This window comes from Podarcis cretensis (genome assembly GCF_951804945.1).
Source record: "Podarcis cretensis genome assembly, chromosome: 4".
Classification (NCBI taxonomy): Eukaryota; Metazoa; Chordata; class Lepidosauria; order Squamata; family Lacertidae; genus Podarcis; species Podarcis cretensis.
Genome location: NC_137173.1, coordinates 1,561,101 through 1,612,963, shown reverse-complemented (window position 1 = coordinate 1,612,963; position 51,863 = coordinate 1,561,101). Strand labels below are relative to the sequence as shown.

The 51,863-nt window shown below is 46.5% G+C and overlaps 4 protein-coding genes across 4 annotated transcripts; all 4 read right to left on the bottom strand.

Annotated features, from left to right (window-relative positions):
- Window positions 1–10,520: 10,520 nt before the first annotated feature.
- Window positions 10,521–11,465, bottom strand: LOC307214979 (olfactory receptor 51G2-like; the record flags this gene model as incomplete). Its single annotated transcript, XM_079974096.1, has 1 exon — window positions 10,521–11,465. The coding sequence occupies one exon, from the start codon at window positions 11,463–11,465 to the stop codon at window positions 10,521–10,523; it is 945 nt and encodes a 314-aa protein (XP_079830222.1).
- Window positions 11,466–21,618: 10,153 nt separating this feature from the next.
- Window positions 21,619–22,566, bottom strand: LOC307214976 (olfactory receptor 51F2-like; the record flags this gene model as incomplete). Its single annotated transcript, XM_079974093.1, has 1 exon — window positions 21,619–22,566. One exon carries the CDS (start codon window positions 22,564–22,566, stop codon window positions 21,619–21,621), a length of 948 nt encoding a protein of 315 aa, XP_079830219.1.
- An 8,932-nt stretch (window positions 22,567–31,498) lies between these two features.
- On the bottom strand, window positions 31,499–32,537 carry LOC307214983 (olfactory receptor 51I1-like). The gene has a single exon (XM_079974100.1). The coding sequence runs from the start codon at window positions 32,512–32,514 to the stop codon at window positions 31,582–31,584; it is 933 nt and encodes a 310-aa protein (XP_079830226.1). The 5' UTR covers window positions 32,515–32,537; the 3' UTR covers window positions 31,499–31,581.
- Window positions 32,538–38,807: 6,270 nt separating this feature from the next.
- On the bottom strand, window positions 38,808–41,116 carry LOC307215075 (hemoglobin subunit beta-1-like). The gene is made up of 3 exons (XM_079974238.1): window positions 40,944–41,116; window positions 40,605–40,827; window positions 38,808–39,080 (listed from the first exon to the last, which is right to left on the bottom strand). Exons 1-3 carry the CDS (start codon window positions 41,033–41,035, stop codon window positions 38,952–38,954), a joined length of 444 nt encoding a protein of 147 aa, XP_079830364.1. The 5' UTR covers window positions 41,036–41,116; the 3' UTR covers window positions 38,808–38,951.
- Between the last annotated feature and the right edge of the window lie 10,747 nt (window positions 41,117–51,863).

The following is a 51,863-nucleotide window of genomic DNA, read 5'->3' as shown; positions in this document are numbered from 1 at the left end:
GATAATTCCTGGGTACCAGATTGGTCTTCTTAATCTGCTTTTTCGCTTTGGACTGTAGGCAACCATGTGGTGTCAATCCTCAAGTTGCACAACAGGTCAGAGCACACGTGAGTGTGCCACAGGCAGTAAAGTGGTGCTTATTTTCCACAGGTGGGTGAGAAAAGGATGCTGGACCAGATGAGCTATTGGCCTGATCCAACACAACTCTGCTTATGGGGAAGGTCTGTAGTTCAGTGGTGGAACACCTGCCCCTGCAGAAGGTCCCAGGTTCAGTGCCCGGCACCTTCAGGTTAGGCTTGGGAGACACTCCTGTATGAAATCAGAGAGAGTCGCTGCCAGTCGGTGTAGACAATAATGAGCTAGACTGACCCTCTGGTCTGGCTAAGTATAAAGTAACTTCCTATATCCCTATGGATCAGGTCAATGGCCCATCTGGTCCAGCATCCTGTTCTCACAGTGGCCAGCCAGATACCTGCAAGAAACCCACAAGCAGGAGTCGACCACAAGAGCCCCCTCCTTGCCTGGGGTTTCCAGCAACTGGCATTCAGAAGCATTGGTGCCTCCAACTCATAGTCATTGACAGCCCTCTGCTCCATGAATTTGACTAATCCTCTTTTAAAGCAACTAGGTTGGTGCCCATCTCTGCCTCCTGTGGCAGGCAAGTTCTATAGTTCAGCATGAGGAAGACCTTTATTTTGTCCTGAATCTCCCAGCACCCCATTTTATTGGATGCCCATGTTTGCTAGGTTAAACAGCTGTCCCTGATGCCTGCCAACTGCAGCCACTCCAGCGTCACGACCATTGCTCTGCAGTTCATCCTGGGCAGTGGTGGGTCTCACACACATGCCTTGTGCGGTGGTCCTATCCCTGCTTGCCTGCATGCAGCCCCTCCACCCCGAAACAGCCGCTTCCCAGAAACAGCAGCCCACATAACAAAGGTACGAACATGAGGGGACACACCCAGCAACAAGCCCGGTGCCAACGTTGTCTCCATATCCACTTAATAAACACAAAAGATGTAACCAGCTGTACTTTTGAATAAATAAGGTATACTATTCATTGTATCAAATTGTAGATTTCAGCAGAAGTTTCATAAAGTTCAACGAAAAAAGCAGAAGACCCAGTGGATCAGTTCATTCTCTAGTCAGTTCATGCATAAGGTCCATACATCTATAAGTGTCCATTCCACCTGTCTGTTCATAGAGTCCAATAATCCACATGAAGAGTTGTTACAGCTCCACAGAATCCTCTCACAGAGTCTAAGACAAGGATTTCTGGAATATTAGGCTTGTTTCACCATCCTAGGCTTCATCAGTAGAACAGGCTGATATGTAATATTATAGGATAGTGGATCTTATGCTATAACTATGCTATAATTACTATGCTATAAGATCCACTATCCTGTAATATTGCATATGAGACTCTGTGAAAGGATTCTGTGGAACTGTAACAACTCTTCATGTGCCCATTCCATAATGATAATTTTAATATTTATACCCAACACATCTTATTGGTTTGCCCCAGCACTCTGGGCAGCTTCCAACATATCTAAAAACATAATAAAACAGTAAGCATTGGGGGGGGGGGGGAAACCTTCCCTATTACAGGAGTGCCTTCAGACAGCTTGGAGGTCGCATAACTCCATACCCTCCAACATTTCTCCAATGAAAATAGGGGCCTCCTAAGGAAAAGCAGGTGGCGCTGTGGGTAAAAGCCTCAGCGCCTAGGGCTTACTGATCAAAAGGTCGGCGGTTAGAATCCCTGCGGCGGGGTGCGCTCCTGTCGTTCGGTCCCAGCGCCTGCCAACCTAGCAGTTTGAAAGCACCCTCGGGTGCAAGTAGATAAATAGGGACCGCTTACCAGCGGGAAGGTAAACGGCGTTTCCGTGTGGCTCTGGCTCTGGCTCTGGCCAGAGCAGCGATGTCACGCTGGCCACGTGACCCGGAAGTGTCTCCGGACAGCGCTGGCCCCTGGCCTCTTAAGTGAGATGGGCGCACAACCCCAGAGTCTGAGTAGATTAGCCAAAATGCTGAGTTGCTGAGGTCTGTTACACAAGTTGTGAAGACTCTGCAAAGCCCTAAGTGTGCCGGTGTCTGTTGGCACCGGTCGCTGTGATGTTTGGGCTGAAGAAAGCTTTTGAAGCTCCCGAACAATCGACCAGGCGGGAGAGAACATGCCTTGGGCATGTGTCTCTGCCAGGGTCCTACTCGAGTGTAGGACGAGCTCCTGACAGGAGGTTGTCTGCTCTGGATGGGGTTACACTGCCCCTGAAGGAGCAGCTTTGTAGCTTTGTGGTCCTCCTGGATCCTTTGCTGTTGCTTGAGGCTCAGGTGGCCTCAGTGGCCTGGAGTGCCTTCCATCAGCTTCGGTTGGTGGCCCAGCTTTACCCCTATCTGAACAGGGATAGCCTAATTACTGTAGTCTATATAAATAAAAAAATGTCCAGTAGCACCTTAAAGACCAACTAAGTTTGTTCTATGCTCTGGTACCCTCAAGGTTAGATTACTGCGATGTGTTCTGTGTAGGACTGCCTCTGAAGACGGTTCAGAAACTTCAGCTGGTGCAGAATTCAGCAGCCAGTTTGCTCACTAAGCAGGACGGTTTGAGAATATTAAACTGTCCATTAAACTTTAATTAGTTTAATGTTAAGTAAACGTCCAGTGCGCTTCCAACGCCATAAATCTTATCTCAGCAGAGAATTTCGTGCAGCGGTTGAAGAAGGCAGGAGAGTCAGTACCTTTCAATGAAGAATCCTGGAGCAAGCACTTTGGAACTCAGGAAAAAACTTTATTTACAAAAGAAAAAACCCTGGCGATAAAGCACACATGCTTTTATTTCTGGCATAAAGAAAACTTTACTCTAAACTTAACTCATATCAGCAAACACGCCCATGACCACAAACTGAGTCTGTGAGTCAGGTCAAGGGGGGGGGGGAGAGGAAAACACAAGGGTGAACTGACTATTTATACAAACTAACTCACATTCCTGGATGCTTAATGACTTCCAGCTGCTCAGTGATTAGAGCGACTTGTTACCTCTTAACCCTTTAGTACCAACATAAACCAATCCTGGTCCGACTGCACTGGCTTCCAAATAATTACTGGGCCCAATTCAGAGTGCTGGTTTTGACCTATAGATCCTTAAATGGCTCAGGACCGCAATACTTCAAGGAACGTCTCTTTCCATATGAACCTACCTGGACCCTGAAATCATCTTCCGAGGCCCTCCTTCGTGGGGCTCCTTCTCAAGAGGTCCAGAGGGTGGCAACACGAGAACGGGGCCTTCTCTTCAGTGGCTCCCTGTCTATGGAATGGTCTCCCCAGGGAGGTTTGCCTGGCACCTTCATTATACACCTTTAGGCACCAGGCAAAAACATTCCTCTTCAACCAGGCCTTTGGCTGATTGACATCTGATGCTCTTTTAAATGTGTTGTGGGAGGGGGGTTATTGACTTGTTTTCCTTTTGTTCCAACTATTTATTTGTGTTTTTATCCTGTATTTTCGTCTGGTGAACTGGACTGAAATCTTCAGATGAAGGGCCGTCTATAAATTTAATAACTAAATAAATAATATGTTTGCTCTCTGCCTTGTATGGTTTGTTTACATACAGCTCATGGGATGGTTTTGAAGGATGTTGTGTGGAGCTGAGTGCACAGCTGTGCTGACTGGGGCTAACGGGAATTGTCTTCTCAAACATCTAGGGTTTCCCAAACTTGAGTCTCCAGCTTTTTTTGGACTACAGTTCCCATTATCTGCAACCACTGGTCCTGCTAGCTAGGGATGATGGGAGTTGTAGTCCAAAAACAGCTGGAGACCCAAGTTTGGTATACACTCATCTAGGGGACTCCACCTTGCAGGAGGTTGTTCCACTCTACTATGCAAGATCTGGCCTTCTAGATCCAGGCAGTCTCCAGGGGAAGAAGAAAACATTAGGATTATTGACCGAGATTGGTTGTCAGTTAAGATTAAAAACCTTCGAAGAAATAAAAGACCTATTGATGGATTGGTTGCAACATCACCAGATAAATGATGTGTTTAGGGAGGATAAAAAGAAAAAGGGTTTTGATACAGTAAGATCTAGGTTCAAGATAGAATTATTGGATGATAAGAGGAAAATATTATCAAAAATGTATAAATTACTATTGGAATGGCACGCTAAGGATGAGGAGCTCAAAGGGGTGATGAGACAATAGGCTAAAGATTTTGGATATAATATTCAGTTAGAATCTTGGGAAAGGTTGTGGAAGGAAGGCATGCAGTGCACTTAAAGAAAATGTTATGAAAATGATGTATAGATGGTATTTAACACCAGCCAAACTTGCTAAAATGTACAAGACAAGAACTAATGAGTGTTGGAAATGTAAAGAAAGGGAAGGTATCTTTTACCAGACGCGGTGGACTTAGAATCATAGAATCATAGAATCATAGAATCATAGAGTTGGAAGAGACCACAAGGGCCATCGAGTCCAACCCCCTGCCAAGCAGGAAACACCATCAGAGCACTCCTGACATATGGTTGTTAAGCCTCTGCTTAAAGACCTCCAAAGAAGGAGACTCCACCACACTCCTTGGCAGCAAATTCCACTGTCAAACAGCTCTTACTGTCAGGAAGTTCTTCCTAATGTTTAGGTGGAATCTTTTTTTGTAGCACCCTGCTTGTGGTTAACGCTTAGCTGGAATGAAATATTCAACGCAGCAATAGAGAAATTAAAATAATAATTTATTTGTCAGACAAATAAATATGAGGCACAGTGGTATATGGTTACCAAACTCTGGCCTGGCCTCCTGCCATTCTGGCCAGCACTTATATTTCCTTAATCCAGCCCCCTTGCTCCTCCTGTAGCTGCCTCTGTCCAATCAGCCTGGTTGAAATTCCTATTGGTTGTTTGCTAGAACCAATCACAAAAGATACACCCATTTCCTCTTGCCCTTTTATGGGAATCAAAAAGCTATATATTCTTCTATCTATAAATGACAAATAAGTAGTAATATATTTTACATGTGTCTCAACAAGGAATCTTAATTACCAGCTCACCTCTTGCCCTCCTTGCCCTATTGCCTTCCAAAACAGATGGTTAATCTTGAATTTTTATCTTAAACATATGTCAAGGATTTTGAGTTCACATCAACATTGAGAGATCTCCTTCATTTGAAGGTTTCTAAACAAAAGGCCTGACAACCATATATCAGGAGTGCTCGATGGCGTCTCCTGTCTGGCAGGAGGCTGGTGGCTGATGGCTGACTTAATTTCAGGATAGTTACAACTCTTACAACTATATGAAGTAAGAATCTAGCATTTCTTAAATCCTTTGCATAATTATATTTAAGCTAATATATTTAATACATAAATAACTTTTTAAAAGGAAAAGAAATCTTAAAAGGATCTTAGTTTAAGAAAGAAACAGCTTTAGAAAAGACTTCCCAAAAATGCTCATTTTCTGCCAGCCAGACCAGTTGCTTTTTCACTGCTCTTGACCTTTTTAACCTTAGGAAGAAGATATGGCTCATTTTACTATTTATCCACCCTTAATTTGTAGGGTCAGTGTAACCTTGGCTCTCAGCCTGTAATTCCCTTTTTATGACTTTGAGAATTGTTTTCTGCTATAAATCAGGGGGGCCCCTTGTCTAGGAGAAAAACATTGCCAAGGTTCTTAGGCAGCTGGTCTTCTGCCTGGCATAAAACATTTGAAGATCTTTAAGCTCATTTTTAAAATACAAGCCCTGATTAAACATATAAGCTTTAATAAAAATTCAGGCTTATGATTAGATGCCTCATTTTCTTGTAGTTTGGAGCCATTGCTCCGTGTCCGCTTCTCTGGAGCAGAAGAAAAGAACCTTTCTCCCTCCTCTATGTGACATCCTTTTATCTATTTGAACATGGCTATCATATCACCCCTTAACCTCCTCTTCTCCAGGCTAAACATGCCCAGCTCCCTTAGCCGTTCCTCATAAGGCATCGTTTCCAGGTCTTTGACCATTTTGGTTGCCCTCCTCTGGACACGTTCCAGTTTGTCAGTGTCCTTCTTGAACTGTGGTGCCCAGAACTGGACACAGTACTCCAGGTGAGGTCTGACCAGAGCAGAATACAGTGGCACTGTTACTTCCCTTGATCTAGATGCTATACTCCTATTGATGCAGCCCAGAATTGCATTGGCTTTTTAAGCTGCCGTGTCACACTGTTGGCTCATGTCAAATTTGCGGTCAACCAAGACTCCTAGATCCTTTTCACATGTACTGCTCTCAAGCCAGGTGTCACCCATCTTGTATTTGTGCCTCTCATTTTTTTTGCCCAAGTGCAATACTTTACATTTCTCCCTGTTAAAATTCATCTTGTTTGTTTTGGCCCAGTTCTCTAATCTGTCAAGGTCGTTTTGAAGTGTGATCCTGTCCTCTGGGGTGTTAGCCACCCCTCCCAGTTTGGTGTCATCTGCAAATTTGATCAGGATGGCCTTGAGGCCATCATCCAAGTCGTTGATAAAGATGTTGAATAAGACCGGGCCCAAGACAGAACCCTGTGGCACCCCACTAGTCACTCTTCTCCAGGATGAAGAGGAACCATTGATGAGCACCCTTTGGGTTCGGTCAGTCAGCCAGTTACAAATCCACTGAGTGGTAGCATAGTCAAGACCGCATTTTACCAGCTTCTTTACAAGAATATCATGGGGCACCTTGTCAAATGCCTTGCTGAAATCAAGGTAGGCTACATCTACTGCGTTCCCTTCATCTACCAGGCTTGTAATTCTGTCAAAAAACGAGATCAGGTTAGTCTGACATGACTTATTTTTCAGAAATCCATGCTGACTATTGGTGATCACAGTATTGCTTTCTAGGTGCTCACAGACTGTTTGCTTAATGATCTGCTCCAGAATTTTCCCTGGTATTGATGTCAGACTGACTGGGTGGTAATTATTTGGGTCCTCTCTTTCCCCCTTTTTGAAAATAGGGACAACATTTGCCCTCCTCCAGTCTGCCAGGACTTCGCCTGTTCTCCAGGAATTCTCAAAGATGACTGCCAGTGGTTCTGAGATCACATCTGCCAGTTCTTTTAATACTCTTGGATGCAGTTCATCTGGCCCTGGAGACTTGAATACATCTAAACTAGCCAAGTATTCTTGTACTATCTCCTTAGTTATTCTGGGCTGTGTTTCCTCTGCTGAATCATTTGCTCCAAATTCTTGCAAAGAGGTAAAGGCTTTCTTGGAAATGGTATATAATGAGTTAAAGAAAATGTTTAAAAATACTTTTGTTCAAAAACCAGAAGCTTTCTATTGGGTCTAGTGGGCGAAGAGATACTAAGGGAAGATAAAAGACTGTTTCTGTATGCAACAACTGTGGCAAGAATTATTTCAGCCCGTAAATGGAAACAACAAGAAGTACCAACGAAAGAAGAGTGGCAGAGGAAGATGATGGACTTTGCAGAACTGGCGAAGCTGACGGGAAAAATCTGAAACCAGCACGATCAAGTATTCCAAAAAGATGGACTAAATTTATACAATATTTGAAAGATCATTGTAAGCAATTAAGATCACTAGCAGGGTTGTCTGAAGACATCTAATGAGAAATTTCTATCTTTCTCTATTCATTTAAATTTTAGAGATATTCTGTAATGAGTGTAATTAGAATTGGAAAATGTTTAAATTGCAATGATATGAAGGTTAATTTTGAAAGCCATGAGGTGGGTGTGAAGGAAGTCGATAGGGTCTTAGAGCCAAGGTGGTATAGTGGATAAAGATGATGTGAATGTATAATATTAAATGGAAAATAAATAAAAATTACATTAAAAAAGAAAAGAAAACATCACTTCAAAGGTCACCATTGTGGTGTAGTGGTTAAGAGAGGTAGTCTCGTAATCTGGGGAACCGGGTTCGTGTCTCCGCTCCTCCACCTGCAGCTGCTGGGTGACCTTGGGCCAGTCACACTTCTCTGAAGTCTCTCAGCCCCACTCACCTCACAGAGGGCATGTTGTGGGGGAGGAAGGGAAAGGAGAATGTGAGCCGCTTTGGGACTCCTTAAAGGGAGTGAAAGGCGGGATATCAAATCCAAACTCTTCTTCACCATCCACACCTGCCTCAGGTGGAGAGAGTCTAGTCACCCACACAAAGAAAGGACCATTACCTGGGACTTGTACCACCTGTTGGATGCAACAAGAGCTGACTGACTTCAAAGTAGCATTTGCCTGAAAAGGAAGTCCTCATATGACCTCATTGTTGCTGTTAGTCATTATACGGCCACCCGCCAGTAAAATTCGTCGACCAGCAGTTCCCAAACTTTTTCAGGCCACCATCCCCTTGGTTCCATGAACTCACCCCCAGTGCCCCCTGCCATGTAAAAAGCGTCGTTCACAACAGTGGCTTGCAAGACCCACCAAGGAAGACAAAAGCACAATGAAATTCAGGACAGTGACAATTAACTGCACATTTATTCAAAATCCAGTTGAAACCATTTCATTGAATTAATCAACAAAACTGATGAACTTCCCAATTAGCTAAGCACCGCAGACCCCCTGTCTTTCGAAAGCCAAGCCATGGACTCCCTGCTTTTGAAAACGTAGACATCTCGGTGGTAGTTCTTGTTATGTGAATGGCGCCATAGACCCCCCCCCCCGGTGGGTTACGTGGACCACCAGTTGGCAACCACTGGTCTAGGCAGTTTAGAAAAGAATAGAACACCTGGATGGGTGAAAGGTTATTGACTGCACTGGACCCCAAACCCTTGGCTCCGAGAGATGGCAAGAGGCTTCTGGAGAGAGTGGGGAGGGGAGCTGAAAGGAGATCTAAGCAGAATGACAGCGAAGGAAGACAGGCAGGCTTCACCTAACTGGAACCAACTGGAACTAGAAATGCAAGAAGGCAATCATGCATATAAGCGGCATATAAATAAAATGATTGTAATTATAATTAATGATGATGCAAAGCGATGTGGGTTTTCTTTACTTTTCTTTTGACAAGCAGCCTTGATTATTTGCTCCCATGTGGAAAAATACAGGACTCAGAGTATCATGCAGACTGGACCACCCCCCCCCCCCAAAAAAAAACACCCCTGCAACAATAAATGAAAATACATGTGTGCATTGATTTGCAAAACAAAATGACTTATGTCAGTGAGTGCACAGTCCTATGGAGTGAATGGTCATTTCTTAATAAGCATAAAGGTAAAGGTAAAGGGACCCCTGATCATAAGGTCCAGTCATGACCGATTCTGGGGTTGCAGAGCTCATCTCGCTATATTGGCCGAGGGAGCTTCTGGGTCATGTGGCCAGCATGACTAAGCCGCTTCTGGCGAACCAGAGCAGCACATGAAAACGCCGTTTACCTTCCCGCCGGAGCGGTGCCTATTTATCTACTTGCACTTTGACATGCTTTTGAACTGCTAGTTTGGCAGGAGCAGGGACCGAGCAACGGGAGCTCACCCCGTCGCGGGGATTCGAACCCCCGACCTTTTGATCGGCAAGTCCTAGGCTCAGTGGTTTAACCCAAAGCGCCACCCGCGTCCCATCTTAATAAGCATAGCCAGTGCTTTATTCTGGGGGGACTCGGGGGGACACATGCCCCTAAACATTTTGTGAATCTAAGTCTGGCCTCATTGAGGGGCAGTATTTCAACAAGAGTAGGAAAATGAGAGTACCCCTAAACATGTTTTTAGAAATAAAAGCACTGATCATAGCCAAAAGCCGTCTCTCGGGTACATTTAAGAGTCACTAACACCCACAGAATTTTCTCTACGAACTGGGGCTGGCATTTCTGGTCTCAAACTACTGCACCCCCATATGAATGAATTTGCCACATGGATCAGTCCCACCATGCTAAGGTGAGTGCATTCTGTAGCCAATGAAAAGATGGATGAGCAAGGAAGGGAAGGGGGAACCCTGTTTACCACCCTGAGCTCCTTGGAGAAAAAGCTGGGATGTGACTGCATCATACAATATGATACAATATGATAATCTTTATTGTCATTGTCCCATACAGAACAAGGGAATTGAAAGAAAGAAAAAAATATACATAAGACATTCAAAACCAACAAGCCTGCTATCCCAGCTATCCCAACCTGGTTAGCCCCCTAAAAACTCTGATACCCCATTTTTAAATACAATATACTCCCATAGAGACTCCTTACAATGCATTTAAAACCAAAATCGCCTTTGGATAGAAACTGTTTCTCAGGCAGCTAGTCCTAGTCTTTATAACCCTGTACCTTCTTCCAGAAGGCAGAAGCTGAAAGAGATCATTTCCGGGGTGTGCACTATCCTGCACTATCTCTGCAGCTTTCTTATAGCACCTGGAAGCATAGATTTGATCCAAGGTGGGAAGAGTGCACCCAATTATTCTCTCCGCAGTCTTTACAACCCTGGACAGCATTGTTTTTCCCCTGACCGTGCAGCTCCCAAACCACACACACAGACCATAAGTTAATACACTCTCAACAGTACAATGGTCAAATGCCATCAACAGGTCCTTTGAGAGATTGTTTTTCCGGAGGATTCTCAGAAAATAAAATCATGATTCAGGTTGTTGCCATTCCATGTCAGAACTTCTTCCGATGGAGAGCCCTTCCAAATGCCTTGAGGATCTCCTTGGTCTTGATGCTGTAGATGATGGGGTTCAGCAGAGGAGGGACCAGGAGATAGATGTTGGCCATTAGGGAGTGAACCAGAGGTGGAGCATGCTTGCCAAACCGGTACACCATAGACAGGCCGATCATTGGGGTGTAATAGATCACAACGGCACAGATGTGGGAGACGCAGGTGTTCAGGGCCTTGAGGCGCCCTTCCTTGGAGGCCATGCTCAGCACGGTCTTGAGGATCATTGTGTAGGACAGGACAATGAACAGGGAATCGAGGCCGAATGTACAGAGCAAGACAAAGAGCCCATAGAGGCTGTTGACGGTGGTGTCTGCACAAGGGAGCCGGATTAAATTGGGGTGCAGACAGTAGGGGTGAGCAAGCACATTGGACCTACAGAATGGCAGCCTCCTCAGGAGAAGAGGCAGTGGGGCCAGCAGGATAATGCTCTTTGCTGCAATCCCTGAGCCTATCATGGCAATCCTGAAGTTGGTCAGGATGGTGGTGTATTGCAGAGGGTTGTAAATGGCTATGAAGCGGTCCAGGGCCATCGCCCAGAGGACCCCTGAATCCATGATGGAGAAGCAGTGGATGAAGAACATCTGGCTGAGGCACGCATCCAGCCCAATCTCCCTGGCATCAAACAGGAAGACGCCCAGCACTGTGGGGAGGGTAGAGAGGGAGACCCCCAGCTCACTCACAGCCAGCATGCAGAGGAAGAGATACATGGGTTTGTGGAGGCTCCGATCCTTCACAATCACTAGGAATATAGCACTATTCCCCAAGACAGCAACCACATAGGCAAAGCAGAAAGGGATGGAGACCCCGATATTTCTGGCCTGCAGTTCTGAGATGCCTGTGAGGAGGAATGTAGAATGGAGGGAGCTTTGGTTTCTGAGCAGCTCCATGGTGAGTGATCAAGTTCTCCCATTCAGCAGCACCTGGGTGGACATAAGGGAGGAAAAGGCCTCATCAGCAACATGGGAGTTTCATAGAATCATAGATATTTAGAGTTGTAAGGGACCCCAAGGGGCATCTAGTCCACCCCCCTGCAAGCAGGCATCAGAGCTAGGGCATCTCTGACAGATGGCCATCCAAATTCTCTTTCCAATGAAGAACAGTCCATCACCTTCCAAGGGAGTCCATTCCATGGTTGAACAGCTCTCACTGTTTACTCAGCATCGCCTTCCATGCAATTTGAATCCATTTGTTTTGGTCGTGCTCTCTGGAGCAGCAGAAATCAAGCTTACTCCTGTCAGGAGTTCAGCCTACACTTGAGTAGGACCCTGGTAGAGACACATGCCCGACTGGCATGTTCTCTCCTTCCTGGTCTTTTGTTTGGGAGCTTCAAAAGTTTCCTTCAGCCCAAACATCACAGCGACCAATGCCAACCGACACCGGAACATACGGATCTGCAGAGTTTGCGCATCATGCGCATGACAGACCTCAGCAACTCCATGTCTAAGTGGTGGCGGCTGTTTTTTGTCCTGACACTTTCAATGGGAAAACCCACGTTTTACCAGTGAATTGGAGCAAACAGCAATCCACTTGCTCTGATTCAGCAGTGAAACACAAGTTTTTCTTGGGGTGGAAGCCAGGACACACAAGAAAAAACCTCGCTCAGACATGGAGCTTTAAAACCTTGGCCTGGATAAAATCTGAGTAAGCCCTAATACTGAAGCATCTCAATACTCAGTACGTTTCTGAGCACAGTTCAAAGTGTTGGTGCTGACCTTTAAAGCCCTAAACAGCCTCATAGAATCATAGAATCATAGAGTTGGAAGAGACCACAAGGGCCATCGAGTCCAACCCCCTGCCAAGCAGGAAACACCATCAGAGCACTCCTGACATATGGTTGTCAAGCCTCTGCTTAAAGACCTCCAAAGAAGGAGACTCCACCACACTCCTTGGCAGCAAATTCCACTGTCGAACAGCTCTTACTGTCAGGAAGTTCTTCCTAATGTTTAGGTGGAATCTTTTTTCTGTCCAGTAGACCTGAAGGAGCGTCTCCACCCCCATCATTCTGCCCGGACACTGAGGTCCAGCACCCTCAGTGGTTCCCTCGCTGCAAGAAGCCAAGTTACAGGGAACCAGGCAGAGGGTCTTCTTGGTAGTGGCCCCCGCCCTGTGGAACGCCCTCCCATCAGATGTCAAAGAGAAGAACAACTACCAAACTTTTAGAAGACACCTGAAGGCAGCCCTTTAATGTTTTAACAGACTCTGTATTTTAATATTTTGTTAGAAGCTGCCCAGAGTGGCTGGGGAAACCCAGACAGATGAGCGGGGTATAGATAATAAATTATTATTATTATTATTATTATTATTATTATTATTATTACACCCTCTTTTAAAAATCCCAATAAATCCCAATAAATAATGGGTACCAACAGACATTCCAGAAGGTTTTTTAAAAGAAAGTGGGCGCATCTGGCCCATTTGACCCCCTACCTGCCACTTGCAGCACTCCAGAGCCACAGCCCTTGAATATTCAGGCCCATTCCATACCTCGGCAAGGTTCTCTATTATGGCGATTCTGGGCTCATCTAGACTTCTGCTTGTCCCGTGTCTAGAAAGCACTGGTCAGATGAGCCCTGAGCCCTGAATCCTGGATCATTATCCCCGACACTGGAAGGCAGTTTGTGGCAACCTTCTCTGATGAAGAACCAAGTTCCACCTGGAGCATAAAAAGACCCATCTGGATGGAAGCATTTTAGTCTCTGCTGGCGGCCAGGAGAAAGATCCAGTCATTTCAGAGGCTCAGCTGTGTAAAGATTTATGCTGCTTTCTTGGGAATCCCTGGAGAGGAAGGAGATGAGACGTCCCTCTTGCAGCTTGCGGGGACACCAAGGGGCACGAAGCCAAGGGAGACATTTCTACAGTGCACAGAACTAGTGCTGAGCACCATCCTCCCACAGCAAACTAGGTCACAGCAGCTGCAACCGTGCAATTACTGAGTTTCACTGTCTTATCTGTACATTTTAAGCATTGGCTATGTGAAGTTGCTAATTAGCTGCAATACTATATTGGTGGTTGCACCAAGAGAAATATGAATATTGATTTTGTTTGTTTGTTTATAAGAAAACCCCTACTGGATCAGGCCAGTGGCCCATCTAGACCAACGTCCTGCTCTCACACGGGCCAAACCATATGCCCCAATGAGCAGGACCTGAGCACAAGAGCTGCTCTCCCCACCTGTGATGTCCAAACTTTGGTGTTCAGATGCACACTGCCTCTGACAATGGACATAGGAGGTAAAAGGTAAAGGTAAAGGACCCCATGACAGTTAAGTCCAGTCAAAGGTGACTATGGGGTTGCGGCACTCATCTTGCTTTCAGGCTGAGGGAGCCGATGTTTGTCCACAGACAGCTTTCCAGGTCATGTGGCCAGCAAGACTAAACCGCTTCTGATACAACGGGACACTGTGATGGAAGCCAGAGCACATGGAAATGCCATTTACCTTCCCGCCACAGTGGTACCTATTTATATACTTGTGCTGGTGTGCTTTCGAACTGCTAGGTTGGCAGGAGCTGGGACAGAGCAACAGGACCTCACCACCATTGAGTGGATTCGAACTGCTGACCTTCCAATCGACAAGCCCAAGAGGCTCAGTGGTTTAGACCACAGCACTACCCGCTTCCCATACAGCATAACCATCATGATTCAGCATAACCAATTCTGATGACCCTCAGGGTCCCTTCCAATTCCACAGTTCTATGATTCTATGAATGCACAAACTGTTTGGTTTCCGATGAAGATGAACCTGAAGACTACTTGGACATAGATTTCATTCTGCTTGCTAGACTGAAAACCAGAAGAGGAGCATGAGCGATGCCACCATCTTCTCTCTGGTAACATAGATTGGAATGAATGTGTGGTGCTCTTGAGCTACCTATGACTAATAACCATGATAGCAATGTTTCATGGTCAGAAGCAGCGTGAGCTGCAGAGTGAGAGCTCCTCTCCAGTATTATTCTGTCATTACATGGTGCATCATAATTTAAGACAAAGTGGGCTACCCAGGAATCATAGAATCATAGAATCATAGATTTGGAAGAGACCACAAGGGCCATGGAGTCCAACCCCCTGCCAAGCAGGAAACACCATCAGAGCACTCCTGACATATGGTTGTCAAGCCTCTGCTTAAAGACCTCCAAAGAAGGAGACTCCACCACACTCCTTGGCAGCAAATTCCACTGTCAAACAGCTCTTACTGTCAGGAAGTTCTTCCTAATGTTTAGGTGGAATCTTCTTTCTTGTAGTTTGGAGCCATTGCTCCGTGTCCGCTTCTCTGGAGCAGCAGAAAACAACCTTTCTCCCTCCTCTATGTGACATCCTTTTATATATTTGAACATGGCTATCATATCACCCCTTAACCTCCTCTTCTCCAGGCTAAACATGCCCAGCTCCCTTAGCCGTTCCTCATAAGGCATCGTTTCCAGGCCTTTGACCATTTTGGTTGCCCTCCTCTGGACACGTTCCAGTTTGTCAGTGTCCTTCTTGAACTGTGGTGCCCAGAACTGGACACAGTACTCCAGGTGAGGTCTGACCAGAGTAGAATACAGTGGCAGGAAGAAGCTGCTCTTGTCTCTGTGTGTGCATCTGTTTGTGAGCACCTTCCCCCATGGGCAAACTAGGTCACAGCAGCTGCAACAGTGAGATTACAAAGTTGCACTCTCAGATCTATATATTTTAAGCATTGTTTACATGAGGTGTCTAGTTAGATGCAGCACTCTGGGATGTTTTCATGGTAGCGCTAAGAGAAATAGGAATGTGGATTTTATTTATTTGTCTGTTTTGTTTATGAATTGCTTCCTATGAAGAATCTTGAAATGATTTCACCCAGATATATTTCACGTACATATAGAAACTGTAAAAACACCCATGAATTTAAATAAAATTAAAATAATTCCACATACCAAAAGATTTTCAAAACTTATGCAGATACCGATTGGGAGAAAAATCTCCATCTTGAAGGCTTGTTGGAAGAAGAAAGTCTTCAACAGGTGCAAACACACACACACACACACACACACACAAAGTATGTTATGTGTGTCTCAAGAGGCACTCCAATGAGCAGAGGCCACCAAAATGAAGGCCTGATTCAGACTTTAAATGGAACAGAAAAGGTATCTCCAGCTACAGAGTGCTGTGATGGGATGAAATAATCTTTTAGGTATACTGGTCCCAAGCTGTGCAGGGTTTGTACAGCACTACCAATGCCTGGCAAGTTTGCCTGTTAAGAAAAGAACAGAAGAACATCTCCATTGCATCAGGCCAGTGGTCCTCCTGTTCTCATGGTGGCCAAGCAGATGCCCCCAACACCTGCACTCTCCACACCTGCAATTCCTAGCCTCAGGTATTCAGGAGGATATGGCTTCTGACAGAGCATGAAGGACATACAGTGGCCCTCATGATTCAGGTGTGAGAACACAGGTAGTAGGGTGTTCAGTGGAAATGGGCCTGAAAACTAGTTGGGCTTTGACTTCACTGTGCTCACTGGACTGAGAATTAGAAGAAGAAGAAGAAATTCATAAAACTGCATCATTTTGATGATTTCATTTTCTTTTGAGCCTAGCTAAACTGAGTAAGGGATGCGGGTGGCGCTGTGATCTAAACCACAGAGCCTAGGACTTGCCGATCAGAAGGTCGGCGGTTCGAATCCCCGCAATGATGGGGTGAGCTCCCGTTGCTCGGTCCCTGATCCTGCCCACCTAGCAGTTCAAAAGCACGTCAAAGTGCAAGTAGATAAATAGGTACCATTCCGGCGGGAAGGTAAACGGCGTTTCCGTGTGCTGCTCTGGTTCGCCAGAAGCGGCTTAGTCATGCTAGCCACATGACCCAGAAGCGAGATGAGCGCCGCAACCCCAGAGTCGGTCACGACTGGACCTAATGGTCAGGGGTCCCTTTACTTTTTTTTTAAACTGAGTAAGTCTGTGCCTGAGTACCTTTTACAACATAGAACGAGTTGCTTTCAGGTACTGTATGTGATGAAAGCTCTTCCCAGAAGACTGAAAAGAATGAACTTTTAGAATCTATGGTGCCCTTTGTATGCATGAAGAGATTCAAAGTAACCAAATCTGCAAACTGACAGCTCAGTTACTCAGGCAGCACAGATCCCAACAAAATGATCCTAAGGTACCTAGGGGTAAACATAACAGCAAAAAATCTGAGTCTTTTTAAGGATAATTATGAAAAATGTTGGTCAGAAATTAAGAGAGACTTAGATAGTTGGACAAAATTGAAACTTTCTTTGCTAGGCCGAATTGCTGCTATCAAGATGAATGTATTGCCAAAAATGTTGTTTTTGTTCCAAACATTACAGATTTTGGACAAGACGGAGTGCTTCCGGAAGTGGCAGAGAGATATTTCTAAGTTTGTCTGGCAGGGCAAAAAGCCCAGAATTAAGTTTAAGATATTAACTGATGCGAAAGAAAGAGGGGGCTTTGCCCTGCCAGACCTAAAGTTGTACTATGAGGCCGCAGCTTTCTGCTGGCTAAAAGATTGGCTACTTCTCAAAGACACTGATGTATTGGATCTGGAAGGTTTTAACAATGCTTTTGGTTGGCATGCATATTTATGGTATGACAAGGTTAAGATCAATAAGGCCTTTAAGAACCATATTGTCAGAAAAGCAGTGTTTAATGTCTGGACAAAATATAAAGACTTACTGGAAAATAAAACTCCAAGGTGGCTTTCACCACTGGAAGCTAAGGCCCGAAAAAGACCCAATATGGAGGCCAAATGGCCAAAATATTGGGAAATATTAGAAAAAGATGGAGACAATTGGAAATTGCAGAGTTTGGAGAAAATTAAGGACAAAGTGCGAGACTGGTTACATTACGCTCAGATTAATGAAGTTTTTAAAAATGACAAAAAGTTAGGGTTCCAGGTGGAGAAATCGAAATTGGAAACAGAACTGTTAGAACCTAAGACTAAGATACTTTCAAGAATGTACAACTTGCTGTTAAAATGGAATACACAAGATGAAATGGTTAAATCGGCCATGATAAAGTGGGCACAGGATATAGGGCATAATATCATGTTTGAGGACTGGGAAAGGTTGTGGACCAACGGGCTGAACTTCACTGCATGTAATGCTTTGAAGGAAAATGTAATGAAAATGATATATAGATGGTACATGACCCCAGTTAAACTTGCCAAAATATACCATTTGTCTGATAACAAATGTTGGAAATGTAAAGAAAATGATGGAACATTCTTTCACCTCTGGTGGACTTGCCCGAGAGTGAAGGCCTTTTGGGAAATGATATATAATGAGTTGAAAAAGGTATTTAAGTATACCTTTACTAAGAAACCAGAGGCCTTCCTTTTGGGTATTGTCGACCAGAAGGTGTTAAAGAAGGACTGAACATTTTTTATGTATGCAACAACTGTAGCACCCTGCTTGTGGTTAACGCTTAGCTGGAATGAAATATTCAACGCAGCAATAGAGAAATTAAAATAGTAATTTATTTGTCAGACAAATAAATATGAGGCACAGTGGTATATGGTTACCAAGCTCTGGCCTGCCCTCTTGCCATTCTGGCCAGCACTTATATTTCCTTAATCCAGCCCCCTTGCTCCTCCTGTGGCTGCCTCTGTCCAATCAGCCTGGTTGAAATTCCTATTGGCTGTTTGCTAGAACCAATCACAAAAGATACACCCATTTCCTCTTGCCCTTTTATGGAAATCAAAAAGCTATATATTCTTCTATCTATAAATGACAAATAAGTAGTAATATATCTTACATGTGTCTCAACAAGGAATCTTAATTACCAGCTCACCTCTTGCCCTCCTTGCCCTATTGCCTTCCAAAACAGATGGTTAATCTTGAATTTTTATCTTAAGCATATGTCAAGGATTGAGTTCACATCAACATTGAGAGATCTCCTTCATTTGAAGGTTTCTAAACAAAAGGCCTGACAACCATATATCAGGAGTGCTCGATTGGCGTCTTCTGTCTGGCAAGGGGGGCTGGTGGCTGACTTAATTTCAGGATAGTTACAACTCTTACAACTATATGAAATAAGAATCTAGCATTTCTTAAATCCTTTGCATAATTATATTTAAACTAATATATTTAATACATAAATAACCTTTTAAAAGGAAAAGAAATCTTAAAAGGATCTTAGTTTAAGAAAGAAACAGCTTTAGAAAAGACTTCCCAAAAATGTTCTCTTTCTGCCAGCTAGATGCTTTTTCACTGCTCTTGACCTTTTTAACCTTAGGAAGAAGATATGGCTCATTTTACTATTTATCAACCCTTAATTTGTAGGGTCAGTGTAACCTTGGCTGTCAGCCTGTAATTCCCTTTTTACGACTTTGAGAGTTGTTTTCTGCTATAAATCAGGGGGGCCCCTTGTCTAGGAGTAAAAACATCTTGCCAAGGTTTTTAGGCAACTGGTCTTCTGCCTGGCATGAAACAGAACATTTTTAAGCTCATTCTTAAAATACAAGCCCTGATTAAACATATAAGCTTTAATAAAAATGCAAGCTTATGATTAGATGCCTCACAACGGCAGCAAGGATACTCATCGTTAAGCACTGGAAAACTCAAGATCTACCCACACTGGAAGAGTGGCAGATGCAACTGATAGACTATATGGAACTAGCCGAGATGACCGGCAGAATCCGAGACCTGGGAGAAGAGAAGGTTGAAGAAGATTGGAAGAAATTTAAGATTTACTTAAAAAAGCATTGTAATTTGGTTGAATGTTAAGATGGAGGCTAGATCATAAATAATTGACCACCACTAAATTAGATGCAATTAGGATGATAAGTGAGATTGAGGGAAAACCTTAAACCTTTGGGAGAACTATTAGATTATATTCTAAATGAATGGGACATAAGAATGTAAACAAGATAAATTGCGGGCAAGAATTGACAAAGATGCAAGTGGGAGCGGAAGACGTGAGGGAGTCCAAACAAGTTAAGAAATTATGTTATGATATATGTTACATTGTTTATTATATTTGCATTTATGTTTAAAAATCTTAATAAAAATTGATTTAAAAAATAAAAATAAAAGAAGTGAACGGCAGTGGGATTCCAGCCTTTCATTGCCTAGTTTACAGACATTTCAAGGAGTGGTTATGTGAAGTGCTTAACTGACAGCAATGCTTTACATTTAGTTACATGCAAACACTTCATGCCGTCCTCAGGTCCATGGGCCTAAATGGGTCTGCCAAGGCTCCCTATTGGGCCATGAGGCTGAATAAGCCACCTGTCCATGTTTGACATCAGGTGCAGGGCAGCTAAAGGTGCAGCTATGCCAAAAGGAGGCTTGACAGACCCTGCTGATAGACCTCCTGTGCAAAGCCCCACAGAGCCTCTTGTCGGCGCTCGCAAAATTATTACGACTATTAGTTTACTCTCCCTTCTTCCTAAGGTCCCAGGATAGGTTACAACCTAAGAATCCTAAGGAAAAACCATCTTCCGCAGAAACTGCTGCTTGCCTTCTATCACTGTGCCATTGAGAGCGTGCTCACTTATGGCTTATGTGTGTGGTACAGAAGCTGTACTACCCAGGACAGGATGGGGTTGTGCAGAGTTGTGAAGGCAGCAGAGAGCATTGTTGGCTGCCCACTCTCCACCTTAGAGCAGATTTATGCCACAAGGTGCCATAGGAAGGCACTGGACATAGTAAAAGATCCATCGCATCCTGCTCACTGTCTCTTCGAGCTCCTGCCATCGGGACGGAGATACAGGACGATGAAGACAAGAACGAGCCGTCTTAAGAACAGCTTCTTCTCCAGAGCGATCTCGGCCCAGAATGGGAAGCCTGGACTTTGAAAGTCATCTAGTCTTCCTTGCTGTATTATACTGTATTGCTTTAATTAGTGTTTTTATAGTTGTTCTGATTTTGTGTGGAGTGCCCTACCTGGGTGGATGGAGCAGTCAAGTAAATTTCGTTGTCCCTGAGAGGGGGCAATGACAATAAAGATATTATTATTATTATTATTATTATTATTATTATTATTATTATTATTATAACATTGAAACACAATATTTCAAAAACAAATTAAAACAACCTCCAGTTTCACATTTATTATGTTATTTTTGTGATATACAAACGACACGAGAAAACTTGGTATACTTATTAATATAACATCATTCTTGTTCGTAAAACCAAATAAAGACAACAACAGCCACCTCCAGTTCTTTTGCCTTTGCCTGCACAGTATGAGATTGGTGTGTGTGGCTCACAAAAGGGAAAAAGAGAAGCCAGAGAGTGTGAACTAAGGCAGGAAGAAGCCCAAAATGGAACTGAGCATCAGAAACTTAAGCCGGAGGAGTTGAGATGGGTGGCAGATTTGGGACAGACAAGAGCCATGCAAGAAGACCTTGTTGTTGATACAAAGACATCGCCCAGGTTCCAGAAGGAAGATAATATTGAAGCCCTTCCCCCCAGTTTTGAATTTTGATCTTAAAATCCCTAATGCTGAGTGTATAATTACTCCAGATCTCAGTTTAATTTAATGCAGAGACAATGCAAGGCCTGTGAAGAAAGTGACAAGCATCGCATCTCGCCCAGAGATTTTTTTGGGGGGAATTAAAAACAAATTCTGAAGATGTACCTAGCAACACATCTCAATGATTGGGACCAGAACTTGCAACACCTCCTATCTGCCCACAGAAAGGAAGGCCAAGAGCCCTGGTTTAACTCCTTTTGAATGTCTTTATGGATGCAACATAAGAGGTCTTTTGGACATTGTCAAAGATATGTGGGAAGTCTTATTATTAAATTTATATACCACCCTACACCCGCAGGTCTCAGTAGATGCTCAGAAGCTGATGCTTCCACAGAGTCAGGCCATGTGATCCAATGCACAGACCCTCTGCAGAACATACCTTTCTAGTACCATTTCACAATGACATGATGCACAACAAGGAAAGAATAGAAATACGAGCTTGTAAAGAATCTACTCTGTGTGTGCATGTGCTTTAAAAAATGCCAGTAACTTCTGAAAAGGGGAAAAACCAAATGGTCACTCAACTTCCCTCTGCTGAGCTTGAGAACCCATAAACGCTCTTGAGGATATCACAACACACTTTAACACTTCAGATCAGTCTCTGTTGAGACAAAAACCTGCCAAAGGCCTTGCGGATCTCTTTGGTTTTGATGCTGTAGATGATGGGGTTCAGAATGGGAGGAACCAGGAGATAGATGTTGGCCATCATTGAGTGCAGCATTGGAGAATTATGCCTGCCAAACCTGTGCGCCATGGAAACACCGATCATTGGTGTGTAATAGAGCACGACAGCACAGATGTGGGAGACGCAGGTGTTCAGGGCCTTGAAACGGCCTTCCTTGGAGGCCATGCTCAGCACGGTTTTGAGGATCATCACGTAGGACAAGACGATGCACAAGGAATCGAGGCCAAATGTGGATAGCACAACAAACAGACCAGTTTGGTTATTGATGGTTGTGTCTGCACAGGGGAGCTGGATTAAATTGGGGTGCAGACAGTAAGGATGAGCAAGCACATTGGACCTGCAAAACGGCAACCTCCTCAGGAGTAGAGGCAGTGGGGTCATCAGGAGAACACTCCTCAAGGCAATCCCAGATCCCAACAAAATGATCCTAAGGTTTGTCAGGATGGTGGTGTATTGCAGAGGGTTGTAAATGGCTATGAAGCGGTCCAGGGCCATCGCCCAGAGGACCCCTGAGTCCATGATGGAGAAGGAGTGGATGAAGAACATCTGGCTGAGGCACGCATCCAGCCCAATCTCCCTGGCATCAAACAGGAAGACGCCCAGCACTGTGGGGAGGGTAGAGAGGGAGACCCCCAGCTCACTCACAGCCAGCATGCAGAGGAAGAGGTACATGGGCTTATGCAAGGTCTGATCCTTCACAATCACTAGGAGAACAACACCATTCCCCAAAACAGCAATCGCATAGGCAAAGCAGAAAGGGATGGAAACCCCAATATTTCTGGCCTGCAGCCCTGGGATGCCATTGAGAAGGACGGTGGGGTGGAGGAAGCTTTGGTTACTGAACAGCTCCATGGTGAGTGATCAAGTTCTCCCATCCAGCCGCACCTGGATGGACATAAGGAAAGAAAAATACACCATTATCCACATGGGAGCCTTTGGTGCTTTGGTTCTGCATTTTTGGGATGTCCATACCGTTCATGAGCTATATTTATTTTGATCTTATTTATTTGGTAGCTCACCTAGAATCATAGAATCATAGAATCATAGAGTTGGAAGAGACCACAAGGGCCATCGAGTCCAACCCCCTGCCAAGCACCAATCAATCAATAAATAAATAAATAAAAATTAAAAAAAGAACCCACACATTGACAGAATTAATATTGAAGCATCACAAAAACTGTCTTTTAAAAAACTCAGTAAATCTAGCACTTTTGGGGGGAAAGTTGCTTGTTTGTTTGTTTGCTCTGCATTTGGACACCTTTTAACATATTTTAACCAAACCTTGCAGGATGGTTCCTGAGATTAAGGAGTGGGTTTTCATCTATGGTTGAATACCATGGACCAAAGAGCTATCACATAGAAGGTGGAGCAAGCTTGTTTTCTGCTGCTCCAGAAGGGAGGACCTGAATCAATGGATTCAAATGACAAGGAAGGCGATTCAAACTAATACTTCAGAAGAACTTTCTGGCGGTAAGAGCTGTTCAGCTGTGGAATGGATGACCTCAAAGGTGGTGGACTCTCCTTCATGGGAGGTTTATAAGGCAGTGTTTCCCAACCTTGTGCCTCCAGCTGTTTTTGAACTACAACTCCCATCATCCCTGACTAGCAAGACCAGTGGCAAGGGATGATGGGAATTGTAGTCCAAAAACAGCTGGAGGCACAAGGTTGGGAAACACTGTTATAAGGACACCTTCTCCCCAACATACTAATTTTCTACATTTCAGAATGTCTTTTAAGAGGTGGAGGACTTTGGGCACATTTGATCTTCCACCTGCCATCACAAATGCTTCAGAGCGGCCACCTTTGACAATTATGGCACACTCTATACCCCAACAAGGCTGTCCATTATAGGAATTGAATCGTGGAGCAATATCGCCGAAGCCAGAAGGAAGTTTGTGGGAACCTCCTCTGATGAAGAGCAAGTTTCAAACTGGAAAATAAAAAGACCCACCTGAATGGAATCTCCTTGGTCTCTGCTGGTGGTTAGGAGCGAGATCCAGTTCTGCCAGAGACTCCGCGGCAGAAAGATTTATGCTGCTTTCTTGGGAATCCCTAGAGGAGGAGGAGATGAGACTCTTGGCCAGCAGTTTGCAGAGACCCCCAAGGGGCACCAACCCAAAGGAGACTCTTCTGACGCTGAGCACCTTCCTCCCTCAGCAGAGCAGGTTGCAGCAGCTGCAGCAGCAAAAACAGCAGCCAAGGATGTGGACCAGTTTTGTGTTTGTGTGTGGCAAGGGAAAAAATGATAGAGGAGAATGACAAGAAGAGAAGAGAATAACAGTGGGATTCTAGGTATTTATAATCTGTTCATAATTAAAAATGTGAGGTAATGTGAGATGATTAATTAACAGAAATACACTAGCTGGCATCCATCTGTCTTGAGAGACAATGGAGTGCGCCTCTGGGGTGAAGCCAAGCCACTGTGTTAGCGGCACCAAAGTGACCTCCTCAGAGTGCAAGCCTGGACAGTGTGTACGGAGCTCCTGGGCTACCCAGATGACAACACATTTCAGACTTGCTAATGTGGTCCAAAATGAAAGCAGAGCAAGATGCTTGGCACCAGCTTGGCTGCAGGAGTTGTCGGAAGAAGGAGTACAAGGAGCCACCCAACTGTCTTAGGGACTCCAGATTTGTGTGGGGTTTACTCTTGAGCCTTTTCCTCTCCTGAAGATGTCCCTCAAGGCAGAAGAGGTTTAAGGCCAGAGTTTTTCTTCTCATAGATGCACTGCCTTCCCAGGTGGGTGAACCTCACCTACCCTTCGCTTTCCTCTACAACATGTGCAGCTATATTTTGCCCACTGTGGGGCTTGAACCCATGTCCCGGAGATTAAGAGTCCTGCGCTCTCCCAACTGAATTTGCACAAGCCGCCTTGAGTCCCAGTCTGGGGAAAAGGTGAGATATAAAGAAATAAAACAAGAACAAAAAAAAGTGAGGAAAAGTAGGTCATAGGTCATCTGATATAATTGGGACAGCAAGTGAGTAACAGTTAGTGCCCCCCACCTGTCAGTCAACTGAGGGGGGGGGGATAAGCATCCAGCCCACTGACCAGATCCAATTCCTTCAACCTGATATGTAATGATGAGTAACTGATATGCCGTATTCTAGGGTCTGCTTACCCAAACTGTTATTTCTTAGCCCCTAAAGTGAGCCAGTGTGGTGCAGTGGTTAAGAGCGGTAGACTCGTAATCTGGTGAACCGGGTTCGCTTCCCTGCTCCTCCACATGCAGCTGCTGGGTGACCTTGGGCCAGTCATACTTCTTTCAAGTCTTTCAGCCCCACTCACCTCACAGAGTGTTTGTTGTGGGGGAGGAAGGGAGAGATTGTTGGCCGCTTTGAGACTCCTTGGGGTAGTGAAAGGTGGGATATCAAGTCCAAACTCCTCTTCTCCTTCCCCTCCTCCTCCTCCTCCTCCTCCTCCTCCTCCTCCTCCTCTTCTTCTTATTAATGAACCTACTTCTTATTACAAAAGTATCCAGAGCAATATTCTCTTAATGGGATTTTGGCAGCAATCCATGCAGTGAATATTTGGACACCCACCTAGGAAGGCATCACAAGTGAAACCTTATATGGCCTTAAATTGTGGGGACTGAGAGTTTGGTTACAATTAAAACAAGAAGCATTGCATATTGCTTTATCGTTTATTGACAAAGAACTCAGTCAGATGGGTGGGGTGCAAATAATAAAATTGTTATTGTTATTATTATTATCTTGTCTACATGTGAAACGCCGGTGATGTCGCAGAGCAAGTTGGTCAGTACATACCATACAACCCCAATTTGCTGCAAGGCTCGGGATACGGCCTCAGCAGTGCGGCCTGAGCCAGAAGGAGTGGGCCTGAGCCAGAAGCAGTGCAATGGTGACCCAGTGGGTGCTTTGTGAGTTAATGGTGACGCTGCCCCTCTGAGCCATCCGCCTTGAGGCCACCGGCCACGCTTGGGCCACATGGAACAAAAGCATTGCTGTGGCCTCCACAGAGAACTCCACCACCACTTCTCCTTCGGTTGTGGTTGCAGCACCAAGAGAAGCCCAGCTTGAGACACACATGCCCTAACTTGCAGTCCAGCAGGTGAATGCAAGGAAAGAAAAGGGAGAGAGAGAGGAGAAACACTGTGTGGGGCAGGAGCTGGAGCCCAACCCCAAAAACTCAAGTCCAATAAACTGTCATCACACTGTATCCAATCTTCCAGAGGCAGCGTTGGAATAAAATGCAGAACTAAACTGTGAGAACAAACCTGTACAAACATAAATAAAGGAAGATACTCTGTGTGTGTGCTTGTGCTTGTGTGTTTCAGAAATACCAATAGATTCTGCAAATTGAAGTGTGCATGCACACGAAAGCTCATACCAAGAACTAACTTAGTTGGTCTTTAAGGTGCTACTGGAAGGATTTTTTTTATTTTGTTTTGACTATGGCAGACCAACACGGCTACCTATCTGTAACAAAATGTTCATTCATTTACTGAGCTGGAGAAGCCATAAACCCTATTGGGGATGCCATTGCGCTCTTTGCCATTCCAGATCAGAACTTCAGGATCCGGAGAACTGCAAATTCCAGCTTTGTTTTGGTCCTTGTATGGTTTCAGGAAATGTAGATAACGTAAAATCACCTTTAAATGTGAACTGGATCCTCTTTCTCTGGATCAAAGAGATAAATTCAGCAGAATTTTTGAGCTCAGGTGATCAGTTCTTGCAAAGAACTACTAAAAGTCATGAACCCCACTCAAAGTCAGGAAAGACAAAGTGATTTTCCCCTGGTGCCTGAAAAAGATCAGATTTGGCTGGGAGTCCCTGACCTGAAAAAGGGACACGGGTGGCGCTGTGGTCTAAACCACTGAGCCTAGGACTTGCCGATCAGAAGGTTGGCGGTTTGAATCCCCGCGACGGGGTGAGCTCCCATTGCTCAGTCCCAGCTCCTGCCCATCTAGCAGTTCGAAAGCACATCAAGTGGAAGTAGATCAATAGGTATCGCTCCGGCGGGAAGGTAAACGGCATTTCCGTGCTTGGCTCTGGTTTGCCAGATGACCTGGCCACATGACCCGGAAGCTGTATGCCGGCTCCCTCGGCCAACAATGCAAGATGAGCACCACAACCCCAGAGTCATCCACAACTGGACCTAATGGTCAGGGGCCCCTTTACCTGAAGAGCCAGTCACCCAGTTCATCTTGACCTGAAGAGCCAGTCACCCAGTTCATCACTGAAGGTGGTTGGGCATCTGTCAGGACAAGGAACTCTCTGAAAGTCAAACCGCTCTTGGACTAAATATATTGTGGAGTCATCCTACCCTCCCTTTGTCTCTTTTCCCTCTCTCCATCTTCCTACCTTAAAAAAAAAAAAAAAAGATTTCTTACACACCACCACAACTTCTGAGGAGTGAGAAATTCCAGGGGTTCCAAGTGCTTAGCCAGGTTTCATTTACTCCTATATACAGCCTGAGTGGAGGATGGAGGGGCTCACAGCATCGACACCCCAAACAAATCTTGCTTCTCCATTGGTCACAGCTCTGGCTCCAGCACAGAGCAAGCCGGTCTCTGGGTCTCCAGTGTCCAACTGCTCAGCTCACACACAACTCGCTCTGGCTCTTGTTCTCCTACTTAGCAGCTCAGTGAGAGAGTGGAGGTACCCCCCCCCCGTCTGTAGGGCCCCCCCATCACTTAGTTGCAGCTCTTGCAACCTCTCTCATACGAATGTGGATAAGGATACTTGAGTGGTCAGCAAAGGCCATTGCCTTCAAGGAAGCATGTTCAGCAACAGGGTCCTCTTTTAGATTCTCACTCTCACTGGGTAAAGGACTCCTGAGGATTTGGAGGAACTCAGGACATCATCCAGACTGACCCCCCCCCCCACAAGCCCACAACAGATTTGGAAATAGTGTTTTCTGGACGGCGGGACAGAGCAGGAAGGAACTATCAGGAGTTCATGCCCGACTGGCACATTCCCTCCCTCCTGGTCGATAGTTCGGGAGCTTCAAAAGCTTTCTTCTGCCCAAACATCACAGCGACTTATGCCAACCGACACCGGCACACTTAGGGATCCGCAGAATTTGCGCATCATGCGCGTGACAGACCTCAGCAACTCAGCATTTTGGCTAATCTACTTTATTTACATATAAACACACGGAGCGCTGCAACGTGGCTCCCTCCCTCTCTCTCTCTCTCTCTCATCAGACAGCAAAGAGAAAAAGAACAAAGGACAATGGTCCCACCTCACAGAACACAGTAACACAAACATCCTGTCTCCGTCACTTCCCACTCTATGGAGTCAAAACATACACCATCATGTGATAGACAACAATCCCATGACTGCAATCATGGAGCAGGAATTCTAACAGGAACATCCCACACTGAAGCCAAGGACAGGCCTTTGGAGATGGCTACATCCCCCTCCATGGAAGGCTCTTCTTTCATAGGCTGTGAAACAAGTGCAGCTCTATGGCTCAGACGTAAGGAGATGCTGCCTTCTACTGGTCTCACCCCTGGCCCATCTGGACGTGTCAGAGTTCACTGGAGATCTCTTGGCCAGGTGTCCTCCCTGCTGCTGGTGCTGCTCTATGGGCAAGGGAGGGAGGGAGGAGAACCTGCCCCCATGTCAGCTGCGTCCCATTGCTGACAGAGGGGGAGACTGTGGAGAGACAGGATGAGGTAATTAGGTAGGAATGCGGAACGAGAGAGGAGCAGCCAAGTTGCAGTAGAAGCCCGAGTTCTGAGAACAAGGAGAAGGAAGGGGGCAGTTCTAAGGGGAAGACACAGACTGACAGTTTAAGGCTGACTGACAGCCTATCCCAAGATGCGTAGGCTCGCAAGAATTAAAGAGAGGCGTGAACAGGAAAGGAAGCGTAAGTGGGGCTTTATTTTTTTAAAAAAAGTATTATTTAATAAAGGTTTAAGGATTACAGAAAGAAAGAAAGAAAAAACAAAGTTAAACAAAACAAAACCATACATTACAATAAAGAAAAAAACAGAAAACACTACTTAACAAAACAAAGACAAAAACAAAAACAATTTAAAACACATCGAATATTCCCATAACTTATCTTTCATTTACTTGTTTCATTGACCTCCTCGCACCTCCCTTTTTTGTATTCTAGTTCGGTTAGCTATTTCAGCAAATCCTTTCCATCTTTCTCACTTTTTGTCCTATAATTTGTCTTGACACAATCTAACCTTACTTTTTCCCCCTTTAGCCCATTAACAATCTATTTTTACTTAATTCTTTATAGCTTTTCTGCTAAAGCCATATAACTTCATTCCAACATCCTTCTAACATTCATTAATTTTACAATGTTTCTGTAAATAATCTTTAAATTTCTTCCAATCTTCTTCCACCGACTCTTCTCCCTGGTCTCGGATTCTGCCAGTCATTTCCGCCAGTTCCATGTAGTCCATCAACTTCATCTGCCATTCTTCCCGGGTGGGTAGATCTTGTGTCTTCCAATGCTTTGCAATAAGTATTCTTGCTGCTGTTGTAACATACATAAAGAAAGTTCTGTCCTTCTTTGGCACCAATTGGCCGACTATGCCCAGGAGAAAGGCCTCTGGTTTCTTCAGAAAGGTATATTTAAATACCTTTTTCATTTCGTTATAGATCATCTCCCAGAAAGTCTTAATCCTTGGGCATGTCCACCAAAGGTGAAAGAATGTACCTTCAGTCTCATTACATTTCCAGCATTTATTATCCGGCAAATGGTAAATTTTTGCAAGCTTGACTGGTGTCATGTACCACCTGTAAATCATTTTCATTATATTCTCTCTTAAGGCATTACATGCCGTAAACTTCATACCTGTGGTCCGTAACTGTTCCCAGTCAGCCATCATAATGTTATGTCCAACATCATGTGCCCATTTAATCATAGCTGATTTCACCGTTTCATCCTGAGTGTTCCATTTCAACAGCAAGTTATACATTCTTGACAAGTTCTTAATTTTGGGATCTAACAGTTCTCTTTCCAATTTTGATTTTTCTATCTGGAAGCCAATTTTTTTTGTCCAAATTATATGCCTCCATTATTTGGTAATGGTGGAGCCAGTCTCGCACTCTATTTTTTAATTTTTCAAAACTCTGCAGTTTTAATCTGTCTCCCTCTTGTTCCAAAATTTCCCAATATTTCGGCCATTTGGCCTTCATATTGAGCTTTTTCTGAGCCTTCGCTTCCATTGGTGACAACCACCTTGGGGTTTTATTTTCTAGCAAGTCCTTATATCTTATCCAGACATTAAACAGTGCTTTTCTGACAATATGGTTTTTAAACGCTTTATGAGCTTTGACCTTATCATACCACCGTAAGTGGGGCTTTAAACGTGGGAAGAGAAAGGGGCGGAACTCAGACTCGGCAACGGCTAATTTGGAAGCAGTCACTGAGTGACTGAGCTCCAGAGTGATTTGTGTGTTTTGAGCAATAAACCTGAGTTAATTGCTGCCAGAGTTGTCTCGCTTCTTTGGGAGAGACTGAACCATCACACCCACTGGCACTGAGACTTGACTGGCTTAAGAAACAATTGTAATTAAGTACTACGTAGAAATTGCCTAAATGAATATGCATCACAGGTAAACAGAGCCTTTGTGTTTAGAGGCCATACCTCTAAAGACCAGGGGTGTAGGAAGAAAAACCTTTGCCCATCATGCACAGTGCTGGAGCAGCTTTCTGGGGTTTCAGCCAAGATGCCTTTCCAGCCTTGCCTGGAGGTGCCAAGATTAGAACCCAAGACCTTCTGTAATGCTCTGCCCACAGAGCTGGAGGCCAAAGGAAGGGCTGCAGGGACACCCAGAGAGCATCCAGCCTTCCAAAAATTATTCACAATTATGTCTCAGAATGTGAACATTCATTCATTCATTCATTTTGTTTTTTTATTACATTAATGTGCTATCTTTTCCTCCGAGGAGATCAAAGCAGTGTGCATGGTCCTCCCCCCCCCCATTTTATTCTCACAACAACCCTGCAAGGGAGGTTAGGCTGAGAGAGGCAGTGACTGTTTACAGATAGGTAGCCGTGTTGGTCTGCCATAGTCAAAACAAAATAAAAAAATTCCTTCCAGTAGCACCTTGAAGACCAACTAAGTTAGTTCTTGGTATGAGCTTTCGTGTGCATGCACACTTCTTCAGATACACGAGAGGCAGTGACTGTTTTTTTAATTTCTATTGGTAATATTCCTAATAATAATAAAACACAAGACCACTGTTCATGCACGCAATCACAGCAGCAAGAATACTTGTAGCAAGAAGCTGGAAATGCGAAACAACACCAACAATAACAGATTGACAAGCAATTATGATAGAGTACCTCCAATTAGCAAAGCTGACCGGAAAAGTCAGGGGGGCCTCAAACCAGAAAGCATACGGAGAATGGAAAATATTCAAGGATTATATAAGATTATACTGTAAAAATAATATCATCCTAGCAGAACTGGAATGATACTTGTGTACAATAAATAAATGGAATAATCATCTTAGCGGAATGTATGAAAAAAGATATAAAACAAAACTGTGCGATAAAATCATGACAACAGAAAAAGCATAATGAGAACGATTGGAAGTTTCTTACAGAAAACTTTATTGGGTAAGACATGATGTTGTATAAAAAATTTGTTTTTTTCTTTATAATTTATTTTTCTTTTTTATTCGCCTCCTTAAATTCTTTCTTTTTCTTTTTCTTTTTCTGTACTTAACTCTGTTCTACTTACCTTCGTTGTATGATTGTATTTTAAAACAATAAAGATTTATTTAGAGAGGGGGAGGCAGTGACTGACCCCCAAAGGTCACACCTGGGGAGTTTTGTGGCCGAGAGGGGGAGATTTGAACCCTGGTCCCTCCCAGGTCCTAGACAGACGCACTGAGACTTGCCACACCACGCCTGTTCGGTTTGCGTTTGCCACTCACGAAAATATCTTGACAATTCCCTTCCTGATCTCTTTGGTTTTGACGCTGTAGATGATGGGGTTGAGCAGCGGGGGAACAAAGAGGTAGACGTTGGACATCATGATGTGGACCATCGGAGGGGCGCCCTTCCCAAATCTGTGCAGGACGGAGACGGTGATGATGGGGACGTAGAACGAGAGGACTGCACAGATGTGCGAGACGCAGGTGTTGAGGGCCTTCTGACGCTGCTCCTGGGATGCGATGCTCAAGACGGTCTTCAGGATCATGGCGTAGGACAGAACAATGAGGGTGGAGTCCAGGCCGTAGGTGAAGAGGACGGCGAAGAAGCCATAGATGTTGTTGACGGTGATGTCGGCACACGCCAGGCGCATCATGTCCGGGTGGAGGCAGTAGGAGTGGGACAGGACATTGGACTTGCAAATGGGCAGGCGCTTGATGAGGAACGGGAAGGGGAAGAGCATGACGGTGCTCTTCAGGGCGATGGCCAAGCCGATCCGGGCGATCCGGGGGTTGGTCAAGGTGGACGAGTACCGGAGAGGGTTGCAGATGGCGACGAAGCGGTCGAAGGACATGGCTAGCAGGATCCCCGACTCCATGAAGGAGAAGGAGTGGAGGAAGAACATCTGGGCCAGGCAAGCGTCAAAAAGGACGTCACTGAGGCCAAAGCAGAAGATGGCCAGCACCGTTGGGAGGGTGGAGAGGGAAACCCCCAAATCGTTGAAGGACAGCATGCACAGGAAGAAATACATGGGCTCGTGGAGCCGCCGGTCCCTCCTGATGATGGCGAGGATGGTGCAGTTGCCAGCGATGGAGGCAGCGTACAGCAAGCAGAAGGGGATGGCAATCCACAAGTGGAACTGCTCCAGGCCTGGGAAGCCGGTGAGGTGGAAGGTGGCAGGCTGGAAGTGGGTGAGGTTGAGCTCTTCCATGCGCCCCTTCGCGGGCTTTGGATTTCCCTGGAGAGGAAACAAGAAGGACCAGGAGGCTTCTGGCCACGGGACAACGGAGAGGGAAGCACATTGCAGGAGAGGAGAGCAAGAGGAGAGGGGAGAGGGGAGGAGAGGAGAGAGAGGGAAGACTCCATCAGTGAGCTGCTGAGAAGAAGGTCAAGTGGGAAACATTGGAGTAACTGCTGCAAGGGTCTAAAATATAAAGACCAGGGAAGTCAAGAGAAAATCAGAGTGCAAATCCAAGGATGGAAGGAAGGAAGGAAGGAAGGAAGGAAGGAAGGAAGGAAGGCGCACTGAGTGGTAGGGGTGGCACTGGGGGGGGGATACAGGGCATTGGAGCCACTGTGCAATCTCCCCCCAAAAAGCTCAACAACTGTGGGCGATCTCTCCGCCCCAGGCACCAGCAGGGTTTGCTACATCGATGCTCCTCTGCTCCAAGTTTAGAGATGGGGCATGAAAATGACCAGAAGCTCTCACAGCAGATAAAGACAGTGTATTGAAAACCATAGACTAGGGACAAAGAATCACAGAATTGTAGGGTCGGAAAGGTTCCCAAGAGTCACCTCACTCAACCCACTGCAATGTGGGAATCACAGCCAAAGCACTCACGAGGGACGGCCACCCAACCTCTGCTTTAGAACTTCCACCGAACGACAGTGTGGGATTTACATATAAATAGCGAAACAAGCTATAGCTCAGGGCCCCACTCTCTTCAGGGACCCCAAAAAAATTAAAGAAAACAACAACTGGATGTACATTTCCAAAATATAAGATAAAAATAAAATAAAATGAAACCTACATACAGCAACCATGTTTTGTGTTGTGTAGGCTCCTCTGATGTAAGCAATGGCCCCCGCCTGCTAGCCTGCTCCCTCAAATATCAGTGGTTTGCTCCTTTCTATATATAGGGTGCCTAAATTCTGCATGGGCTGGTTGCAGGGCAAATGGCTTTAGATAACTATTATGTCCATAGATTACCATATAGCATATACGAGTATTGCGAAAGAACGATGTCAATCAACATTTGATGATCTCCTTCTACTGGTCCACAATATAAAGTGTCCTTTCATACTGCATCATGGTGTGGGACGCTGGTTTGACATCATCTGATAGGAAGTGCCTACAGAGGGTGGTGAATACAGCACAAGGTATTATGGGCTGTCCCATGAATCCACTGGATGAAATAGCGGAAGAACGTTGCCTCAGGAGAGTGAGGAAAATCCTCAGGGATGATTCACACCCTGGCTGGCACTTTCTTGATCGCCTGCCCTCAGGCAGAAGATATAGAAGCAGGATTAGTCGCACCAACAGGGTAAAGAACAGCTTCTGTCCTGGGCTGCTAGGCTGCTGAATGAAAAGATAACAACAGGGCAACTGACTTTCGGGTTTGGTGGGTGTGCGTCAGTAAACGAGGGGAATTAAGACTAACAGAGCGGAGTGGGGGGTGCTCGTGTAATCTCACTGTATGCAAGTTGTACAAGTGACAATAAAGTATTCCAATATTTCAATCTCAAAATTCAGCACAAAAAACAGCGACTATTTGTTGTTGACAAAGGACAGCTGGACATAGAAAGGGCCCCATTACCTTCAGGAGCTGAGGGCATCATCAAACCTAAATCCAGCTCTGGTCCATGACCTTCCTCAGAGGTCCATTCCACTGTCGAGAGGCTCTTACTATCAGTGCTCTCTCTGTGTGTGAGAGGGGGGCAGGACCCCGTTAGCCAAAGTAGCACAACACTGGCCTCCACAGGCCACTGGCCAAGCACAGCATAAGATGTTTGACCATAAAGCTGAACCATATTGCCAGAGCATTTCCCAGTGGTTTTCATGCCAAAAAGGTAGACGTGGAACTGAAGAGGGCTGCTAGCGCTTGTGACCCTGGAAACCTGCATTTTTCTGTCCATCAGCCAGGAGGTGGCAGTAGATGGCAGGCGGTTGAAGACAAATCCAGCCACATCCACTCAGCCGAACAGATCTGCTTTTTCTTAAAAGTGGATTTAGTGGGAGGGAATAGGCAAGTCTGGGTGCTGGTGGACAGGTGGGGGCGGGGGTGCCACTACAGCTCAGTGGCGAGGGTTTTGAGCAGAGCAGAGGTTGCACAGCCATCAAGCATGGATGCTTTAGCTGAGATTCCTGCATCCCAGTGGGTCAGACTAAATGAACCTTGGTGTCCCTTCCAACCCTACTGTTCTATGATCCTCTCACCATTGCCAGAGAAGAGTTGATTACTGATCTGTCGTAGATCATTCTAGCCACAGGTCAGGAGAAGCAAACAACTAAATGATATACAATGAGTTGAAGAAAACGTTCCAATTAACATTTGTAAAAAAAAAGCCTGAAGCATTCTTGTTAGGGATTGTAGGAAAAGACCTGCCAAGGAAATTGAAAAACATCTTCATGTATGCGACAATGGCGGCAAGAATCTTAGTAGCACAAGGATAGAAGAACGAAGAAATCCCGACCAAATAACTGTGGCAAGAGAAACTGATGGACTATGTGGAATTGGCGAAATTGACTCATAAACTACGTGATAAGGACAACTGTGACTTTAAAGAAGAATGGGAACCTTTTACAAAGTACAGTGGTACCTCGGGTTAAGTACTTAATTTGTTCTTAACCTGAAACTGTTCTTAACCTGAAGCACCACTTTAGCTCATGGGGCCTCCTGCTGCCGCTGCACCGCCAGAGCACGATTTCTGTTCTCATCCTGAAGCAAAGTTCTTAACCCGAGGTACCATTTCTGGGTTAGCGGAGTCTGTAACCTGAAGCGTATGTAACCCGAGGTGCCACTGTACTTAAAGAAACAACAAAATGAACTGGGCTCCTTGGCAGGTTTTGAATAAACATACACAAACTTTTTATTGGTAATATATAGATAGATAAATTAAGGATCTTTACAATTTTATAATATGCAGAGAATAACATGTGCTGAAAAACCAGAGAGAGGAGCTGGGGGAAGTCCAGGGGGGTTTCTTTTTTGAGGAGCGGGGAGGGGAAAATGGGGGGGGATGAGGATGATGTGTTTTTGATAAATTACTATGTTGAAATTCCTAATAAAAAATATTCCCCCCCCCAAAAAAAGGAGAAGGAAACAACTCACCTTCCTACTGTTCCCTACAGATCAGGAAGGAGAAAATGATTATTCCACCCTCAGGAGGCAGTTGAGGGGTTTGGTTTGGAATTGATAATAATAAAAATATTAGGGCAATGAACTTCAGGCAGCTGCTTGCAGATGATAAGTGTAGAACCCAGCGACACACACACCCCACCCTCCTAACAGCTGGAGAAGAAATTCTAGAAAGGTAGAATTTCAGAGTTGGAAGGGAAGCAAAGAGTCATATAGACCCTGCAATGCAGGGCTCACAGCTGACTGAGGACTGCAATCCCCCCCCCCCATCCCTTGAAGGCACAAATTGTCCAAAGGCTAAGACAGTGTCTCTCAGCATCTGTGGGGGCCCCATAAAGGTGCACAGTCAGTCACACCCACATTTCTGGGTTGGGGGCGGCTCATCCTGATCTGCACAGTAGCCTTGGTTGGGAGGGAGGAGGGGGAAAGGCACCGCCTGTTTCTGAATCCTCAGCCTCATATGGAGGGGGCTCCAGAGGACATCTAGTCCTACCCCCTGCAATGCATGAATCCTACCCACAGCGGTCTCTGGGTGGGCTTGAACCACCAACCTTCTGGTTAACACCCAGGATCTCTGACCCATTGTGCCACATAGGACTTTCCCTCCACAGCCCAGAGGGGAGCCCACCCCACGGCTTGAGAAGCAGCAGAGCTTTGGTCGGCCAGAGCTCAGGGAGAGCAAAGGCAGGAGGTGGCCTTCTCTTGGCTCTTGGAGGTGAGAGACGTGGGTCGGGGGGGGGGGCACAGCTAAATCTGCAAGAGCAGCTTAACTGAAGCTCCCTTCCAAGGGTGAAACCCACCAGCTGCCTCCAGATGCTGAGCAGAGATGAGCTGAGGGACTGGACAGCTAGCAACCATCTTTGGAAGAGATCATTTGGGCAGATGCCTCTTCTTTACCCAGCATAGTAGGGATGGATAGTCATCCAGCCTCTGCTTAAAAACCTCCAAGGAAGGAGAGCACACCCCTTCTGGTTCTCAGAAAGTCCTTCCTGATATGTAGGAATAATGAAGGACAATGGGAGGTTGAATGCAGGTGAGCTGTGCAGAAGCACGCTGGCAAGCATGCTCCAAGCAGGCTGCCGACTAGCTGTGCAGAGGCTCCTTTTATTAACAGAAGTCAAGAATTGGAAGGAAGCCATACTGTAGTCCCTCTCTCTTCTGCCTTGGTCAGACCACACCTGGAATACTCTGTCCAGTTCTGGGCACTACAGTTTAAGAAGGCTGTTGACCAGCTGGAAGGTGTGCAGAGAAGGGCAACCAAGACGATCGAGGGTCTGGGAACCAAGACTAAGGAGGAGCAGTTGAAAGAGCTGGGGGTTTTTAAGCAGAGGTTGGATTCTTTAGCTGTGAATCTACCATTCTACAATTCTGTGAGAGAGCCCTTGGCACACCCAGGAGCTGCTTGCACATGTGCGAGAGGCACATTGCCTTGTGTCACGGCCATTGTGATCACGCAGGAGGAGGGTGAGGTGCAGATGTTGCCAGATATCCGCCCGCATGGGAGTCTTTATCTTTGAAACGGCCTGCTTGGTTCTCTCCCTGCTGCCCCACCCCAAGTGGAACATGGGGGTGGGGGAGAGTGGGGGTTATTGGTTTGCACGTGTTTTTCTTGTTTCTATCATGCACTTCGTGTTTGTATGTTGTGAACTTCCCTGAGTTGGGTGGGTGAAGGGCAGTATAGAAATTTCATAAGTAATAAAGATAATAAAGAATGTTCCATATTTGCTGCTGTTGCTTGTGGTCTTCTCTGGGGCCATGGGAGAGGAAATCAAGGCCCCCACCCCACAAGATCTCTTTGTCCTGCAAAAGCAGCATTTCACAAAGCTGTTCACATGTCATGCCCAGTGAGGATTTGTGGGGGGCAAGAGAATGCAGTCATGTCACTGAGGAGGAGGAGGGTGCATGGCTGGGAGACCCCCAGAGACCTGGTCCTCATGGATGAATATAAATTCATTTGATACATTTATGTCCCAGCTTTCTCTCCAAGCAGCTCAAGCTGGTGTAGATGCTCCTCCTCCTCACAACAACAGCCCTGTGATGTAGATGAGGCTGGAAGGCAATGGCTGTGCCCCCACCCCACCCCACCCCACCCCAGCTGAGAACACATCCAGGGAGCTTCGTGGTTAAGTGGGGGTTCAAACCCAGCTCCTAGTCCAGTATACCTGAAGGAGCGTCTCCACCTCCATCATTCTGCCCAGACACTGAGGTCCTGCTCCGAGGGCCTTCTGGCAGTTCCCTCACTGCAAGAAGCCAAGTTACAGGGAACCAGGCAGAGGGCCTTCTCGGTAGTGGCGCCCTCCCTGTGGAACGCCTTCCCATCAGATGTCAAAGAGATAAACAACTACCAGACTTTTAGAAGACATCTGAAGGCAGCCCTGTTCAGGGAAGCTTTTAATGTTTAATATGTTATTGTATTTTAGTGTTCTGTTGGAATCCACCCAGAGTGGCAGCCGGATGGGCGGGGTATAAATAATAAATTATTATTATAGGGTCCGACACCCTAATCACTACACCACACTGTCTCTCAATGACTCTCTTTGCGTAGTCTTCATCACACGCCAGGACTGGGCCTCACAGCACAACAAATGGATCCTGGGGCTTCCTGGAGGGGCATTCCCCCCCCCCCAAGGATGCGGCAAAGGGCTGGAAAACACACAGAGACCCCAGAAGGAGAACTCGGCCGCCTGATGGGGCAGCTCAACTTGGCCAGGCTACAGCTCTCTCCCCAACATATGGGATGTCCTTACACCTCAACTCCATGGAGGTGGGACCTGCCATTCAGGAACACCATGTAATTGTGTTGACTGTGCAGTGCGGGACTTTGGGATTAAAGCAGGGGGGGGGCTTCAAAGAACGCTGGCTTATATTCCATCAAGCCCCCTTGTGCAACCAGATTGGGGGGGGGGGAGGTTCTTGCAAGCAGCCAATAAGGCAAGCCCCCTCTCCAACCCTCTGGGGGCCTTTCGGCAAGGATTCAGTGACAGGCAGCATCTCATGGAACCTCCACGTCCGAAGGCAGTCCGCCTATATTCCTGGGTTTGGTCACTCAGAGAGCAGGACCTTACGTCCTGCAAGGGTCACCTCTCCCGTCCTCCCACCCCCACCCCATAAAGGCCCCCCACAAAGACACACGGGAGGCGGCTCATCTTGCAGGGAGTGACGTTTATTAGCTAGTGGCCCCGCGTGGGGGTATCTGGCAGGGGGTTTCCCCGCGAGGGAAGGCGCTGGCGGTGCTGGTGGCGTGGGCGACCGGGCGGCCGCGAGGCAGCTGGCCCTGGTCGAGGGTCGCTCAGTGGTAGTGGCGGCTCAGGGCGTGCGAGACCACGTTGCCCAGCTTCTGGAAGGCGGCGTGGGCGGCCGGAGTGAACTCCTTCCCGAAGTGGGAGGCCAAGACGATCAGGAGCATGTTGATCAAGAGCTGGAAGAGAAGAGAGGCGCTCGGTGGAGACCGCGAAGGGAGAGGGAGCCGGACGGGGCGGTGGGGCACCCCCTTCTGCCCCCCACCATTCCTCAGAGGCTGCCACCACGGTGCCACGCGTGGATTTCGCCAGGCAGGCTCTGCCACGGGGTTTGGAAAGGGCGGTGGGTGCTGGAGACGGGGGTCCCGAAGCCCAGGTGGCTCCAGGCTTGAGCAGGGCCGAGTCACAACCAGCCCCCCATGGAACTTTAGATTTCTTTCTTTCTTTCTTTTCCAAATTCAACACCCAGATTCATTTTCTAACATAAACCCATTACATCATTAACTAAATTAAAGTATACCTAATTACTCTAAACTTCTCTTTGCTGTATACAAATACAACACAGTTAGAAATTTTAGGTTAAAGCTTTCATATTATAAATAATATTTCAAATTCCCCTATGCCCCCCTGTTCCCCTTCACCCATGGGTGATCTCAAAAAAAATTTTCACTTCTTCCATCTTGTTGTTTTGTTATAATTGAATCATTGTTCAATTTATTCTTTTATTATTTCCTTGCTTACCCCTGCATGTTTTGCACATTAATATTCCAGTTCCGGAACCATATTTTTTCATGTATTCCTTCACTCCCTCCCACTCTTTAATTATTCTCTGATTTGAATGGCCTCTAATAGTTGCCGTCAATTTTGCCATTTCCACAAACTCACAGAGTTTACTTTGCCATTCTAATAATGATGGCATTTTCTCCCCCTTCCAGTTCTTTGCAATCAGTATCCTGGCCGCTGCTGTTGCATAAAGGAATACATTTTTTTCTTATCTCTGGGAATGTCTTTTGATATTAGGCCTAACAAAAAAAGCCTCTGGCTTTTTGGTAAACGAAATCTTGAATAATTTTTTCAGCTCCACATCTACCTCGTTCCAAAATTTCCTTACAGTTTTACATCCCCACCATGTATGATAAAAGGTTCCCACCTCCCTCTTACATCTCCAGCATAACACCCATAGAACTTTAGAATTGTAGAGGGTCATCTAGTCCAACCCCCCTCCCGCCCCCCAAAATGCAGGAATTGCTACTAAAGAAGTCCTGGCAGATAGCCCTTCAACCCTCTGCTAAAAGACCTCCTGTGAACGATAGAATCATTGGATTGCAGAGTTGGAAGGGAAGCCAAGAGTCATCCCACTAGACACCTAAAACACTCTGCTCTGTGGCTCCACATTTTGCAGCCAGTTTGCAAAGAAAAAGACAGTTCAGAAAAGTTTTGTTGACAAAGACAACTTCCCTCCCAACTCCGCAGGTCTATGATTCTCCTCGCTGCTCTGCTGAATGTTAAGGAGTGGCCTGAGGGCCTCCGGCTTCTTGGCCAGGAAATAAGTGGTCTGGATGGGTCCTTATCTCCTCACCCACATGCCTCCTGCTCCCTTCTTCTGGTCTCCACAGAGGGGAACTCAGGCACCCTCTTCCCTGCCACCCACCCCATGCGGAGACGCCACTCTGGGCAGCCCTTTGGGGAGATGGGGGCCTTACCTTGAAGTTCTCGGGGTCCACGTGGAGCTTGTTGCAGTGCAGCTCGCTCAGCTTGGCAAAGGCGGACTTGACGTTATCAAGGTCCTTGATGGCTTCTCCAAAGGAGGCCATGACCACCTTGCCGTGCGACTTGACCCTGGGGTTGCCCATGATGGCGGCAGGGCTGGAGAGGTTGCCAAAGTGAGCAAAGAGCCTCTGGCACCAGGGGTACACCACCAGCAAGCTGGAAAGAAGGAGAGAGAACAAGAGAGAGAGAGAGAGAGAGAGAGGTGGTCATCTTGGCTGAAGAACACACGCCTGCCCAGTCCCAAGTGGGAGAGTGGAGGGGTGCAGGTTTACCTGCCAAGGGCTTCAGCCCCAATCATGGCCACATCGCTTTTGTTCCAGATCTGGGTGATGATCTCCCTCTCTTTTTCAGTCCAATGCACCATGTTGGCTGGCTGAGGGTTGGGTACTTTGCTCGGCTGTTGGGCGAAACCTTCTGGGCGAAGCTGAAGCCTCTTCCATGGCTGGAGCCTTTTATACCCTGGGCCAAAGCTGCGGCTCCTCCTCTTTGTGTGGGCGGGGCCATCCTTGGCCAGGGGTTGGGTGGTCTGGCTCAGTGGGGCCGAGCCAGAGCAGGGTGGCAGCCAGCCCTGGGGTGGGGCTACATAGGCCAGGCAGGAGGCCCCAGATAGCTGCCGTCTCTCTCTCCCGCTCTCTCTCTCCCTCTGCCTCTGAGAGTTGGAAGATTCAGGACGGAGATGAAGAAAGTCCTTTGCACAACACAGAGTTAAACTGCAGAACTCCCTCCCACAAGAGACAGCCACCAACCTGGATGGCTTTGATAGAGGCCTGGGCAAGATTCAGGCTATCAGTGGCTCCTAGCCAGGATGGCTCTGCTCTGACTGCACAACGGGCATCTTGCTGGCCCCTGTGAGAAGAGGGTCCTGGACCAGATGGATCCAGCAAGCTCTTCTTAGCTCTTACAGGAGGCCTTCCATGGTCCTCTCTGTGGGGTGAGGTTCATCCCAGCCCTTGGGAGTCTCGGAGGTCAGGGCTGAGGGCTGGCACCACTGGGAGAGGTTGCATACAACTTGCCCTCTCCAGGTCGTCTAGTCCAACCCCTGTTCTGGGCAAAGCAGGGGGGTGTCAGCAGTGGAGAGATTGGGGTTGTGCTGTTGGGGCTACAGACCCTTCCTCCTCTTTAATCAGAGACTATCTACGTCTTATCTACCTAACACAAGGACATCAGAAGAGGCTGCTGGATCAGGCCAATGGGCCGCCTAGTCCAGCCTCCTGTTCTCACAGGCAGATGCCTCTCTTGGGACCTGAGGACCAGAGCAACCCCCTCCCCTCCTGCCAGCAGCTGGTCTTCAGAAGCATTGCTACCTCATCCTGTGGAGGCAGCGCACAGCCATCCCAGATCACAGCCATGGGCAGCTCTCTCCTCCGCCATGAATTTGCCCAATCCTCTTTCGAAGCCACCCAGGCTGGTGGCCACCACTGCCTCCTGTGGGGGGGAGTTCCACAGATTAACTCTGTGTCTTGTGAAGGAGTCCTTCCTTTCGCCTGTCCGGAATCTTCCAACCCTCAGATTCACTGGAGGCCCCTGAGTTCTGGCGTTGGGAGAGATGGACAAAGGCTTTCCTCTCTCCCCCTTTCCCAAGGCCATGCAGAACTGCGCAAACTCCTTGCCCGCCTTGCCTCTGAGCTAGAAAACCCCAGACTAGAAAACTTGTTGATTAGAAGATTTGTATGAGACTGTATGGGAAAAACACGGAATAACAGATACAACTTTGCTTAAAATGTATATAGGAAGTGTAGTGTAAGAGATGGAAGTCAATCAATGAAATTTTATTATTGAGATATTTGTAGAATAAATTTTTAAGAAATTCTTCCAATTCTTCTCCTTCTCCTTATGTTTTCTTTTTCTTTCTTTTTCTTCCTTTTTTCTTTTTTGTTCTTTTTTTATACGTGTGTGCTTATCTGAAATATACATGTATGTATGTATTTGCAGTATTTTGCTTGTATTTTGTAATAATTATGTTAAACAAAATTTAATAAAAAAGGGGAAAAAAGAAAAACCCAAACGCTGCAAGCCTTCCTCATAGGGGAGTCACTTCACCCCCTCAATCCGTTTTGGGGGACCCTTTTCTGAACCTTTTGCAACTCCATCTACCTGCCTGGGACTCCCAGGTGTTGGGGGTGAGGGGCCACATCAGGGCGGCCTGTTCACCCCCCCTTCCAGCCCTGCTCTGGGACTTCTGCTGGAAACAGAGGGATACCCTTACATTGGAAGTGTAAAGACAGTGGAGGGACATTTTTCCATATGTGGTGGTATTGTAAAATAACCAAAAGTTTTGGGGAAATGATTTATAATGAAATGAAAAAATGTTTAAGATAACATTTGTTAAAAGATGAGAAAATGTGGACTTGACTATGCTACCACTCAGTGAATTTGTAACTGGCTGACTGACCGAACCCAAAGGGTGCTCATCAATGGTTCCTCTTCATCCTGGAGAAGAGTGACTAGTGGGGTGCCACAGGGTTCTGTCTTGGGCCCGGTCTTATTCAACATCTTTATCAACGACTTGGATGATGGACTCAAGGGCATCCTGATCAAATTTGCAGATGACACCAAACTGGGAGGGGTGGCTAACACCCCAGAGGACAGGATCACACTTCAAAACGACCTTGACAGATTAGAGAACTGGGCCAAAACAAACAAGATGAATTTTAACAGGGAGAAATGTAAAGCATTGCACTTGGGCAAAAAAAATGAGAGGCACAAATACAAGATGGGTGACACCTGGCTTGAGAGCAGTACATGTGAAAAGGATCTAGGAGTCTTGGTTGACCACAAACTTGACATGAGCCAACAGTGTGACGCGGCAGCTAAAAAAGCCAATGCAATTCTGGGCTGCATCAATAGGAGTATAGCATCTAGATCAAGGGAAGTAATAGTGCCACTGTATTCTGCTCTGGTCAGACCTCACCTGGAGTACTGTGTCCAGTTGTGGGCACCACAGTTCAAGAAGGACACTGACAAACTGGAACGTGTCCAGAGAAGGGCAACCAAAATGGTCAAAGGCCTGGAAACGATGCCTTATGAGGAACGGCTAAGGGAGCTGGGCATGTTTAGCCTGGAGAAGAGGAGGTTAAGGGGTGATATGATAGCCATGTTCAAATATATAAAAGGATGTCACATAGAGGAGGGAGAAAGGTTGTTTTCTGCTGCTCCAGAGAAGCGGACACGGAGCAATGGCTCCAAACTACAAGAAAGAAGATTCCACCTAAACATTAGGAAGAACTTCCTGACAGTAAGAGCTGTTTGACAGTGGAATTTGCTGCCAAGGAGTGTGGTGGAGTCTCCTTCTTTGGAGGTCTTTAAGCAGAGGCTTGACAACCATATGTCAGGAGTGCTCTGATGGTGTTTCCTGCTTGGCAGGGGGTTGGACTCGATGGCCCTTGTGGTCTCTTCCAACTCTATGATTCTATGATTCTATGATTCTATGAGAACCTTTCTTGCTAGGCGTTACAGGCCAAGACTTGCCAAAAGAGCAGAAGAGGTTATTTGTGTATGTGACAACCGTGACTAGAATATCACTAGCCCAAAGATGGAAAGATGACAGGGTACCCACGAAAGAAGAATGGCAAGAAAAACTCGTGGAATGTGCTGAAATGGCAAAGTGGAACTGGAAAACTTAAGAGACTTTAAAAAGGACAGGGAACCGTTTATGTCGTACATACAGAAACCTTGTAAAGAAGTGGACTCACTAGCAGGGTTTGAGTAAACACTTGCAATTAACAAACATAGAAATTAAGATGTAATAACTGGAAAATAGCAAAGTGCAAGAGGTAATTTGAAAGTAAGTATGGTACAAAAATATTAAGGATATAACAATATTTAATTTAAAGAGTGCAATAGGAAAAAACAAGCGAGGGAAGTAAACACCTAAAGTTCCAGAAGAGGAATTTGGGGGAAGTTGATGGAATATTTTGGGGGCTGGGAGAAGACTATCCTCTTGATAACCCCCCTCCCCAGTGCCCCCTCCCCTGCCAAAACCATGATTCAGAAAAGCAGAGTGCACAGCCCACCAATGAAGTTCAAAACTGCAACAATTAAATACACGTCTATTCAAAACCCAGCGAAAACTATCCAGTTTAATTAATGCAACAAAGCGGATGGGTTTGATCCAGTGGTGACAGCTTTTCAAAGTCGGATAGGCAAGGACATCTCCCCACGGCTGCCTGCCCAGCCCATCTCCCTGGCAGCTGGCCTCCCTGGGCCTCCTCATGTGCGCGAGGAAGATAATGGCTCTGCCCTCCTGTGAGCTGAGGGTGCGAGAGGGGAGATACCGCCCTGCAGATTGTGGGGACTTTGGGCGTTCGGTCAACAGGGACTCAGATAAGCGGAGAGAGCGTTCCCGGCCTGGGTCCTGTTTTCAGGCCTCACTTTGGGTTCCCCATCATGAGCACCTGGTTGGCCATGGCGAGAACAGAATGGGCTAGGTGAGCCATTGATCCAGCAATGCTTTTCCAATGCTCTTATGGAACCTCCAAGTCTACAGACAGTCTATCTCGATTCCTCATGAGTATTTGGTCTCTGTGTGAACAGGTGCTGGACTGGATGAGCTGCCGTTGGCCTGATCTAGCAGCCTCTCCTTATGATCTCATGGTAGCCCCCAGTCTCTCCAGCTAGGTATGAGCCAGCAGTCTCCATCTCCTGGGGTGGGCCTGGATGGGCAGCTCACTGCTAAAAAATGTTGCTGCTTCAGCTATGGCTCTCTGAGACCCCCACCAGCACTTGGCATTTAAAGCAGTTGTTGTTGTTTAGTCATTTAGTCGTGTCCGACTCTTCGTGACCCCATGGACCAGAGCACGCCAGGCACTCCTGTCTTCCACTGCCTCCCGCAGTTTGGTCAAACTCATGCTGGTAGCTTTGAGAACACTGTCCAACCATTTCGTCCTCATTTCGTCCTCTGTCGTCCTTCTCCTTGTGCCCTCCATCTTTACCAACATCAGGGTCTTCTCCAGGGAGTCTTCTCTTCTCATGAGGTGGCCAAAGTATTGGAGCCTCAGCTTCAGGATCTGTCCTTCCAGTGAGCACTCAGGGCTGATTTCCTTCAGAATGGAGAGGTTTGATCTTCTTGCAGTCCATGGGACTCTCAAGAGTCTCCTCCAGCACCATATTCAAAAGCATCAATTCTTCGGCCATCAGCCTTCTTTATGGTCCAGCTCTCACTTCCATACATCACTGCTGGGAAAACCATGGCTTTAACTATACGGACATTTGTTGGCAAGGTGATGTCTCTGCTTTTTAAGATGCTGTCTAGGTTTGCCATTGCTTTTCTCCCAAGAAGCAGTAGCATGCCACTTTCAACAGCCGTGGCTTCCCAGCCACCACCACAAACTCTTGGGAACTGTAGTTTGTTAAGGGTGCTGAGAGTTCCCTCTCCCAGGGCTACAGTTCCCAGAGCCCCCTGTCAAGAGGGCTCGATAGTTAAACCACTCTGAGTACTGTAGCTCTGGGAGGGGAATGGGGGGGGGTCTATCCTCTCAGCACCCAGTATAAACTTTAGTTCCCTGGATACTTTGGGGGGTGGGGTGCCATGACTACTCAAAGTGCTGTGATAGTGCGGCACACATACAGTTCAGATGGGTCTTGAATGGAACCAGCAAATATCACAGCAGAGTCGCCGTGTTATAGTGGTCAGTGTCAGACTATGACCTGGGAAAGGCCAGGGTTCGAATCCCACGCTCAGCCATGAATCTGGGGGCCAGCCACCGCCTCTCAGCTTAGCCTGCCTCGCGGGGTTGTTGAGGGGATTAAATGAGGTGCTGGGAGAACCCTCTTGCACATCACCGGAGCTCCCTGGAGGAAAATCTGGGCTATAAATGCAGTAATAGAAAATGGAGGTCTTAAGGCAGAGGTCATGTGACCACCTGCTGGGGTTTCCTTATCTGTGATTCCTGCCTTGCAAGGGGGTTGGAATAGATGACCCATGGGGTCCCGTCCAATTCTACAATGCTACGGTTCTGAATAAATATTCATAATAAAGATCTGGGCAAGAGGTATTGTTGGGCTTTTCCATTTTCCTTTGACCTTGCAGAGAATAAGAATGGTTTCAGGTCAGTCTTCCTGTGCTGATCTTGTATGTGTTTGCTTGGTACACTTATGAACATTTAACATATATCTAAGACCTAAAAATTCCTATCATGGTATATAGACCAAGAGGAGTATTTGGGTCCTTTTCCATCTGGGTTCAGATCTGGATGGGGGACTGAAAGAACCTTGCTGGGTGACCTAGGCTGTGAGCCAGGCATTGGGAGTGTTGGTTCTGCAGGGCCTCTCAGCAGCACACCATATGACTGACCAGAAATGGCTTGCCAGGTGGGCAGAGCCACCGCCACAACCTCTGGGCGCCAAGAAAGGATGGCTGGCAACAATGACCCTGCAGGCCTCTCTGCTGCACCTGTTGAGCTGCTGCCTGGCGTACTGACCGCTTTGCTGCTGGGATGGTGCCTTCTTCCAAGGCTGACATTCCTGCACTTCCCATCTCAGGGGGCTGGGCTGGGCTGGATGACCCTTGGGGTCCCTTCCAACTGCCATTCTACAGTTCTTTTTTTTTAAATATATCTCTATTAATTTAAAATAAATACACTTATGAAAAACAGACGTACATACAAGTAAACAAACATACAATCAAACAAACAAATAACAGAAAAATCAAACAAACCACCACACTATAAGACACAAGAAAATTAATATAATTATCATCATATGTACTCGTGGTATTGAACACAATTATAAAATTTACAGAAAAGAAATTTAAAACTGACTTCCAATTAATCCCACTGTACTTTATCTATCCATTCCTTTATACCACACGGTTACATATTTCTTATATAATTTCTTTTTACCTCCCTACAAACTTATATTTATACAATACAGGGATCAGTCTGACTCTGCCAAGATGTTTCCTTTTATTCCATCATTTTCTAAATATTCTTTAAAGATTCTCCGATCCTTATAGACTTTTTGTTTTGGTTGGACTCTTACTCTTCCTGTCCCTTTCGCAGACATTCTACCAGTAGGATGTGCCAATCTTCCGTTTTGGGTATTGTTGTGTTTTTCCAATTTCTTGCTACTAAAATTCTGGCCGCCCATTCTGTGGTTCTATATGTTAAAGCCTAGACCAGGTCAGGCCAGACTGGTGCCCAGCAGACAAGGCTGCAGCCAGCATGACCGATGGTCAGAGGCGATGGCCGAACTCCACCACCCTTCTTCCTCTCAATCCACTTTTGTGACTCTTCCCTTCCCTGGTCCTGGCAATGGACTGACCGGGTGGACTTCTGCCTGCAGCTTCCCCTTTCCTTGGCCTTGGAGACTGGGCTGAGCCACTGCTTTCTCGAAGGTTCCTGGGTGCGCCCTGCCATGGCACAGGCCTGCTCCTCCCGGCCCTGGCCCTATCTGGGTGAAGCAGCTGAAGGCAGCCACCCGCACCCAGAGCCCTGGGAGACCTGATAGGATGCCTGCTCCACCCTCGCTGGGGGCAGAGATAACAGGGAGGAGGAGGAAGGGCGCTCAGGGTGGTGCATCGCAGCAGCTGTGGGGCTGGGAGCATCCAGAACCAAAATCATGGTCTCTCTTCAGAAAGGTGTTGCAGGAATTTATGTATAGGTTGGGGGGGAGGTTGCCCTTCCAGCAGGTATCATGCACATGCAGCCCACTACCAAAATCAGCCCCATCACTTTTGTGACTTGGCCCACAAAACACTTCATCACCGTTTCTTCCTATCTATTCAAAGGGCCTCTGCTGCACAATGCCAAATGTAAGAATTCACTGAAAAATGTATCTATGTACTGGCTCACTGGGATGCAGGTGGCGCTGTGGGTTAAACCACAGAGCCTAGGACTTGCCAATCAGAAAGTCGGCGGTTCGAATCCCCACAACGGAGTGAGCTCCCGTTGCTCGGTCCCTGCTCCTGCCAACCTAGCAGTTCGAAAGCACGTCAGAGTGCAAGTAGATAAATAGGTACCGCTCTGGCCGGAAGGTAAACAGTGTTTCCGTGCGCTGCTCTGGTTCACCAGAAGTGGCTTAGTCATGCTGGCCACATGACCTGAAAGCTGTATGTCGGCTGCCTCGGCCAATAAAGCGAGATGAGCGCCACAACCCCAGAGTCGGGCACGACTGGAACTAATGGTCAGGGGTCCCTTTACCTTTACCTTTACTGGCTCACTGGGAAAACTTCGGAATTCATATAGACATGTGAGCTCAGCTACTCAGCAGCTCCTTTGCCTGAGTGATAATCCCTGGCATCAGGTAGCCATTCCAGAAATAACAAACCCAGAGGAAGACAAAAGGGTGTGATTGACTTGGCTGGGAAACAGGGAAATGTAAATATCTCTTTTGTTACACTCCATGGGTGTTTGGTGGAGGGCAAGGGGAACCATGGGGCAGGGTCCAGGATGCTCAGATTCCTGCCACCAGACCTCCCCTTTCATGATGTAACTGTGATGTATGAGTGACGTAGTTTGGGGGGGGGTGTAACATGGGGATTAGCAGCTAATAAAAGTTTGGGAGTTCTTTTTTCGGGGCTTCCATCTTGTTCCACCTGGTGGCAGGTGGGAGTCCTGTCGCCACAGTCTTCAGTCAAGACCAAGCTGACTGGCTGCTCTTTTGTTCTGCTATTCCTGACAGGTGTCCTTGTTTTTTGTCCAAGGGAGCCCACAGATTTCTCCGTTAACAAAGGGAAGCCCAGGGTGGTCTGGAGGATATCGCAGAGTTGGAAAAGGTTCCGAATGTTAGGACATATTTCCATTCCACATTTAGAACAGATTTGTGGATTGTTGTATGTCACATGTCTGTTTACTTTACTTCCGTTGTACAGTGCTACCTCGGGTTACAGATGCTTCAGGTTACAGCCTCCACTAAGCCAGAAATAGTACCTTGGGTTAAGAACTTTGCTTCAGGATGAGAACAGAAATTGCATGGCGCAGCAGCAGCGGGAGGCCCCATTAGCTGAAGTGGTGCTTCAGGTTAAGAACAGTTTCAGGTTAAGAACGGACCTCCGGAACGAATAAAGTTCTTAACCTGAGGTACCACTGTATATTGCTTTTGCTATGCTGCTGTTTGCTTGGACACGAAGGGAAGCAGACATGTTTTTTCCTTTGTCCTGCTGCTGAATAAAATGCTGTAAATATGCTTACATATGTGTAATGGTTGTAAGGGGTTACTTGTGCGTAAGTTGCCTTCAGTTTTGGTTAGATTGCCTACCCAACCATACTTTGGCTGACAGCTCACACTCCGTGGCCGGTCAGTCACTTGCAGAATCCGTCAGTGGGCGTTTCTTGAACCTCTTCCAGCATAAGAGCTGTTTGACGCCAAGTCTCCTCCTACTCTCCCTGCGCGGAACTCGTCTGCGCAAGTAAGGGGAAGGCAGAGGTGTGTCCGCGCTCTCCCCACTAGTCTTGGGTGAAGGGTCTTGGAGACCTCTCTCCGAATCCTCCATTTCCCTCCCTTCCCTACCGGTGTTACGCTGAATTCCTTCCCCCCTGCTGGTCCCCTCTCCTGCATCGCTGTGGAGCCTTGCCTCCGCCTCTCGTTCTGATGTCAGTTCCCTGACAATATGTCTCTATCTGCCACTTCCAATGGGAAGATTTATTCACTCTGATGATTAGATTTATTCACTCTGATGATTAGAGCGTGCTCAGTCTCTAAAGGCTTCTGAGGCTTGAGTCGCTGATTGATGCTGTTACGAGAACCAGAGTTTGCCCGGTTGCCGGCCGGTGGCTGGAGCCAGCTGGGGGCCTGCCAAATGCCCCCGTCTCCCTGGACACATCCCAACACCGAAAAGGGCAGCCCAAACGATCCAAGGAGATGGAGTGACTCCCCTCTTAAGAATAGTTGCAGCCTTTGGGACTTTTTTCATTTAGGGACAAGGTGAGGAAGATGATGGAAGTTTATAAAATGATGCACAGCATGGAAGAAGTGAATCAGGGAATCGTAGAGCTGAAAGGGACACCCAGGGCCATCTAGTCCAACCCCCTGCAGTGCAGGAATCTCAACTAAAGCATCCACGGCAGACAGTGTGGGAATGTTCAGGGATACAGGAGAGGATATATTGTCTGATTATATCCTTATCCAACTTGTGTTAACAAGTTCCCCAATTTCAGCACAGTAAAACATTCCCCTTTATTTTAAGTTTGCAACGGCAGCGTTTGCTCAGGCTCGCTTAAGCCTCTATAATAACTATTCTGGTAATTTCCCCTTATTCCCTCATAAAATACAAGAGACGACACAGTCTTTTACAAAAGTATAAAAAGAGTTTACTCACATTCTGTTCACAATCAGATCCCAGAAGGCAGACTTAAGCTTAATGAAGTAACATGCATTTGGACTCTATCTTATAAGAAGACAGTCCCTGTCTCCTCTCTTGGCTGGAAGCCAAGAGTGTATCTTTCACTCAGTAGATCATAGAATCATAGAGTTGGAAGAGACCACAAGGGCCATCGAGTCCAACCCCCTGCCAAGCAGGAAACACCATCAGAGCACTCCTGACATATGGTTGTCAAGCCTCTGCTTAAAGACCTCCAAAGAAGGAGACTCCACCACACTCCCTGGCAGCAAATTCCACTGTCAAACAGCTCTTACTGTCAGGAAGTTCTTCCTAATGTTTAGGTGGAATCTTCTTTCTTGTAGTTTGGATCCATTGCTCCGTGTCTGCTTCTCTGGAGCAGCAGAAACAACCTTTCTCCCTCTTCTATGTGACATCCTTTTATATATTTGAACATGGCTATCATATCACCCCTTAACCTCCTCTTCTCCAGGCTAAACATGCCCAGCTCCCTTAGCCGTTCCCTTAGATGTTGCTTCTCTGATGCATGTGGTGAAAGAGAGAAGGAAGAGAATAGAGGTGGCTGCCCTGCCCTGTGCTTTTATCATTACCTGCACAGGTGAGGCCACACCCAACTCTAATCACATGTAGAGGAAGTCTGTCCCACCCAGAAGGGAAACAGGAAGTTTACCTGCTGGCTGGACAAACATCCCTCCCCATGTGTAAACATGTTCACTCTAGGAATGTTGTACTTGACTGCTCTTGTGTTTCACATCCCACAGACAGGAGTGCCAGCTTAGTCCTTCCACCATCGCTGGCTGGGGCTGTGAGTGCCCTGCAGCGTGCATAGCCCTGACATTGAAATGTGTGGGTGCTCAGCCCATTCAAGGGGGATTTTTGAGTGCTTGGGCACCCAGGGCCCCAGGGAGTTGGCACC

What these genes read in the sequence shown, in the direction of transcription:
- LOC307214983 (XM_079974100.1), bottom strand. Translation starts at nt 32,514, where the DNA reads ATGGAAGAGCTCAACCTCACCCACTTCCAGCCTGCCACCTTCCACCTC.
- LOC307215075 (XM_079974238.1), bottom strand. Translation starts at nt 41,035, where the DNA reads ATGGTGCATTGGACTGAAAAAGAGAGGGAGATCATCACCCAGATCTGG. An exon ending in GGGGCTGAAGCCCTTGGCAG is followed by an intron (nt 40,828 to 40,943) that starts GTAAACCTGCAC and finishes CCTTCTTTCCAG; the next exon opens with CTTGCTGGTGGTGTACCCCT. An exon ending in TGGACCCCGAGAACTTCAAG is followed by an intron (nt 39,081 to 40,604) that starts GTAAGGCCCCCA and finishes CTTCTCTTCCAG; the next exon opens with CTCTTGATCAACATGCTCCT.